Source organism: Euprymna scolopes, chromosome 10 (genome assembly GCF_053919585.1).
Source record: "Euprymna scolopes isolate OS-2025 chromosome 10, ASM5391958v1, whole genome shotgun sequence".
NCBI classification, from domain to species: Eukaryota; Metazoa; Mollusca; class Cephalopoda; order Sepiida; family Sepiolidae; genus Euprymna; species Euprymna scolopes.
In genome coordinates, this window is record NC_136491.1 from 67242319 (window position 1) to 67314407 (window position 72089).

At 35.1% G+C, this 72089-nt stretch overlaps 2 protein-coding genes across 2 annotated transcripts; both read right to left on the reverse strand.

Annotated features, from left to right (window-relative positions):
• Nucleotides 1–43203: 43203 nt before the first annotated feature.
• Nucleotides 43204–43893, reverse strand: LOC145286484 (uncharacterized). Its single transcript, XM_080135389.1, has one exon. It carries the CDS (start codon nt 43891–43893, stop codon nt 43204–43206), a length of 690 nt encoding a protein of 229 aa, XP_079991515.1.
• A 1056-nt stretch (nt 43894–44949) lies between these two features.
• LOC145286485 (uncharacterized) lies at nt 44950–45816 on the reverse strand. Its single transcript, XM_080135390.1, has one exon. It carries the CDS (start codon nt 45814–45816, stop codon nt 44950–44952), a length of 867 nt encoding a protein of 288 aa, XP_079991516.1.
• Nucleotides 45817–72089: the final 26273 nt, after the last annotated feature.

Here is a 72089-nt window from a genome sequence, read left to right on the forward strand (position 1 = left end):
TATCCAACAAGTGTTCGGAAATTGGGGAGAATGAGAACATGAAGTATGACAAAAGACAAGAGGAAATATGTTTGTCAGCAGAACAATGGATAGGAAGCTGTTTACAAAAGTACACAAAAAGAATCTGACATGGAATTGTTAAGCAAGGTTTGGTAGTTATTTTAGGATAAAAAAACGAACATTGGATGTCAATACAAGTTAGAGTTAAGTTAAGTTTAGGAGCGACTGAATTTTATGACAATTTACGATAGTGGGGGAGGTCTTGGGCGTGCGACAATTGACGGCAGCCCTTTTAAGAGGAGTTTCAAGTTGAGGACAGTTAAAGCGGACCTTAGTGTGTGGAGAATCGATGGTTTCACACACACACACATACACACGCACACACACACACACCTATGGCACAACTAATACTTACAGAGAGTGTTGAAGTTTTGTTTTATGTTTCTTTTGTTTTTTACTTTATTTTTTATATTTCTGAAACTGTGCGCGCCTCTCGAGAGCCACCAATGTGATTAGAAGAAAAAAGAAAAGAAAATCAATCCACACAATGATGGGGGTTGGTTATGTTGTTGAATGAATATAATGATGGGGGTTGGTTATGTTGTTGAATGAATATTATGATGGGGGTTGGTTATGTTGTTGAATGAATATTATGATGGGGGTCGGTTATGTTGTTGAATGAATATTATGATGGGGGTCGGTTATGCTGTTGAATGAATATTATGATGGGGGTCGGTTATGTTGTTGAATGAATATTATGATGGGGGTCGGTTATGTTGTTGAATGAATATTACGATACTTAATTAATCTGTCACAACTAATATGCTACGATCGTTTGCTAGGGAGAGTTACTTGGTTTGTCCGTGTCGTGAGGATGTCTCTGGAACAGTTGTTACATCTTGGGAATCGCAACCAGCTCTTTGGATGTTAGACACGGTCAAACGATATGCACATGGACGATAGAAACATCAAAGATGAGCCACTAGAGTGACGTCGGTTATATTTGCTAGTAGATATAGTATCTAGTCTTTTCGGTCGGCATCATAACAGGAAACATTTTATCATCATTGATGGTAGGGACCGCTTCTCTGTTGCTGAAAATGAATGCTTGTACAAAACAGCGAACAGAGGCATTTTTTTAATATATATATTATTTTATTTTAACACTGTTGGAGTACATTTAAACTGGTCCGTCAACGACCGGCGCAAAAACTGTTATACGTCCGTTGCGTACAAGATCCAAGCTTCGACTGATTTTTATATATATATAATACAATTCAATTCTCTTGTCTTTATTCATTGAAAGAAAGAAAGGGAGTGAAAGAGAAAGAGAGAGAGAGAGAGAGAGAGAGAGAGAGAGAGAGAGAGAGAAATACATACATAGAATTTGACAAGGTCCAAATAAAATGTCATTTTGTTTCCCGCACTGTCGTCAGCCAGTTTTTCACCTCTTTGCACCCGGCTACAAAAAACACTTGTCAATCAAGCCTACGCTGACTCGTGCTGCCATTTTGAAAATCACACAGCACCTGCATTATACGTGCGTGCTTCCTTACGAGATCAAGCATGGCATAAAGGCCCCACATGTACGGAGTTCAAAGGCTCCCCAGAGAGAGTTTCTATCCCATTGTGCCACACTAATTCCATCACTTTTGGTACCGTTTCATTTATGTAGGGCTCTTGGCTTTTTGTTTTTATTTTAAACCAAAAAATGGCGGCGATTAATTTTTAGTTTCGTTCCTCTATAGAATACAGAGTGAAACGATAAAAGTGTCGCCCCAAAGAAAACAAACTACAGCTTTAATTTCAAACATTTTAAAATAAGAAAAAATATATTCTATTGTTTTTTTTTATCCCGATGAGAGCTTTGTTATAAGCCGAAAATTTTAAACTTTAAATAAATGAATATTTGTTTATTTAAAAAAATAAAAATCCACACGTGGTTGTTCTTCTAACCTCATGTTTTTAATATATATATATATATATATATATATATATGTACATTCCTGGTCAAAATCATAAGACCACTTAAGAAAGTAAGCGTTTACGCATAATATCGAATTTTTAATCAAACAAATGGTTGAAACCATTGCCAAAAAATATGATGAAAAAAATGAAATCTGCTTCATTCGAAACCTTAACCCTGATCTAATAATTATTTTTTTAAAAAACAAACATTTTCACCTGGTCAAAATGATAAGACCACTTTAATAAAATCGGCTAGTTTTGAAAAAAATGAACCCGAAAAGCTTTCTATGTTACTAAAAGCAACTTGTTAGTGGATAAAAAACATCTTACTAAATTATAAATGGCAAAAGGGAAACCATTATCAGAGTTTGAGAGAGGAAGGATCTTTGAGCTTAATAGGGGTGGACTCTCCCATAGATCCATTGCAAACGAAGTGAATCGTAGCAAAACGGTCTTCGAATTTTTTAAGAAATCCAGATCAATATGGGCACAAAAAGAGTCCAGGTCGACAAAAAAAAAAATAAAATAAAATAACCCCATCACTGTATCGCCGTATCAGAAGAAGTTTAAAAAATACTCCAGTATGAGCTTAAGTCGATTGAAAAGCTAAACAGCAGCAGAATGTAGTCCTAAAACCATCAGGAGGCATCTGAAAATGAAGGGTTTCAATCATTTAAAGCGACTGCAGAAACCACGCCTTCTTGAACAGCACAAAACTAACTGACTTAAATATGCCGCCAAATATCAGACTTGGGATGAAGAAAAGTAGGAAAATGTAATTTTCTCCGATGAGAAAAAGTTTAATCTAGATGATCCAGATGAATTTCAACACTATTGGCATGATAAAAATTTGCCCAAAGAGACTTTTTCAACTCGGCATAGTGGAGGAGGGTCTTTAATGATCTGGGGTGCTTTCTCGTCAGCTGGGACCCTAAAGTTGCGAGTAGTGAAAGGCCGGCAAACATCATTGAAGTACATTTCTATCAGGACTGAAGGTCCACGTCTGTGTGGAAGAAATTGGATTTTCCAGGAAGATAACGCTGCGATACACACTTCTCAACAAGCACGAGAATACTTTTCTTCAAATAATATAGAATTGTTAGATCATTCAGCATGTTCTCCGGACCTCAATCCCATTGAAAATCTTTGGGGATGGATGGCAAAAGAAGTGTTCGAGGATGGAACCCAGTATGATTCGATAAAGGAACTTTCTGATTCAGTTTTCAGTACATGGGATAAAATTCCTTCGCAACTGATAAAAAACTTAGTCACAAGCATGCCGAAGAGAATTTTTGAAGTAATTCGTAATAATGGAGGCTATACTAAATACTGAGACCTTTTTTAGTAATTTATAATTGCCTTTTGTTAGATTAATTATCAGTGGTCTTATCATTTTGACCAGGTGAAAATGTTTTTTTGTTTTTTAATAATTATTAGATCAGGTTTCGAATGAAGCAGATTTCATTTTTTTCCATCACATTTTCCCTTTTGGCAATGGTTTCAATCATTTGTTTGATTAAAAATTCGATAATATGCATAAACGCTTACTTTCTTAAGTGGTCTTATGATTTTGACCAGGACTATATATATATATATATATATATATATATATATATATATATATATATATATATACTGGGTTTTAATCCGTTAAGAACAGGTAAGGAATTTGGTTGATTTTAATTTTGGCTATGTTCATGTTCCTAGTTAAACTCTAGTATAAAATATGTCATTGTCAAAAGGCATGAAAGACACGACCCCTTCCGGTGATAATACGAAAAATAAAGCGAATTCTTGTGGTTTTATGATTTTTACGATTGGACTTGGGAGTCAATAGTAAAACATTTAGTTAACTGCTTTAAAACAATTAGAATGGCCCGAAAACGTTAAATTTAAGAATTTAGGAAAATTGGGCAACGGAAAAAAGCAAATAAATCAGGAAAAGGGCTGAGCCTAGCACTTCTCCAACGGTCCTAATTTTCTGTTACTAAAGTGCAGTTTTTCCCTATTTATCGATTTTCACCATTTTTTACTTTTGCCACTTTTATCCTGCCATTTCTTCTGTTTCCATTTTTACCGAGCATGAAGAACACACACATAGCTTCAAAATAACAGAGTAAAATATTACAAAATACTTATTTTTAAATATCTTTGGGGAGATGATTTAATGTCCATTTAAAACTAGCACAGCCCTCTAAATCTCCCTTCAGAACGAACTTAAAATCTATTTTCAAAATTAAAATTAGGGATATTGTAAACATCATCTGGAGTAAATGTGGTATTGTGGTAACTGAAATGATTCTTGATAGTGTAAGATAGAGAATAACTAACGACCACCATTTTCCAACACTTTTGATTGCATTGTGTCTAATTTTTCAAAATATTTTATATATTTTTACCCAATAAATAATTCAAAGTGTAGTATCTGTTCTGATACTGCACTTTATCCTTTAAGTCCTCTGTCAATGACAGAAAAATCCTTCTAGACTGAGACAAATTTCATTGTTGTTCCAATCCAGAGTCCCCTTTTGGGGGGAGAGCTGGATTACCCATATTAAAAACCGACCTTATGTCTAACTCTGCCCTCGGGGAAGAAGGTGACAAATAAATAGTATCACATGTAAACTAACTCACACCCCCCCAGACAAAATGAGATTCTACATTTTAGGTGATTATGTGAACATATAGAAAAAAAAAAAAAAAAAAAAAAAAAAAATTTAGAATTTAGAGTGTGGGATCGGTTTAGTATATATATATATATATATATATATAAGTAAAATTGTCTTAATTTTCCGGCCATTATAAATTATTACAGTATATATTCCCTTAGGGTCGCACATTAAGGGAATTATCTATCACTCAGGGCATATTTTGGCACTTTTCAGCCATAAAATGCTTCAATTATAATCATTTGTTTTCCTAGTTTTGCATATAATTTACAAAATATCTGCTATTTCCTCCAAACATTTGGCCTTGATGGCGGGGAGACTAAAACTTGTTATGGTTTCAAATGATAACAGCAAGGGGAGACTTGATCCCAAATATTTCTCATGTGTTATAACTCCACTCTTTGTTTTTCATATATAATCATTGCACAGTGTATAAGGATTATTTGATACTAGAGATATTATTAATCGTACCATATTTCCAAAAGAGGGTAGAAATAACATATGAGAAATATTTGGAATCAAGTCTCCTCTTCTTGTTATTTCAAATCATTTGAAACCATAGAAACAAGTTTTAGTCTCCCCTCCATAAAGGACAGAGGTTTTAGGGATATATATATATATATATATATATATATACTATCTGTACCCTGCCACTTGTTGCTGTGGCTCAATTTGGTGTAATGGAAAATTCTAATAAAAAGAGAAAATGCATGTTTTTTTTTATATTCTTAGTACAGCAATCCACTCCAAAAAGTTTTTTAAAAAAAGGCTAAAATGAAAAAAAAATTAATAGTACTCTTGCAGAATTGGATCCGGATCCTCGGGAGTTACCGTCAATCATGGCTTGGGCTCAACCAACATTTAGTGGATTAAGCCGAACGTTGCTAAAACGTTGAAACGCTAAATAGAGTTTTTTTTCATTGTATTAAAAAATGTGAGATTTTAATTAATATTTGGGTGAGGGGGGGGGGGGAGGTTACTATACACAGATTCGAAAAAGTTGTCCAAAAACGAATAAATGAAAGCAAAGGTAAGGTAAATTACATTTCTACCTAACTGGATAACATTTTAGTGTTTTTATTTAATGTAAAATGTTTAATCGGCTCGAAAAACTCAGTGTTTACCGATGTATTTGAAAAAGACGAATGGCCGTGGACTCTGTTGAATACGTTAAGTTTGGGAAAATCAGTTAAAAACTAAAAAACTATACAAAACAGTGTCAGACACCCACTGATTATATATTATCGTGACATAGGCTGACATATTCGGTGGGTTTCTGACAGTATTTTGTATAGTTTTTTTGTTTTAAATCATTTTCCCAAACTTAACATCATCAACAGTGTTCATCACCATTTGTATTTTTCAAATACACTGATAAACACTGTTTTTCGAGCCGACTAAACGTTACAGTAAATAAAACGGGTTTGTATTACTAAACACATAAACGAAAAGTTGTCGGAAACTAAATATAATAAATAAATGTTATCAAAGGCAAGATAAGTTACTTTTCTACCTAAGAGTTTAGTGTTTTTATTTATTTTATTTAATGTTAATCGGTCTGAAAACATGTAGTGTTTATCAGTATATTTGAAAAATACAAATGGCGGCAGATTGTGTTGAACACGTAAAGTTTGGGAAAATGAGTTAAAAGTAAAAAAACTATACAAAATACTGTCAGGGACTCGCTCAATATATTTTACCGTGACATAGGCAGACATGTATTCGGTGATTTTTAACAGTATTTTGTATAGTATTTTTAGTTTTAACTCATTTTCCCAAATTTAACGTGTTTAACACAGTCTGCAACCATTTGTATTTTTCAAATATAGCAGTAAACGCTGTGTTTATCGAGCCAAATAAACATTTTACATTAATAAAAACTAAAAAATTAGTAATAAAGTAACATATCTTGCCTTTGATAATATTTGTTATACATTTATTTTTGACAACTTTTTCAAATCTATATGTACAGTAGTACAAACTCAATAAAAACACTAAAAATTATCCAATTAGGTATCTTGCCTTTGAAAATATTTACTTGTTATATATTTGTTTTTGTTGACAACTTTTTCAAGTCTTTGTGCAAATACAAACCCAAAGGGGGTATTTTTCTGTCTCATTTTATTTTTGGTACCGCGCTTGAATTTAAATTTCACGATATCTTTTTTTTAGGGGGGGTATTTTTTTTTTTTTACATTAGGTCCACCTCCACAATTTTCGACTATGCTGAATAAGAAAATCTCATTTTAAATTTGCAGAGGCAAATAGTTTTCGAGACATAAAGACCTGTACTATGCACTGTAATTCATTAGCTGCCATGAATAAACACTCCCAACCTCCTCATATTAAGAACGGCTTTCGGAATAAACAACACCCATGCCTAACCACGTGTTTTAACCTTTTACCTGTCTTTCGTCTGTTAAAAATGGCTTTTGGAATAAATACCACCATTCTCCCCATGTTAAGAACGACTTTCGGAATAAACACCCCCAACCTACCCATGTTAAAAATTGTGGAAGTGGACCTAATGTGAAATTTTACATTTTGTTTTTTTTAATAAATTGTTAGTTGAAAGCACAGAATAGAGACAAAACACCATCTCCTCCCCTTGGTAAAAATGTCTGAAAAAATAACGGTTTTCTTGGTAGAAACTTCTGGTGCTAATGCACTTACTGATCCGCGCTATTTTTTAAATCGTATTTCCAAGTTTAATTAAAGTTTTATGTTTTTATTCAATTGTAAGGTTAAAGTACAGAATAGGCACAAAACACCCTCCCCTCCCCATGTTAAGAATGTCTTTTTAAATAATAACGTTATTATTTCAGCACGGATCACTTTCTGCATGTACCTAATATTTTTATTTTTTTTTTTTTTTTCAGCCATTCCTACCATAGAGAGCGGATGGTGTTTTGTAACTATTCTGTGCTTTCAACTAACAATTTATTATTAAAAAAAGATATCGTGAAATTATAAAAGAATAAAAAGATATTGTGAAAGTTGAATTTAACTTGAAAAAAAAAAAAAAAAAAAACGCGAGCGGCGCATTCCACATTGTAGCCGGAGCTTATTTGGCAATAAGGTCACATTAGTCGATTAATGGGTGCTAATGCACTTACTGATCCGCGCTATTTTTTAAATCGTATTTCCAAGTTTAATTAAAGTTTTATATGTTTTTTTTATATAGGCATCACCACTTATCAAGGCCAAGAGGCCACTCGAGGATAAGGGTTAAAGAGTGTACAGTAGAAATTGGACAATATAGTAACCGTTAGTAATGGAGATTCGGTAAATTTGTTAACTTATATGGAACGGCTCATCAAAAACTTGTTTACGTTAGACTTGAACACAACCATATTGTAGTCAGTTTTTTTTTTATATTTTATAGATTAGGTCCACCTCCAGAATTTTCTTTTAAATGACCACTTTTATATGTTTTCGACTATGCTGAATACGGAAATCGCATTGACATTTTGCCGAAGTAAGTAGTTATCGAGATATAAATAGTTGTTTTATACATCGTATTCTTTGGCGGCCATCTTTGTTACGCGCGTAGATTTGTTTATGGCGTGCGCATAGGCGCATAAAAAAGATGGCCGCCAATGATTTTAAATTAAAAAAATTGGAAGATAAACAAATGAATTATGTTTTGTTTTTTTACTTATCGAGTAAACAGAAAATGAAATCTTCTAATTCGTTTAGCCAAATAGTGGTGTATGAAATGAATTGAAACGGAAGTTCAGTTCTACAAACATGAAAGGTTCGCACTATCGGCTTACGAAAAATATTTTTATTTTATTGAATATTTTTATAATAGGCGATATTAATTTATTTTAATAACATAGAAACATCCCTCGACTCTAAAGATGGATTGTCTGAAAATTTCAAATAAATTGGTAATGTAGAAATATGATTTTATCGACTTTGAACGAACCAAGAATTACATTTATATATATATATATATAATATATATATATATATATACACAACTGTATATATAAATACATACATAAATACATATATTCAATTATATATATATAAATATATGCTTAAATAAATATATATATATCTATATATATATATTTGTATAAATTTATAGAAATAAATATATATTATGTATAAATATATACATACAGAACATATATATATATATAAATATATATAACTCTCTCTATATATATAAATATGTATAATATATATAAATATATATATATATGAATATAATCTATATAATTATAAAACTCAAATGACCTTGTTACGGGTGTTGTAACCCAACATCCAGTTTACGACTTCCGGTTGTGCATGCGTACATAAACATAAACCCATAACAGCGTAAACAAATAAACACAAATCGCTGGACCGGTTTTGTTCGAAAAGCAAATATCTTAAATTTATTGAATAAAAAACTTCAAGATATGGGAAGCAAACGCAAAATGTGATTACAAATAATACGTATAATCATCGACCTGTTTCATATATACGATATATATATATATATTATACTAAATAATCAACGCGACAATAAAACGTATTGTTTTACTGTGTACGTGTTCAGCGTCCCAATTTTTTCGCGTTTAAATTATCCAAATAAACAAGTGTTAATACTGTCTGCATTATTATTATATCGTTCATTTCCGTATTACGTTTAAGTTATTTTAACAAAATTTTCTTACCCACCACCTTCCTTTTTTTTTATTTATTCTCCATTTTTTAATGCAGCCTTTTTAAAAACATTCATACATTTTCTTCTACACTACCAACATAAATAAATATCCCCGAAAATATGTTTTTTTCTAAATTGCGTTACAAATAAATAATCAACGCGACAATAAAACGTATTGTTTTACTGCGTAAGTTTTCAGCGTCCCAATTGTTTTTTTTTTCACGTTTAAATTAAAAGATATATCAAAATTTGAATTTAACTTTAAGTATTATGGTATCTGTTTAGTGTCCATTTACCTATAAGTATGGCAAACCACTTATTATTCAATGGTGTAAGTTTTTTTTGTTTTGTTTTTTCAAAAAGAAACAATTATAAATAGAACGACTCATAGAAATTTATCTATTTTTTTTTTCATTTTAATATACTTTTATAGAAATGTTTCTGTTATATCACAAAAACTATTTTCTTTACGTCACAAGTGTCACGCTCATACATTAATTCCTTAACTAATATAACATACTGAGCCCACGGGTCACAGGTAATCTAGTATATATATATATAAATGCATCTATAAATACATATATAAATGCACATATAAATATATATGTAAATATATTTAATATATATAAATATTATTTCTAAGTGAAACTGGCATTGGACCGACTATTTCCCTAGAAGAGTTTGTAATTAAAGGATACTCTTATTTAACATCCAAATCTGACCCCCAAGATCGCAATGGGCATCGAATATGTGCTTATATTAAAGATGGCTTTCCATGTAGTAGGGACATTTCCAGAGAAGATCCTAAATACCCTATATGTGTTTTCGGGTTGCACTTGCTCACACAACTGCGTTTATATTTGCCTTCTGTCGCACCCACAACAGCGGAGTTACTATCTTCAAAAACATATCTGAGAAAATTGACCACATCCTCACTGCCTATCGTTCAGCTAACATTAACGTCTGTAGAGACTCCAATGTGGAATGGCTAACCCACTCAAACAAGACAGATAATGAGGAGAGGTTCTGTCACGATTTCTTTATTGCTTGTGACCTCACTCAGATTGTTCACGAACCCACCCCTGTGCTCGACACTGACAGTCAGTATGCAAGTTTCCTAGAGTCGTTTCTCACAACTTGCTCTGAGCTATGTTCATCTTCTGTTCTGTCTCCACTGGGATCTTCCGACAACCCTGTTGTATCAGTTAAAATAAAAACGAAAAGTAATAAGTCCTCAGACGTACCTCTCCATCATACAGTATATCGATACTCTATGGCTGACTGGGATAGCTTCCGTTCATTTATATTAGATCTAACTCTGCGTTCCATGTTTAAAAAGGATGTGTCCGTCAGACCTGACGGAATGGTTAAGTTTAGGTATAGACCGTTTCATGCCCTCGAAAAAATTCCAGCAAAAACCTAACAGCCAGCTGTGGTTCTCTCTAAAATGGTCTGCTGCCATTGCGCACAGAAATCACTTTTCCATTGCTTCCAACGTAATAGATGTACTGAGACTAAAACCGCTTTCAGAACTGCCAGCAACCCTGTAAAAAAGTAATAAAGAATGCGAGAGAGTTGTATACTCAGTCTGTCAAGTCCAAAGTGATTGAGCAGCGACTTGGTTCCCACCAGTTTTGGCAAATAGCAAACAGGGTCCTGAACAGAAGCGTGTGCTCTATCCCAACCATCATCAATGGATCTGAGGTCATCTCGTCAGCATCAGACAAAGCCAGACTCTTTGCCAAGAACTTTGCAGCTAATTCTACTCTATGCAACCAAGGTTGCCACCCCCCGTATTTCCTTCTGTCCTGTATCAGAAAACATGGTATGCGACATACAAATATATGTGCGTGATGTTGACAAGCTAATCAAAAATATTGATTCTAGTAAAGTTGTATTTTTAATTGGTAATGCACACTGACGCGAACACAAGCACACAGAAACACGCATGCACGATTCCGACAGCTCTGAAAATGTAAACAAAATAAAAAAAATTAAAACAAAATGTAAATATATTGTTGTAAATTTACCGAATATAATTTTCTCTGGAAAAGTTTTAGATTGTTTTTTATTTACGAACGCACGCTGGACCGAGCACAAGATGGACGTGTAAATTTACTGAAGATCTAAATATGTAGACATATTTTTCTCCGTAGAAGTTGTTTTGTAAAATGTTTATATGCATTTAATTTTTTTTTCTTTGTTGCAATAATTTTAACAACAGATGTTGTGTTTTTGTATCGGGTGCATCACCGAGCCAAATAATGTTTCTTAGTGACGTCATTTTAAAAATTTTAATAATTTTTCGTTCATATAGAAAAGATTAGAATTCCGTAATGTGATAATATTCAGAGCTCAGCCAATAAGAATGAACGGAATTTGAGAAGGGAGAATTTATTACTTTTGAATCGGGAAATGGAAAGATTATGTAATGTCTATGAGTTTATGATCCAGTTACGAAGGGTGCAAGCATAATATCTGTTGAATGTGTATATTTCCTCCCGGTCTTGACTGCGGACGACAGGAGGACTTAATATTTAAAAGGAAAATATGAGTTATTTCCTTTAAAGATGATGCGATTGTCATGGTGTTGCTCCTAGGATGTAATGTAGGATTTAATTATAACGACAAAATATTTCTATAATGGCGTTCCAAAGTTACATAAGATTGTGGATAACAGTCTAGACATAATAAATTTGTATGTGGCATCTGTTGTTGCAAACCTACGGTAATTTAGTTCAGAGGGGAATTTCTCCAATCAAAATATTTTATATGAAGATGTGTGATCTGATCATGTGACCTGGTTTTATAAACGTAGTTGTAAACAATGATTGTACGTACATCCCATTTCCTTTTCCTTGTGAATATTACCTTTTAGTAACATATATTCTGTTGAAATATGTTACAATTTGACATTTATCTTATTTACATTCGTAGATGTTTATACATTTATAAGCACCCTGTATAATGGTTCTTAAAAGCTAAAAAACTACAGCGAAATTTCTAATCAAGAATTCTAATCAAATATCCGTTACTACTTTAATGACATTAAGATATGTTATAAATCAGAGATCGCTTTATGAAAAAATTACAGAAAAATCAAAGAGTAATTCTTTAGAAAAAACAGTTTCAATAATCTGATTGCTAGCAACTGAGAATTTCTGCTGAAGATGTACGTCAAACAATGTTGGTCAGAAATTGCCAACTGGAGAAAGATATTGAATTATAGCACATTATAGTAATTAAAATAATTTTTGGAACTTGTGAACTTTCTTGATTGAAGCAATGTCTTTTCAGTTAATTTGGCTTTTCGTTTTGTTTTGTTTTTTAAAGTTGAGATTCTACGTGTGAAAAACTTGGCGGAATGTATACAGAGAAACCATTAAAATACTCTAAAATTTAGAATGTGGAATAGTTTTGTATATAAATTTAACGCAAACTTTCCATTTATGGGCCATTCTAATGTTTTAAGTGTTGTAATACTAGTAACTAGTTTTCTAGAGTTTGGAATAAATGCAATAATTTTAAAACACGGATGAAATGTACGCATAGTTTTGCTAAACACGTTTTCAGAAATGCTGAAAATGAAATCGTAAAGATTTCGCTTAATTTCCTCTTGAAATTGTAAGACCAAAGGTAAAGATAATTTTATATTATCTGTACCCGGCCACGCGTCGCTGTGGCTTTCTGGAATGGAAAAAAATGCGGTACACACTTAAAATTACCAGAAAATAGGAAAATTAGCATAACTTTCAAAATATTTGTTTAAATTCAACAAAAATTAGAGAAATAAACCATCTTATTATGCTCTTCCATTGTACTAAATTTCACTTATCTACGTCTCATAACAATTTCAAAATGAAAAAATATTGACCTGCACTAAAGCGATGCATAAGGTTTGTAAGAACACAATTTGTGACTCTAAATTATATTTTACACAGATTTATTGGTCGACAAAATGCTCAGATAAAAATATTAAGATTTCCTTAATCTGCGTTCTTCTCATCAGATCAAAGCAAATGAATATCATAAGTTAGCGAAGTTATGAATTTGCTTGTACTAGCATGAATTGAAATTGCATTATTTGAAAACTCGTCATGCAAAAAAGTTTTCGTGCAAAGAATTCGTGAAGTAAAAGAAATGGAAAATGAAAAAAGTAAATTAAAAATTAAAGATTAAAAATCCAGATGAAAGGATATGGAATGGTTATGTATTTTCCAAGGCGAAATGATATTCTCATGAGAACATTGATTCTAAGATCTATTATCGATATTTTAGCAATATTGGCAGTTTTTAAAAAGCTGCTTTTTATATTTAATCCCACTTCATAACCAATGAGGGAATTATGTGCCCTTTTGTTTTTCATATATATATATAGTGCAAAATTTTGTTGAAAATTCAAAGAATCGCGTTTTCTTTTTTATAACCTTCGTTTATTTCCTGGATTTTTTTTCCATTACAGCTGTTTCGTTAGTGGGAAGGCAATTTTGCGATTTATGTATCCATAAAAATATCCTGTCCCAACCAACTTCTTCAGATGTTTTTCCATTAGACTTTTACAACAAAAGGTATATTTTTAACATGCTGAACATCGTATTCGGGTAAAAAGACTTCCAAAGCCATGTTTCCTCACTTCCGTCATCTTTTATCATATATATATAAAGCTATGTATGCATATATATATATATATATATATATATATATATATATATATATATATATATGGGGTGGAGAGGGCTCCCGTAAGCCGTGGTGAAGGCAACCTTTCTAGGAGAATTTATTTAAAAAACAAAGCGGGAGATCAGTACCCGCATTAAGCTGGTCTGCAGTTTAATTTGTTGCTGGCTATCTTGCTCTTGCTTTTTGCTGGATCTCAGCATTTTGAACCGAGAGAGAGACTTAGCTGTCGTACAAAGCTAAGACTCTGTAACATCATCTTTGTATAGATACTCCCTCAGGCATTTGGGCTCATTTTAAATATTTTAAATGTCTGACAAGACGTTGCAATCATATATATATATATATATATATATATATGTGTGTGTGTGTGTGTGTGTGTGTGTGTGTGTGTGTGTGTGTGGTACCTGGCGCTGTCCAAGCGTCAACTGAAAAATAAACTCAGCTATGAATCTGCCATTTATTTTCGTCTCTATTTCTACAAATAATTAGTTATAATTTATCTTCCTTCGTTCTAATTCTTTATTGGTATTACTCCAGGAATATAAGCAATACTTCAATCTATATTTCTTCGCGGGCAGCCTACAAGTCAATTAATATTAATCATAAGTAAACAGCACGTGTCTACCGTTAAGTTCTGGCTTCAGTCTTGTGGCAATATATTTTACATTGGTCAATATACAAGCGTTTGCCAAACGGAGCAATAATGTTGCTACTACTTATGTATCAATTTATGAGAGAGAAACAACAAAAATACTAATTTCCGCTATCAGCTGATGAATTGACTCCGTGCATTCCCATTCTTATGTAAATTTAACAGAAACCTTATATCATAGTAATGGTCGTATTAAAATGTCTCGTCTTCTCAATATCTCGGTTACATATGGATTCGGACATCTGATATGTTGTAGATCGATATTAAACGGATTTTAAACCATTACATGCGTGGATATTTGAAATAGTTAGAATTTCAATTAGCCAACTTACAATCAATATTTTCCTTTTTTTACTATTGGGCAATATTAGAAGAATTATAAATGTTAAGACTTGATCTCAGCTAAGGAAATCATATGAAATTATTTTTCTGCTGCCTGCGCATGTATGCATGTAAAAATACAAACACATCTGCGTGTGTGTTTGTATTTTTACATGCGTTTTGAAAATCGATAATATTCAAGATTATGTTTATATATATATAGAGAGAGAGAGAGAGAGAAAGAGAGAGGAGACAGAGACAGAGAAAGAGAAAGGAACAAACAAAGTTATGCGTTCATCAACGTTTCGTCTTTATTGCGAGACTTCCTCTGGTAAATGAAATTAAGAAAACAAAATTCCTAAAATGAAACAATGTCATACATTTCATCAAAAATATATATTTTCAAATTTTTGTACTGGTGTTTTTGTTTTTTTAATTTCATTCATTCAGAGAAAGTCTCGCAATAAAGATGAAACGTTGATGAATACATAACTTGGTTTGCTCCTTTGTTATCTCTCTATTTCGTCGAATACTATTTCCAATATTCTCATTATCTATATATAAAAAGCAAAAGTGGCACGCGCGTTTTTGTATGTTCAGCAAAGGTATTATTCGGGGGGGGGAGGTCTCAAGAAGGTTACCATGTTTTACAACTTTTTATAAACTCCCTGGATCTACGATTTGCGAAGGGGCATCGTATCTACATTTATTTTTTTTTTACATGGAGTTCACCACTTATCAAGGTCCACTGGCCACTCAGGGATAAGGGTTATTGTGTGTACAGTAATCAAAGGGATAGTGTAGCAATAGTATTGGAGAATTTGTAAGGTGTCATTACTTAGGGGTGCGGTTCATCAGGAATTTGTTTGTGTTGGACTTAAAGACATCCAGGTTGAAGTCGGGAGGGAAACAGGCAAGCGGAACAGAGTTTCAGCTAGTCGGGTGTTTTTTGAAAAAGATTGGCGAAGGGGGACCAGAGAATGGAGCTCAGACGAGCGCCTGCCATGGAAATAACGATAGAACAATGACAGGCTCGCTACGTCTCTTCTGTGGGAAAGAGGTTGCAGGGTAGAGAAAAGGGCATCCCCCACCAAGCCACGAAGTCTATTTTGTACTCTGTCAAGGCAGGATAGGCTGTTTTTAGCAGCTCCCGCCCAGATGTGGCAGCAGTACTCCATCTTTGGACGTACTTGGCTTTTATATAGATAGAGAATTGCATCAGTAGTGAGATATCTTCTGGAGCGGTAGAAGGATCCCACCATTCTCCCAGCGACCTTGGCCACAGACTTGATGTATGTGTTCCATTTAAGATCAGGTGTAAAGATCAAACCCAGGAGCTTATCAAAACCTGAGGCCTCCCTTAGAAGAGAGCCATCCATTTCAATTGATGCCAGATGGGGATCAGAGCGTTGATGATGTAAAGATAGGAGCTTGGTCTTAGATGCATTAAAGGTAACCAGCCACCTCTTTCCCCACTGTACCACGCGCTCAAGATCAGAGGAGAGAAAATCAGAGAGAACATCATCATTTACGGCCTTTGATGTGTTGCCATAGATGGTCGTGTCATCAGCATAGATGTCAACGAAGGATTTTAGTATGTGTTTTGGGAGATCATTGGTGTAGATCAGGAAGAGAGTTGGGCCCAGTATGGACCCCTGAGGAACTCCAGCATTAATACTGTGGGCTTCTGATTTCTGCCCATCAACCATTACTCTTATGAGCCTATCTGAGAGAAATGATTTAATGATCGAAAAAACATTTTCAGTTATACGATAGCTGGAAATCTTGTGAAGTAGGCCTTTATGCCAAACCTTATCGAAGGCCTTTGATATGTCGAGAGCAATTGCCCTAGAAATTAAGCCTTTGTCGAGATTCGCTAATCCTATGAGATATAACCGTTAGCACATCTGCTGTAGATCTAGCAGAGCGGAAACCATATTGCGTGTCGCTAAGAAGGTTATTTCTGCTGAGGTGGTTGACTACTTCTCTATTTATTGTGGATTCCAGCAACTTACTCATGACACACAGGAGACTTATTGGTCTGTACTGAGAGGGGGATGACTTATCACCTGAATTCTTAAATACAGGGCATACTGATGAGGTTTTCCAGGGTGTTGGGAAGCATTTCTCCTTAAGGCAACACTTAAACAGTTTGGTAAGTATGGAGGCAAGTTCTGGTTGTAATTTTTTTAACACTATAATTGGAATACCGTCGGGACCAGTTGCTTTACTGGAGTCAAGGTTCTTGATTAGCTTGGCGACCTCACGCACAAATATTTGTATGTTGCATAGCCTGCTGTTTGTTATAGGAGGGAATATGGGGAGTTGATGGCCTTCGTCACACAGGGTAGAATTAGCTGCAAAGTTTTTAGCAAATAGTTTGGCCTTGTCTGATGCTGTCGAGATGACCTCTGGTCCATTGATAATGGTTAGGATAGAACGCACGTTTCTGTTCAGAATCCTATTTGCTATTTGCCAGAACTGGTGGGAACCAAGCCGCTGCTCAGCTACTTTGGATTTAACGGATTGAGCATATAGTTCTCTTGCATTTTTTTTATTACTCTTTTACAGTGGTTGCTGGCAGTCCTGAAAGCATCTTTAGTTTCAGTGCATCTATTACGTTGGTAGCTACGGAAAAAGTGATTTTTTATTTTGATCGACTTTTGCAAAATTCACGCTATTCCATCCTCTCGCGTGTTTGTGTTTTTCGTATAAAAGCGAAACTAATAGCAGCGAACGTCAGTCACCAGCCTTCTCGGCAGGACCTCCAGAAAAGCAATTAGCTTTAGTCAATTGCCAGGTAAAAATCCAAATCGAAAGTGTGCTACAGGTCCAAATACCCTATATATCAAATTTCAACTCTGTAGACCAAATATTCAGAGAGGATTTTCGGAAAAGCTTTTCTCAGGCTCAAATCATTTTTTTATCTGAGACTTTCGGTGTTGGCACACACCTTTATGAAAGAAGAGTGTTGTTTATTGTTTTTTTCTTCGTGTTATATGTCAACTCCTTGAAGATTAAATCCTCGTGGGGCGAAGAAGAAAATAAAAAGCCGATCGTAGTCTGAATTGATGTGCAAACAACACCGACTAGCGTCAATTTTAAATTGGAGATTTGTTGTAACATCTTAGAAGACATTTTTATAGGTAAATTAGAATTATCTGAAAACCAAAAAATGCCAAGGAAAATTGTATTAAATGATAAAATTATTTTTTTCTGGGACTTTCACTGTTGACGCACACTCTTATTAAAGACTATTGTTTTTTAGTTTTTTGTTGTTGTTGTTGTTGTTGTTGTTGTTTTTCTTCATGTTGCATGTTAAGTCCATGGAGATTAAATCCTCGTGGAGTGAAGAAAAAAGTCTGTTCTTATTAACGATCGTAGTCAGTCTGAATTGATGTGCAAACCACACCGACTAGCCTGAATTTTTAATTGGGGATTTGTTTCTTAAATTTTACGCAATTATGCAGAATGTAGAAACTATGCATAAATAGAATTATTTAATATATAACTATTTCAATAGAATTCAGCGTAATAGTGAAATGAAGCCTATTTATCTAATAAGAAACCATAAAAAATGAATAAGAAATTTATTAACGTTTGTTTTCAAAGAAATATACAAAGTAGTTAACCTTCATGTTAGTCGCTCACATATCCATGGCTGAGTATATTAACAATTTCGCTTTAATAGAATAAATAGAAAAGTAGCCTTCTAATATCAATTTTAGAGCGAGAAAACTCAACTTTATAGGTGTGTGTGTGTGTGTGTGTGTGTGTGTGTGTGTGTGTGTGTGTGTGTGTGTGTGTGTGTGTGTGTGTGTGTGTGTGTGTGTGAGAAAAAAAAAGATGACCGTGATCATGCAGTTGTTCTGTGGGTTCGGAAATGGCTCGTCATTCTGATCCAAGCTCTGAAGTATTTCCTGCATGTAAGGCACCTGTGAGATTATTCTATAGCAGAGATGCTGACGGCTCTGTCCTTTCTAATAGCACGTTTTTTACCGCATTCTTCAATGCGTGCAGTTTCAGCAATCGTGCCCTCATTGTGGCTTTCAGTGCGACAGTAACATGTTTGCGCCTAGATCTTTCCATGAGTCGGAATACAAACCAAAGTGTTTGAGGGATTCCTTGAACCGTTTCCGCTATCCCCCGGTTCTTTTTCCTTTGGTCAGCTCGTCGTAAAGGAACCGTTTCGACCAGCCGAACAAACCTAACATGGTGTGTGCTAACGAGAGGTTTGATTGGTCTAAAATCTATGTGACTACTATCTTGTCTTGCCACTTGATTTTCATCAATCTCCGGAGGCAGGTCATCTATCTATCTATCTATCTATCTATCTATCTATCTATCTATCTACTTATCTACCTATCTATCTATCTCTCTTTCTCTCTCTCTCTCTCTCTCTCTCTCTCTCTCTCTATATATATATATATATATATATATATATATACAGACAATTGAAACAAACACTGATCAACATTTGTTATTGTAAATTTCTAACACGTACAATGAGTATGAGATAGTACAGTAAAGGATAAATAAAAACAATTTGGCAGGATCATAGGTAAGTTTGCACCTGCTGTTGCCACATACAATAGACAACACATGAAACAATATGCAAAAATTAAAAAATAATGGATGAAAGCCGTGAAGCTCAGAAGAAAGATATGAATGTTTAGTTAAGCGACTTTTGAAAATATGGGACCAAGTTGACATCTTAACAATGTTATCCGGCTTATCTCAGGTAAAAGAATATAACAGACCAAATACAGGTAAATAAATATGATCAGCACAAAAAGCCCACACAGAAGTAGAAATAAAACTCAAAGGAAATTAGACTAGTAATGAAGTGCTGCTAAAAATCAATTCCTATCAAAATCTCATTTTCATATATAATACATGATCCTTTAGTGATGCCTTGGATTTATTCTCTATATATGCATATATAATAAATTACATATATAATAAATTACATATATAATAAATTACACTTGCTTTTCTCTGCCTCCGCAGTTCCACTAAGAAGATAAACGAACACTTCCTTAACAAATCTTTGCCAATCAACACATATTTTCTTACACCATGTTTCGCGAAACTACTAATACAATGTTTGATTTCTTATAAACATACTAATCAATATTTTTTTTAATTTTAACGTTATATACATGTAGATTGGAGTACTAAGATTAATCTTACTTATCATAGTTATTCTTAATATTACATACACATTCATTAAACATATAATTCGAACTGATACGCAGAATTAATATATCATTAACCATATTCCATAACATCATGATTCGTTAAAATCTTCTCTCATATCTACGGAAGAGAAAATAAGGAATTAACAGATTTAGCAAACTGTAGATTTCATTCGACTATTACCTATCCATTTTGAAATATATCTTTATCGTATTTAACAGATTGCTCATAATCAATACATTGTCTTTAACCATTAACCATTCATATCAATTCGTATGTAAAACCTCAGTGATAATTTATTCTGAACCTTCCACGTATCCATACACTCATATCCCTATCTTCTTTACACGTCAGCGAAAACACGGTTTCAAGTGCCATTTGATGCCATTAACAGATCACTTCAATATTCGTAACGAATATGTTACTGAAAATGCAAACACGCATGACTTTATTCAGAAACTGTTCTCTGTTATGCACCTTAAAACCACACGGCTCCGTCAAGCGACTAGTGAATCGTAAATAAACAACCACGTTGATTCTACTTCATTTTTATTGCTTTTCGTGCACATACATTTTCGTGTTAAGAAATAAATTAACAAACACGGTGCTTGTACATTATTAGAACCTATAAATTTTTCAAACCGTTCGGTCACATAAGATTTCATCAATCAAAATATTTATGTTGCACTTGTGTCACAGACGACATCGGACAAATTTCCGTACACACATTTTTCTATATTGACGTAACAATATCTTAAATAAACAATTCACTGCATCTAAGGAGATTCCAAAATTGAAATAAAATTATCGAAAATAATATTTTCAACGTTAGTAATTGTATTTATTTATATTACTTTTACTACAGAAGTATCTTGCCTTACGTAACCTATATCACGTGTCTTCTCGCACTTTTTAAACGTTTCAACATTTTATTAACTTGTTTTTACCGATGCCTTTACTATTATACGGCCCCAACTTTATGATATGACAGCACGAACTTAAGTTTGATCGTGAAACTTTAAATGGGGATTATGTTTTTTTTTAATTCTTTTGTCACATAGAAAAGAACGCTCAATAGTCCAAATGCAATAGGGTTTCTACAATCAAATTATATTTATAACATTTTTATTTTAACAAGTTCAGTTCCTTTTAGATGAACAGCATTCAATAATATTACAGCTCTTTAACGCAATTAACAAGTTCGTTTTATTTAACGAACCTGGCGGTGATGGGGGTGATTTCTCAGCAATTAAGTGTGATTTTACGCCATTACCATTCGAACTTAGAGTTTGAAAATATTTTTGTTACTTAACAGAACTGACACCGAGCTTTCAAACGATTACTTCGTTACTTTTTTAAAATATGCAAATTATTATGTATTTTTTTTTTTTTTTTTAGTTAATATTCTTTCCAAAACAACACTGGAACATAGATAGGCTAATATATATATATATATATATATATATATATATATATATATATATAAAATATAAAGCTGTGTGTGTCTGGTCACGAATAGGCTCCTATATGGTTGACTATTATAGAAAACTGATCACATACAATGATAGAAGATGTATCGAGACACAGGAATGGGTATGTTTGATCTATATATATATATATATATATATATATATATATATAATATAATATAATATAACGTGTGTGTGTCTGGTCACGAATAGGCTCCTATATGGTTGACTATTATAGAAAACTGATCACATACAATGATAGAAGATGTATCGAGACACAGAAATGGGTATGTTTGATCTGGCATAATGATGATTCATTAAAATTGTGGGGTCTGCGTACGCGCCTGGTCCACAAAGTATGGAAATAAAAAAAAAACGTTTACAAGTGTTTTTGATATAGATGTGCATAATAATACTTTGATAAGTATGTTTTAACTTAAATAGGGATAGTATAATAAAATTTTGGGGTCTGCGTTCGCGCCTGGCCTCCATAGAATGGAAATAGGCACAAACTTTAATAAAGACTTTTTATATCTATCTGCGTAAGTATACTTTGATAATTATGTTTAAATTTGAAGAAATATGGTATAATAAAAATATGGGGTGTTCGTTCGCGCCTGACCTCCATAGAATTGAAATATGTCACAAAGTTTAACAAGGTTTTTTTATATAGATCCACAGAATATTGTGATAAGTGTTTCAGTGTGAACAAATATGGTATAATAAATTATGGGGTTTATCTATTTTATTTTAACTTTCATCATATTTTGCTTTGGTTTTGATACCCCCAAATTCGAAGCTATCTCTTTACAACCCTTCCTTTTCATAACCTATCATACTTTAATAAATTAGAGTCCATTTTCTGTAGGCTGTTTTTGAACCCAATCAACGACGGGTACCTTTGCTAGTATATATATATATATATATATATATATATATATATATATATATATATATATATATATATATATATATATATAGCCAGTAGAGTTTAGTTTCCTAGAAGTACATCCAATGAAACAACATGTGTCTACCAAAGAGTGCTCAATGAGTGAACAGAGCAGGTATATTAAATTTATTTATACAAACATTAATGGCTACATATGTGCATACATGTTTCTGTAATCACCCGCCTTGGGGGATTACTGTCGAAAACTGATATTTCAATCAAAAAACATTTTCCTATTTCGTTTGTAAAGTTAGAATGTAACCTGGGTGGGAGTCATAACTCGGTGAGAGGACAAGTGAGGTCTTTGAAGATAATAAACATCTTCTATTTCAATCCCTTTCTCTCTATCTATCCCATCTTTTGGTTTTTATGGCATAAGGTACTTGAGAATTTAGTATTTTTGTCTTACAGTCTGTAAATTAAAAACATTTGCTATGGTCACTGAGTACTGACCGGTGTTTTTCAATCAACACCCATCCACACACATACAGGCACACACACACAACACACACACAACACACACACACACACAGAAACACACACACACGTTAATACAGAAATTCAGAAGCGAATATATGCTGTTCGTTTTATTTTACTCACACACACGCACTGAAATCAGGCAATACCTATAACTACGCAAGAATAAAATTAAAATTAAGATAAGGTAAATAAAACAAATAAATAAAAAATAAAAGTAAAAGATAAAAATAAAAAAAAATAAACAGAATAAGAATAAACATAAAGCCTCGAAAGTTATCTAAACTCCACATGTACATATATATATTAATATACTTATAAACGCCTACACCCTGCTACACCCGCGTATATATACACACACACACATATAGACATACATAGACATATAATGGTCATATACAGTTATGACATGTTTACATCCATACCTACATACGTAGTAATATCCATACGTGGAATCTCAAACCCAGACATCCATGTACACACTTGGGTACCATACATCATGACTGTTATTATATCAAAACTAATATTAATCCCACTAATAATCCTAGTAATAATAATTCTTGTAATATTGATAATATCAATGACACCACCAATATCAATAATAATAATAATAATAATAATAATAATAATAATAATAATAATAATAAGACTGTATAATTGGGAATTCTAAAATCCGTGGACCCCAACTGGATACACGTCCTCATAAATCAACCCATATATATATATATATATATATATATATATATATATATATATATATATATACATACACATACACACACATATACATAGATATACACATATATATATACATATACACACACTTATATATACACAATATACATATATACATACAGACACACGTACACACATTTATATATATATAAGTACAAATACGTATATACACATATACACATACATATACACACACGCGCACCAGCATACACACAATACATACACATTCAGACCATCCGCAGACAACATCCCCATCTACTCGTGTCTCCACATCTCCACAGACGTATACAAGACACATACACATATATATACCAACACGGACCACCGCATACACCCACATACACACACACGCGCAGGTACACACGGAAACCCAGTCACTCATAACGCAGGAAAACACATCAATGCATGCACAAATGCAAAGACCTTTTTCAATAATAATAAGGTGCCTTTTTTAACCTCAGTAGCGTGGTAACCCCTCTATATATGAAATAGCATGCCACTACATATATATACGGGTGTATATATACATATATAACATATATACAAAAACATTCAGACACCCATACATACTTGTAATATACATTGCTACAACTATCATATAGGAGACAGCCTCTTATAATAGTACAGAAATATATATGCATATATATACATATATACATACATACACATATACAAATACATCGATATACATACATATACATACATACACATATATACATATACACACATATACATACAAACATAGGCGCATACATAAATACACTTATACATACTTACTTATACAAAATTCAGACATATATATATGTGTACCCTGCCACCAAATAATACATCTAAAGTGGAAATAGACATGAATTCATTTACTACATAATTATCCTTTTCTATCAAACTCCACACGCATAGTTATATTACACGGCCCCACCCGCTTGTTACCTTTTCCCACGTTGTATGTTTTTTTTTACTACGTAAAAATTTATACTACGTAAAAATTTATAGTGAATTCCGCTTGAAGTTCATAGGCCTATCTTCATATTAAGCAAGCACTCTTTCGATGGTTAGGCAGATATACAAAAGATGTATAACGATACAATGATAATATATAATAACATATGACAGAAGTCAGAGTATTTAGGTTATACAAACTGAGTATAGAAGTTTATATATTGTAGTACTTACCTTCATCTTTATTCATTCACCCTTATTTCTTTATTCCCTTTTCCTTCATTCACTTTTCATTCCTTACTTTCTTTCATCTATTTATTCATTTATCCTTTTTTTATATATATTAAATTAATCTTCCTACCCAGGTATATAAAGATCATATATCCATACATACATACACTAAAAAATATCCATATGCATACATTATTACGAGGTTTACCCAAAACAATCTATTACTCGTTTGGTTCAAATATGCTTTCATACAGGTATTTATTTAGGTTAGTAATATTATAACTGTTTGATGAAGTAGAATATAAAGCGACTTATGCAATTCATACGGGTAGGATCATAGTTGCGACCTCACTTATCCTCTTTGGGGGGTGTTATTTGATGGGGGTTAGTTGTACTCATAGTTATTCTGGTCTACTAATTCAGAGTTCTTTAAGTGCGTGTATTCTGAAATGCTTGCAGGATATAGCAGTTTTTTGTTTAATATTTAATAATTTATCCCTATCTTTAAACCTAGTTATCTCAAGTTTTTCTGATAAGCATAATGGACATGGTGAGTTCAATGAGTGGCAAGTATTGGCCCTTCTAATAATTTTCCATTCTATACCAGTTGTTTTATTTTCTCTAACTAATTTCCAGTAATATAACGATAAGGAAGTGTCCTTTTCATATGTTTGATTACTCATCGAGCGTGTATGTCCATAGAATCTATTTTTGAAAGTCATTTGGGTACTCCCTATGTAGAATCTTTCATCCCTTGGGTTCTCTACCGGGAATATCCTAGCTTCGTATACCACTGGTGATACATATATATATATATATATATATATATATATATATATATATATATATATATACAGACATTCAGCTTTATATTATAGATATATATATTAAGGCAATCATGAAGGGAAGACGTATTCCTTCGGAATTCATTTTATATTAAAAAAAAGACCGAGGAGAAAAGAAAAATGGATAGCGACTAAAAAAATAAAAGTAGGGGGAAAAAAATCAAAACGAGTCAATTGACATGTTTCGCCCTCACTCATCAAAATTGGAATCGACGGATTTATGTTTTTTTTAGTAATTTGTTTTCCTAAATAATAAAATCTAAAAAGAGACGGGAGTAAGAGCAATCGTATGGGGATGAATTTTTAGAGGCTTTTTAGATTTTATTATTAAGGAAAACAAATTACTAAAAAAAATAAATCCGTCGATTCCAATTTTGATGAGTGAGGGCGAAACATTTCAATTGACTCGTTTTGATTTTCCCCCTACTTTTATTTTTTAGTCGCTATCCATTTTTCTTTTCTCCTCGGTCTTTTTTTAATATAAAATGAATTCCGAAGGAATACGTCTTCTCTTCATGATTGACTTAATAAAGTTTTGTACCCCCAAGAAAATCATGAAATATATATATATATATATATATATATATATATATATATATATATATATAAATGTAATTCTTGGTTCGTTCAAAGTTTATACAACCATATTCCTACATTACCAATTTAATTGAAATTTTCAGAAAATCTATCTGTAAAGTCAATGAATGTTTGCATGCTATTAAAATAATTTTACATTGCGAATTATAAAAATATTAATCAAAATATAAATATTTTTCGAAGTCATTTCTGCGAGACTTGCCCGGTTTTATTTCCGGTAACTTCCGTTTCAACTACTCTCGAATTACAAGATAAGTAAAAAAAAAAAACTTAATCATGCAGAAAGTTATCCGTGCTGAAATAATTACGTTATTATTTAAAAAGCCATTCTTAACATGGGGAAGGGAGGGTGTTTTGTACCTATTCTGTACTTTAACCTTGCAATTGAATAAAAAACATATCATAAAACTTTAATTAAACGTGGAAATACGATTTTAAAAAATAGCGCGGATCACTCTCTGCATTAGCAAAAAAAAAAAAAATCCCATATTTTAAAAATTTAAATTCATTTATGTACTAACCAATTTCTTAATTTTAAATTCCTTTATTTATGTTAAGGCTTTTCACTCATGAAACATTACGTTTTAATTGTTTAGTTTCTTTTCACGGCATTGTTTACATAAAAAAGTTTGTTTTAACTTTTTCTAAACTGTTTCATTTTTACGACATGCCTCAACGTATTATAAACACCCTAACCTCCCAATGTTAAAAAAAGCACGCCCTCCCATAAACCTCGAAAGCCATTCTTAATATGGGGAGGTTGGGGAGTGTTCATTCCGACAACCGTTTTAACATGGGGAAGTTAGGGTGTTTATAATATGCTGGGGCGAGTTGTAAAATTAACGAAGTTGCTATCTATTATTTATTGCAAAAATTGCTTGAAATTTATTTATTTGACAAAAAAATTACATTTGGGTACTCCTTGGGCGTTGAGTTCCATGGCGACTAGCAGAAAAAAATAATAGTCGCTCCCTTAGTCCCCCACCCCACCCGGCACGTAACATCTTTTATTTACTGACGTTGCCGTAACTAAACGATTATTTGTCACATTTACAAACATTTATTTATTTATTTTGAAAAAAAAAGTTTTACTTTTTATGAATATTAAAAGAAAAATGGGTATTCATGCAGAGAGTGATCCATGCTGAAATAATAACGTTATTATTTAATAAACCATTCTTAACATGAGGAGGGGAGGGTTTTTTGTACCTATTCTGTACTTTAACCTTGCAATTGAATAAAAAAAAAACATACCATAAAACTTTAATTAAAAGTGGAAATACGATTTAAAAAAAATAGCGCGGATCACTCTCTGCATTAGCACCGAAAAATGTTACTAAACATTTATTAATAATTTCTCACTTTTACAAACATTTGATTTTAAATTTCTTTTTAAATGACGACTTTTATCGACTGTTTTTTTAATAGTATTTGCGGATGGGTATGTTGACAACAAATATCAGTTAAATTTTGTAAATATCCCCCCAACTGGTGTTTATTTCGAAATCCGTTGTTAACATGGAGAGGTTGAGGGTGTTTAATCTGAAAGCCGTTCTTAACATTTGTGGAGGTGGACCTAATATAATAAATAAATAAATAAATTTAAAAAAAAAACTGAATCATTTACTGATAACTTCTCACTTTTACAAATATTTTTTAATTTACATGCGCGGATAAACAAATTGTTGAATAGTTCGAAAACAAAACGTTTTTGTAATAAACTTCGGGATAATTTTTTGGGTAAATATTTACATTAAGGTCAACCTCCACAATTTTCTTTTTTAAATGACAACTTTTATTGATAAATAAATCTACTTCTCTGCCACGGGCACTGAACCTCTCCTTTTTTTTAAATAGTATTTTCGGGTGGGTATGCTGACAACAAATATCAATTAAATATCAATTAAATTTTGCAAAAAGTTCACCCACCCCCCTAAAAGTGGTGTTTATTCCGGAAGCTGTTCTTAAGATGAGGAGGTTGGGGGTGATTATAAGTTGGGCCTAATCTAAAAATAAAAAACAAAAACAAGTTTTTATGCGCACATAAGCAACTATTTTTTATTAACTTTTTTTTAACTTTTTTTATTTAAAAATTAGTAAATTTCAATGAATAGAATAATAAATCATTTATCATTAATATGTGTTTTTGGTTTTGTGTTGAATGAAACTTTTTTTTTTCATTACAACAATAATGAACCAATTTAAATCTTCCGGCATGCGTTTAAGGGTTACGAAATTATCAATAAATCGTTTAGTTTCTAAGCCAACGTAAGTAAATAAAAAATGTTACGTGCGCATGCATTAGCCTTGACTAGGGGTGGGGGCTAAGGGAGCGACCATTAAATAATTATGCTGGTCGCCATGGAACTCAACGCCCAAGGAGTACCTAAAGTGGCACATGCACTTATGTTATCGTGCTATTTTTTAAAATAGTATTTTCATGTTAAATTCAAATTTTACAATATCGTTTTCTTTTATTTATTTGTTAAGTGAAAGTACAGATAACCCGGTCGGTTTCTAATGTGAGGAAAATCTAGTCCCCCCCCCCAAAAAAAAAGGGGTACTCTGGATAATAACAAAACATTAAAATTGACTCAGTCTCGAAAGATTTCTTCTCTACTGAACGAGGAAAAAAACGGTGAAGTGTAGTTCACCTTCTGTTTCTCTCCCCTCTCTCTTCCTCTCTTAATATCTCTCTCTATCCATCTCTATTTTAGTTGCTTTCCCTCTCTCAATCTATCCTTCTCTATATATCACCCTCTCCATCTCTCTTTGAGCCCCTTTCTCTCTCTAACTCCCTCTATCTCTCTTCTTTCCTCTGTCTCATCCCTCTCTGTTTCTAACTCTCTCCCTCTCTCTGTTTATCTATCAATCCCTTTATCTCTCTATCTCCTTCTCTTTCTCTATTTTCCTCTCACTTTCTCTTTTCTATCTATATATCTTCCTCTCTTTCTGTCCATCTCTAATCTTTCATCCTATTTTAGTCTCCTAAATTAATTACAGTGAATAAGGCACTGTCAAAACATGGATAAATCCTATTTTAGTCACCTAATTTACTGACTGAGAATAGAAGTTATTTGGAAATTACTGCTACCTTGAATAGCACCAGAAGTAACTGGTAAAACCTTTCTAATTAAATTGATTTTGGCAGCCATTCGGTAACAATATGACATAGCCTTAGCCCTTGCTGCATGAGAAATACCTGCGACCTTGCTGCCAAGTAGAAGAATTATTTATTCTACTTTAAAACATTCAATTTTTTAAAAATCTCATGTTCGACATCTCCAAAACATCCAATATGGGGAAAAATATTGCAGAAATGCAAACTTATTGTTTAGGATGAATGCACAATGGTACGCAAAAAATCACTTGAGGCTCTTGATCGATCCTTGCAAGATTTGCGTGGCAATGTCAGACCATTTGGGAATGCAGTAATATTGCTTGCAGGAGATTTCAGACAAATGTTACCTGTTATTCTTCATTTCAGACAAATGTTACTTGTTATTCCAGCAGATGAAATAAATGCCTGCCTCAAATACTCTACTTTTTTGTTCCATGTGAAGACATTAAACTTAACTCAAAATATGCATGTACAGTTGCCGACTGTTCGATCCGCACAAAAACTTTTGCATCACTTGTGGGAAATTGGGTATGAAAAAGTGCCAGCTGATCAGAGTTAAGGGCAAAATTCTTTGACTTCTGTAATTTCTGTAATTTTATTTCATCAAAAGAATTGTTAGTTTAAAAGGTTTTTGCAGATATTCAAATTATAAGAAAATTCCATTTGACTGAGTGAATTAGCTATTCTTGCAGGTCAATACAAAGATGCCCATGAACTTAACGCTATTATTCAATGTAAAATTCCAAATGAGGTAGTCAAATACAAATCCATCGACACTGTTGTAAAAGCAGATGAAGTGGTTAATTATCCAACAGCTATATTTGCCAGGGATGCCACCACATGTATTGCAACTGAAATTTGGTGTACTAATTATCATGTTGTGAAATATAAACTAATCCAACCTTTGCAATGGCACATAGCTTGCAGTAAAAAAAAATTAACAAACAATATCATAGAAACAACAATCTTAACAGGACCTTTCACAGATGAATATATCTTCATTCCATGCATTCCTATGATTCCACCGGATACATCATAACACTTTAGCAAATTGCACTTTCCAATTTTATTGTCATTTGCAATAAACATCAACAAAGCACAGGGAACAATCTTTACAATTGTGGGTCTTACAGTTACACACTGACTGTTTTTTCACATGGACAATTTATGTTACGTATTCAAGAGTCACCAAACCACAAAATCTCTATATCAGCTAAGAAAATGGAACAACAAAAACTGTGTACCCATACGAAATGGAAAATTAAACCTATAAGAAACATGCTTTTTCTAATTTTGGAACTTTTTCCATTGCGCCAATCTGAGCCACAGCAACGCGTGGCAGGGTACAGCTAGTATATATATATATATATATATATATATATATATATATATATATATATATATATATATATATAAAGGTAGCATAATATCTTGCATATGTTTTCAGCATTTACTTTAACAGTGCTCAGTACTTGAGAAGATAATAGTAGCAATAGTATGAAATCTAAAATATATCTATGGCAAGAGACGTTTCATACCTGCGAGTAATAATCATTAAACTATATCAGGCACTTTGTCTGTTTGTGTGTCTCAGTGAGTTCATTCTCTATGGCCTCCGAAACAGCTGGGTCGATTTTTTTTTAATTTTACACAAATATACATTATGTATCTAATAGTGTTCTTGGGTAGGTTTTGTATCGGAATGCCTCCGATAAGTACCAAAAATCGATAACCGAAAAATTCCTTTAAAGAAGAAACAGATAAATTTTGACTAAAGTTAACACCTTTTTACACCTTTACATCGAAAGTGCATTTGAGAAGTTTACCATCGCACATACAGAAAGAGTCTGGCCTATAAAACTAATTGAAGGGTTTTTGATAAGACAGGGGCGCGTTGAAAATGAATGTTTTTGTTTAGACCACAATTGAACCATGATACTTGATCTTTGTATTTTAAACTTTAATTAGAGTCATTATATAAAACTATAATTTTATAAAATTAACAGTAGGTTCTCTTCAGTGCAATGTAGACTACGTTGTATTTTGGACTGAGTCACTACTGGGAGACGTGTGAAGCTTCTTCTCGTTACACAGCGGTACGTTCCCGACTAATAAATCGATTTCATTGTAAAATAGCCGATTTTAATGACAATAAAAGTATTGGAAGTGTGGAGTATTTGTTGATCATTATTCATTCCCGGGCAACGCCGGGTTTCCCTGCTCATATATATATATGCATACATATATATATATATATATGCCTGTATGTGTGCGCGCGTGCTCGCGCGCGCGTGTGTGTGTGTGTGTGTGGTAAGTTACGAAAATATGTATAGCAATTAAGCTACACTGACTTTTTTGCGTTTCATCGCCGTAAGAACTCGTCCAACTAAAATGTTCAACCGTTTTTATTATTGTTACTGCTGGAACGGCGAAATCTAAGATCTGACAGGATTTTTCTTTATTGTTAACTATTATGACATCCGATCTTCTTGCTTGAATAGTTTTATCTGTTTGTACGTCTATGGCTCATAGGATTTGTTGATTTCTGTTTTCAATTACTGCTGCCACTTTGTGCTTGTACAATTTGTTTGGGTGTTCAATATGCAGGCGCTTGCATTATTTTCAGTGTATTATATTCCTCACTTTGTCTATCCTTTTATCCAAAATAACGATCAAACCAGACACACGCTCGACCAACGATTCACCTCCTCCCTTGAGGCTCACATTTACAAATATTCGTGAACGTACAACTAACTTAGACTATGTAGAATCATTTCTTCTAGCAAACTCCCCGGATATCTTAGCACTAAGTGAAACTAACTTGCGCTCCTCCATACCATCTAACCACTTTAACATGTCTGGTTATCTTTCACTTGGTAGTACGGACTCCGACAGACACGTGCACGGACTTGGAGTTATTATCCGTAACACCCTCCCCGTAACTAATGAATCTAAACTAGAATCAGATAACCAGACCTTCATGTGCTTTAGACTAACTTTACAACATAGTGTTAGCTACTTATATTTTCTTTATCGCTTTCCCTCGACCTAGGACTGTACTCTAATCAATCATGTCTCTGACAGCATAGATGCAGCACTCACCCTTGACACTAGCGCCCAAATACATGTGTTTGGTGACTTTAATGCCCATCAGAGTAATTGGTTTGGCTTCTCTTACTACACTGACACAGCTGGTGGCATCGTCCATAACTTTTCTATATCCCATTCCTTGCTAGAAAATTACTTACACCTGAATGTATCCTATATCTCTACAAGGCCACCATTCGCCCATGTATGGAGTATTGTTAGCACATTTGGGCTGGTGCATCTGCTACTAATCTCTCACTCTTGGACAGGGTTCAAAAGAGTCGCCAACCATTACAGGTCCCGAACTAAGTTTCAATCTCTGCCCCATCGACGAAATGTTGCATCTCTCTGCCTGTTTTACAAGTATTTTAATGGTGGATGCTCTGACGAACTATAAGCCATTGTATCCCCTCGAAATAAATGCCCCCGCTAAACCCGACAAGCAGCAAAATCCCACCCTACACAATAGAGATCCTCAGATATCAGAAAGTCTTCTACTCTAATATATTCTTCCTCAAAACTGCTAGACTTTGGAATTACCTTCCGGGTTCCTGCTGTCCCAACTGTACTGACATGCAAGTTCAAGTGTAAGTTAAACAGACATCTTGCTGCTCAACTCCCCACATAGTACCTCTGCAATTTATGTTCCAGATAATAGTGCCCTACATCAAAGTGGAACTGTGCCTTGTTTGAGGTTAAATGCAATTTAAAAAGATATCGTTTTGGAGCTAGTTTATTATATTCACTTATGTGGTTTATAGTTTCGTCTCTTTGTCCACACTCTGCATTTGCTGTTTTCTTGCTTTGATGTGATTGATTCTTATTGCATTATCTTGCGTGGCTGTTAATAGTGATTCAGTTACTCTGTTTAGGTTTCCTTTTCGTAGCCATGCGCAAGTGGTTTCTGTGTGCGTCATCTTTTATCATTTTTATGAATCGTCCGTATAGTTGTTTCTCTTTCCACTTTTCTCGTCTTATCCCTTGTCTCTTTGCTCTTTGTCTTGTTCATTTTTACAGTGTCTCTTGCTTTGGCGATTAGCTTTTCTGTGTTCTGCATTATGTAATTTTCTAGGTTATCAATACAGTCTTCTATACAAACTACGAATCCTTTTCCTCCGTCTTTCTTTTTAATGTAAAGTCAGTCGGCATTATCCTTTGGTGTAATTCATTATGCACAGTCATAAGTTTCATAATCCTCTGGTCAAAATGCCTCAGTTCTTCTTTGGTCCATAGTCTATAAATAGTCCATAGTATCTTATTAATGATATTTCCCATGTGTTTATATCTTTTATTATGTCTTTATTATATAATTTAGTTTCTGGAAGTGTTCTTGTTCTTTTTCTCGGGTATTTTTTCCCCCAATTTTCTCTTTCATTTCTGCTGGCTTTGATGATGTCTGCTTCCAAAATTTCCAAATATTTATAAGTACCATATTTACCTAATGACCTCATCTCCACTTAGTTGGGTAGTTCCATGTCTTCTGTTGCCTCCAGTTTTCCCCGTTCTTATAACTAGGAGGGGGTTGTTCGCTCTTTTGCGTTATCTATTTTAACTTCGGGGTTTAACTTGAGATTTTTAAAAAGAATTTTTCGAGGCTGCTATTACAACTAACTTTTCTAACGTTCTTTTACAGTATCGGGGAAACACATTTATCGATTTGAGTTAATACGACGATTCTCGTCCTGAGGATTCTGAGTTGCTATTTTTAAGATGAGGCAGAACAAATACATAATGCATTCACAGATAGAAAATAAAAAAAATAGTTTGTAATATCGATGACAATGGTTATGTGTGGTGATAAATCGTTTGGTTTTACTAATTAATTGGAAATCTGTTGGGATCTGTTGTTGTTGTTGTTGTTGTTGCTTTGATTTTTCTTCTATCATCTTTTAAAACAACTAAACCTAATAGAAGTTTCATTTCCAGATATCACTGTTGAATTTATTTCGTTTAGTTATGCCAATGAAAATATATTCAACGTTCATCCAAACAATTTACAAGGGTTAAAGGAAGCCATCATTGATTTTTTGAGCACAATTTTCGAAAACAAAAAGTGTGGTCGACTAACACAACTTTTCAGCAAGTCAAACGAAAAGGTAGTCATCTTAACACGTTGTTTAGATTCTAAATAAAAGGTAAAACCTATTTTTCATTAAAATGTTAAACCTATTTAATGTGTGCACGGTTGAGAGTTTATAATGAAGCATGGTTTGCGCAATCTCCACAAAGACTTTTTCTAACCTGTTATCATTTAAGCCGAGTAGCAGAGAGAGCTGCAGGAAAATTGGAGGAAATGCTAAAATAAGAAGAAATACTGATATTTGAAGTCTGAATTTTTACATGCAAATTTAGCGTATTTTAATTCACGTCTTTTCGTCAGTTTATTAAAGTCTTCAGAATTACTATCAAATTTCCAGGAGGCTCGATAAAAAACAAGTTAAAACAAATTTTGGCCCGAAAAGCACATTGTCAATCTACACCTTCCTGGGGATTAATTAATTTTTTAAAAGATTTTAGTGTAAAATTAGTTCTTATAAAAAATATAAAAATATAATTTGTAAAATAATGCCCTTGGGAGGCATGTTTTATTTATTTATTATTATTATTTTTTTTTTTTTGGCGGTCGTCCATTTTTTTTTTTTTTCTAAAAATTAAGATTAATTGCTATTCAAAATAAAAATAGCGAGATTAATACAATTCGTTCTTTTTTATTTCTGTCTTTCCTTTTCAGTCTTGACCAAATTGACTTTTTACCGGTATCTTCTCGAAAAGGTAAGTACTCTAATTCATAGAATTCACTATGTCTATCTCCATTTTGTTTTTCAAAGTGCATCTCATATGCGCTACAAGGTCGCAGAGCGGCGCGAGGCGAGTCAAATGATTGCATTTTTTGTGGGTCGTTCTTTAATGGATTTTTGGTCGGTAAAAATAGAAGGTAAGGGGTAAAAAATGTTTAAAAATGGAACTTGGCAGGCGTACGTCTTGTACGCATGAGCAAATAGACATTTATTTGTTATATCCGATTAAAAAACAACAACGATAAAAAATGTTTAAAAATGGAACTTGGCAGGCGTAAGTCTTGTACGCATGAGCAAATAGACATTTATTTGTTATATCCGATTAAAAAACAACAACGATAAAAAATGTTTAAAAATGGAACTTGGCAGGCGTAAGTCTTGTACGCATGAGCAAATAGACATTTATTTATTAAGTGTAGTTGTAAGCAATGTGTATCCAGAGAATTTCAGTACTTATGTAGTCAGTCCTGGGTATTGACGGAAAATTCGGGGTCAATTTCAGAAATGACTGAAGCAATTTATTTAGGAGAATAGAAAGTGGATCTTGAGTTTAATTTCGTCACTTCGTAACTTTCTCTTCTCTTATTTTGTTCTTGTGGTCATCACATTCTGACAACGGGGGAAGAATCGCTGTTTTCTTAGTCAGATTCTATCCATCTAACACTTATCATTGGCTAGTGTTTTACCTTGAAGTAGTATTTTTATCTCCTTACATAAAATGGCTTCATACTTTGTTATAAAAAAATAAAAATTTACGATTTGAATGTCGCGAAAAAAATTTAAAAAGTGTCGGGATTATTTCACCAACAAGAAAGGGGGGGGTAAGAAAAGGCAGTAAGGGCTTTCAATGAAATGGTGACGTTGTTTACAAGCAGTCTTTTCTTTCCTTGTAAAGGTAACAATTAACTGGTAACGTTTGCCGAACAACAGTAACGAGGTAATCAGTCTAAGAGACGCCAACCGACTAGCAAGCTAGGTAACTAGCTTCTTAATATTTATTTGCATGAATATATATACAAAATGTGGCACAAGGCCAAAAATAGGGGGGGTTAATGTGGACCTATCTAACATAAAGTTAACTTAACTAGACTCTTTCACCAGAATACCAGAATCACTCTATGGGAATCCTAATTATAACCCGAAAAATGATATATACATGATGTGGGGGGGTTGGGGCTAAAAATTTTATATACAAAAAAGAATGAAATATTTACAATGAAAAAATAGTAGTTAGTAAAAGAGCCCCTCACTACTAATTGTGGCAGATAGAAAGCTTTGTCAGTCGAAAAGACGCAGGTCCACACGAAAACTGACTTTATTGAATAAGCACCACAAAAACGACCTGCATCACTGACAAAGCAGTCCATCCGTCACCTAATTGGGGTCGGGAATGAGGATTATCGAACCTAAGGTGGGGAAAAAAAAAGGGGGGGGGACAAGGGCAAACTAAAAGAGGGACTGGGACGATGAACACATACATACTCTAGCTAAGCTAAAAAAAAATCAAACAATAAAGCCTAACTAACCCATACTAAACTAATCGGTCCGATACTGATGTCTTGTTAGTTCAGGACACCCAAAATCCTTTTTGACCTAAATCAAATCAGAAACGAATTCAAGGCCAGCTTCAGTCACTCTACACAGTCGCGAAGCTTTCACCCAGCTTTCGTTGAAATTCACAGGAGTGAGTTTCACCTTCTCCAGCTTAATTCGCATTTTCAACCGATGCTTGAACATGAGAACAAGCTGGGGAGCAGTGAAGGTCTGATCTCCGTAAACCTCCTTCTGTCGTGTCGACCAAATCACGCCTCTCATAACAGCTAGCAAACACAGAAAAACATAACGTTCCTCTTTCTTCATACTCGGCGCCCAATTGCAACACAGGGAAACCGCATCCAGTACAAAAAAACGCCCGTTTAGTATGCGAACCGTGAAGCTCTCAACTAACTCACATAACGGTCGAACGATAGCGCAGCGGAAGAAAGCATGGCTTAGGTCTTCCTCCCATTCTCCGCATCGGTCACAACTAGGTGTCATTGTAAAACCCGCTATGAAAAGTTTTTTGTGAACCCAGAGGGCATCTCGGATTACCAGCCAGGTGAGCGATGCCTCGTAGTTATCGAAACAGCTCATCCCGGGCGCCCAAGGCCATATCGAGCGACGCTCCTCATTCGTGAAACCGAACTCCTCAATCTTTTCGTCTCGGACAGATCCCCTCACTAAAACCCTATATAGCGCTTTGCAAGACAACAGCCGGGTGTCAGAGAAGCTTTCATTCACCCGTTGAAGGAACCTCAACGCCTGTCGACACTCGCGATAGAAATGGCATTCGTTTCGGGGCCTCCTGCGTGCCTCCCCCTCAGCCGAATGCACACTCTCCAAAGCCGGAAAGGCTTTCTTAGTGTCTTCCATCCAGAAGACACCGTTCCCTAAGTCAGGTGTACACATTCGGTCCAGGTATATCAGCCTTAGAGTGTGTCTACGTATTTTGATATTAGGCATACCCAGACCGCCTTCAGACGGATGCAGGCAACAGATCTCCCGAGCAACCATGGCTTGCTTTCCGCGCCATAAGAACGCAAAAAGAGCACGCACTAGTTCAAGTAGTGAGGACTCTGGGAGTGGAAGCACTGATAGACGGTATAGGATCAGGGGGTAGATATGAGTATTGCATACCTCCGCCTGACCCTTTAAAGTTAGATTTCTCAAAGACCACAAATGAGCTGTGGTCTTGACCGCTTTCAACACTTCCGACCAATTTTTCTCCAGCTGGAGGTCGGAGCCAAACCAGACGCCAAGTAGCTTGCAGGGCCCATCAGTCCAGCCAAAGGGCCCCTGAAGGGGCGTTCCCCTCCAGGCACCAACACGTAAGCCAATAGACTTAACGTGGTTGATTATGGCCCCTGTTACCTGTGCATACCGTTTTGTTTCCATGTCGACGACTCTAATCTCGGCATTGCTCGTTACAAGCACAGTCACGTCGTCGGCATAGGCGGTATACTTTACTGGGGTATAACCACCTGGCAAAGTAATCCTGCGAAGGACCGGATTCACCCTAAGCTGGCACAAAAAGGGCTCAAGCGCGATGACATACAGCATGGGTGATAACGGACAACCTTGACGGATAGATCTTGTTAACCTGAAGGGCTTCGATCTCACCCCATTCACCTCCACCATAGCACTGGGGTTAGCATACAAGAGGCGAATCCATGAGCGAAACTGGGGTCCAAACCCAGCCGAGCAAAGAACAGCCCCAAGGTAACGATGGTCCACCCTATCGAATGCTTTGGACTGATCTAAATTGATCAGCGCGGCTTCTGTGTCGACTTTCTCTATGATCAAGCGTATCGCGTGCAAATTATCTTGAATCGTCCGGCCCTTAACAGAACACATCTGTTCGGGACTTATGAGACGATGTAAAACAACCTGCAGACGATTTGCTAAGATCTTGGCCCAAATCTTTAACTCTGTGTTTAACATCGTTAAGGGCCGGAAATTGCTAATCCCATCCCCTCCATTTTTATCTTTGCGAAGCAATTTAATGATCCCCCTGGTAAAGTACTGAGGTATAGACCCGTTCCTAAACCAGGAGTTGAAGAGTGTGGCCAGCAAAGGAATAAAAATGGGCGACAGCCTCAAGTACACCTCGTAAGGCAGACCATCAATCCCAGGGGTCCTGTCTAGCCCGACTTGTTTCAGAGCCTGAAGGACTTCTTCCTCTTTTATGCTACCTTCACACGTAGCTGCTTCGGTCGCTTCAAGGCGAGAAAAGTCAGCTAAATACGTGTCAAACTGTTCAATCTCCAGACCGGGCTCCATGGTAAAAAGCTCCTGCAAATGAGCTCGAAAACCCTCCAGGATTCCATCATTTGATGTTACGGTTCGTCCGTCCGGCAATGTGACACTGGCGATGTGTCAATCAGTCGCACGTCGACGCTCCTCCGCACGCATTGACGCGGCCATGTTTGTTGCCTCGTTCGGCACTCTTTTTAACCTAGCCCTAACTACTAGACCCTGGTCCTTCCTGTTATCCAGGGAGTCCAGTTCAGCCTTAATTAAAGTATAACTATCACTATCCCCCTCCTCGACCGCCCTTTTTAATTTATCATCTAGTGCCGCTTTCGCTGCTCTAGAACTAAGATTGAGTCGATGACTAAAATCAGCAGCGAAGGACCTAATTACTTGTTTAAGTTTTCCCCACCACTTATTCCCGATAATGGCTCCCGTCAATTCCCTCTGTATTGTTAGTAAAAGCTGTTCCCGGAAGCCCTTCACGTCAAACAACGACGTGTTGAACTTCCAGTAACTAGCCATCCTAGGTTTAACGCTATCTAAGTTTACCTGAACCCAGACTAACCTATGGTCCGAATAAACTATGTTATGAAAACTTGGACAGTCTAAAAGCCCTAAGTCGACTCTCCTAACTAAGAACCGATCTATGTAACTCGAAAGTTGCACCGGATCGGAGCCGCGTCTACCTGTCCAAGTCCAAACTATATCCCCGGGCTTTTCGTTTCGAAATTTATCGACAAGATCAAACTTGTCAATAAAGTCTCGAAACGCCTTAGCATCCCGGTTCTGGTTAGTAGCCCTTGAAGTATTACCCCCGCGATCTAAATCAGGATCCAGGACCGCGTTCCAGTCTCCCGCTAAAACTATCCGCCGAGACGAATTCATGAAGGGCTCGATCCCCCAGAAAAAGGAAACCCTCTCGCTATGGCTATTGGGAGCATAAACCCCAATAAATCGAAATGCCACATCCTTTACGGTAACATCCAGCACGTGCACTCTTCCCTCTGGATCAGCATAGACTGGGTCACACGAAGCATCAAGAGCGCGTCTAACTAGCCAGGAAACACCCCTCGAGTGGGAATCAAAATGTGCTGAATAGAGCTAAAAGTCCCTAAGCAGCACACCCTGATAATCACTGGGAATGAAGTGAGTTTCCTGTACACAGCATATATCCACCCCGAGGCGTTGAAGGTCGCGTGCAACTCGAAGTTTACGAGAGGCGTCCCTCAACCCTCGGACATTCAAAGTAGCTAACCTTAAAGCCACTGTGATCTATCTAGGTTTGGGTATCCTTAACAAACATGGACGGTGCCAAGACACCGACAGCTGTCCCCAATGATCCAGAGGTCATCTCATTAGTGATGGCCCCATCAGGGGACAGACCACCGATGTCTAGAGGAAATGTTAACTTAATCGCTCTATAAAGTGAAGGGTGGATTTTTATGGGGACCCGTCCAACACATAGTTTCTCCATTTTAAGTATGTCGGAGTCGCTAAAAAAGGCTGCTGGAGGAATGATATTAAAAGCAGAATTTGCTTCCTCTAGCATAGTCCAAACTCCTTTGGCCTCTTCACGACTTCTAACCACAGTTAAAAGTCTTTTGGCATTGGGAAAATGTTCTGGGTTTGTAATGTCCAGTTTGTTTATCTGCTTCACCGCGTAGAGGTTTCGGTAGTCTTTTCTACCGTGATTTTTTGATATGGCCTCTATATTAGCCGTGATCTTACACACGTCTTTGCCCTGAAAAAAAGGGGGTCTTTTCTTTTTTTGGTCTTTTTCCAGGGAGGGACTTCTTTGTCTTTTCTTTTCAGAAGTAGAAGAGCGAGGTGATGGAGGAGGGGGCATGTCAATTTTCATAGGGGAAGCGGGGGGGGAGTTTTTGGGTGTATTGTTTGGGGAGCAGAATGGAGACGGTTTAGGGGACGGTTTAGGGGTCTTTTTGGATGGGGAGCCAAGGGTTGTCAACTTTGGGTCTCTTTTTGGTACGTTTGCGGGAGAGAGGGGTGGCGCTTTACGGGGTGATCTTTTCTCTTTTGGAGGAGGGGCAGGCTTTTCGGGGAAGAGAGATTCGGGAAAATCTAACATCTTTTTTTCTTTTTCTTTTTCTTTTTTCTTCTCGCTTTGCTTGCGCTTTTCATCAAGCGAGTCCTTTATTTTTAGCAGGGCCTTAAACTTGTTGCCCCCCGGGTCTTTACTGGTCCTAATGTCTAATATCTGCTCTTTGGTCAGTTTATCCGCGTACGTTTTACGAGGCGATTTAGAAAATGGTACCAGTGTCCATTCTCTCTTTTTGGGCGATTCCATCTCGGAGTTGAATTTTTCCTCGAATTCTTCTGTTGTGATTTCTTTAATCACTTCAATTGCTTTGCTTGTATTTAGCGTTCTAGCCTCAGGTTCGAGGTGCCCAACAACCACCTCTTTAGGGTTTGTTGTGTTTGTCACATTAGTTTTTATCTTTTTCGGACAGGTGTAAGTTAAGTGACCTACTTCACTACAAATCCAGCAGGTCGACCTCCTCCCTGTGACCACAATGGGGAGTTTTTCAGCTCCCGCTTCCAGGAAGTAGGGTATTTCGAGGAAAGCTTCTTTGTTTAATAGGATGTCGAAGGACCAGACTCCGTTGTACTGGTCCACCTCTATACCAGTAATATCACCGAATTTCAGGAGGTAGGCAGCTAGATATTCACCTGGGACCGCTCCTGGAACTTCGAAAATGGAAACAGTCGTTCTCCTCCATCCTAGGTACTCCAATTCTTAATATGTATTCTTGTGTGATGATTTCCTTTTTGGTTAGTGCGACGCATTCTTCCTCTGTTTTAAACAGGGCGGCCCAGGTATTGTAACCTCTGCATTTCGTTACACGATCCGCCCGCATTCCTGCCGTTGCCAGTAATTTAGTTACCGTTTCCTTAGTTGACCTGATCAATTTTTTGGTCTTGCGATCAACCACAAAAAGTGAGATCGTTTTCTTGGCAAATTCCTGTAGCCGTGGTGCTTCCAACGTAACTCCTGTGTCTGTAACATATTGCAGACATTTCCTTGCTTCCGTTAAAAAGTTGTTAACATCAATTTTAACTTTGGGTGGTTTCGCCCACCCATTCTTTTGTTCTCCACTTTTGTCCTCTTCCGACGGCACATTGCTGGCGGACGCCATGGCCGACGGGTTAGAGAAAAAATTTAAAAAAATAGGGTAAAAGTCCCGTTCAAAAATAACAGCAGGAAGATAACAGCAATAACAACTTTAACAAATAAAACAAATTTAACACGGCAATAACAATAATAATAACAATATATGAAACAATCGTAGGAAAAAGTAACAAACCAACGTGACGATAAAGACTCCAGGTAACTAGCTTCTTAACTAATCACTAACCCGTAGTGAGACAACTCCTTTTATACATACTAACTCTCAGTGGCGAGAATTCCAGCGTGATTTCCAACGAGATTAGAATGTCTATTTAACTTAGTAGGAAATAGACACCCAGTTTCTCAGTAAAGGCAAAACAGTATTTCAGTGTCTTTTCTTCCCTCCGACCCACCCCCGTTAAGTCAAATCAATTTCAATTCTTACACACATTCCCCACAACAACAAAAAAGGGAAAAGATTCCTGATTAAGGGAGATAAAACAGTCAGTTTAGACCCTTGATAGGCTGGGTCTGCCTCTTCTTAAATCTCGAGGATTGCAGTTATTACAGCACCAGTGTTCATCTTCTGGTGGTGCTTCTATTAGGCCCACACAGTCGAAATGAAACCAATCATCACGTGTATCACATGCTATCATTGGTCTAGTATCTTCTGGTCTGTTGCAGGCTGGACAGATCCAAATTATCGTGCTCTCTCTCCTTTGTGGGTCTAGGCTCATATCTTGAGAGCTTGATGGTTTCATGTCTGTTGGGTCGGGTTCTTCTGGCTGTTGAGAGAATTCTAGAGGAAATAGATGTTTGATGGAGTGCATGTCTATAGCTCCATTCCCTTTCTTCACTTTCACCATGCGTACCAAATTATCACTTCCTCAGATTAGTTTGAAGACTTTACCTAGGGACCAAAAAGGCCTAGTCTTCAGAGGACTTTTACTGAGTACTATATCTCCTGGTTTTATCTTATCTTCAAAGGAAGAGTCGGCTAGATTCAAGGTTCTTTCTCTGAGACTCAATAAGTAGTCTTCATTCCAAAGTTTCCTAAACTTTTTCAGACTATCTTCCCGAGAACATAGGGTTTGAATCAAGTCCCTTCGTGCAAGCGAGTCCATGGTTTCCAGGTCCTGGTCTTCAACCCTCATTAATATTCCACGACCAACATTGGCGTTCATGAGAGAGTTTGGAATTAAAATGTCCAGCTCAGAGTCATCAGAGCTTATGTATGTCAGGGGGCGACTGTTTACTGCCCTTTGAACGTCCGACAAAATGGTTAGTAGACCAAAATAGTCTACTTTTCCTCTTCCTATAGCTTTATATAGGCACGATTTTAAGGTCTTGGTAGACCTTTCCCAGCTGCCACCGTACCAAGGAGAAAACAGTGGAATAGCACAATGTTTAAGGTCGTATGAGTTGAACCGTTCTTTAAATTCATCTGCTATTATCCCTTTGTTTATAATTCTGGCAGCAGCAGTAAATGTACAGGCATTATCCGAGTAAAGGTGAGTGGGGATTCCATTCACGTTTGTAAATCTGACAAAGGTCTGTATGGACGATTTTACAGGCATATCTGGTACCAGTTCTGAATGTACTGCCCTAATGCTCATGCATGAAAAAAGGACAATGCACATTTTATAGTCGCCATCTTTCCCTTTAACATGAACACCAGTATGTAAAAAGGTTTGGAAAAATTCACACGCGGAGTCGGTAGGTTGGTTGCATTAGGTGTTGAGAAGGAAACAGCATTAAACCTTTTACATTTGGCACAAGTACTAAACACATTCTTAATACCCTGTCTGGCTTGTGGTATCCAGTAACCCGCTAATCTCACCTCATTTAATGTTGTGGCCAAGCCTAAATGTTTGATGTTTGATGGCACTCTCGAATAATCAATTCTGTCTGACGATGCTTTTTCCCCAATAAAACCGGATTTTGAACTTCACATGGGTGATATACAGATTTTTCTATTCTTCCCCTAATGCCTTTGGGGTCCAGAAAGAGGTTCAGATCCTTTACCAACTTGGGTACGTTATTTCCTTCAGGATTTAATAAAAAGTCTAGTTCTGCTGAAAAAGATTGTTTCTGCATTGTCTTAATCAGGTAGGTATTTGCCTGTAACTTGGGATCCATCACTCGCTTTTTTAATCTGTTAACAAAGTCAAAGATCAATGAAGTTACACTAATCAATTTACTAAGGCTGGAAAATCTCTCCAGCTCGACTACAGAAGTAGTGACTACATTCTCTGTTACATAATTCACCGAGGGACAAATCCGCCCCATCTGAGCCTTAGAAAGGCAACCAAATTGATCATGGTGCCAGGAGGATTCTTCCTGCCTTATCTATTCAGGCGCCTCATACCAAAAAGGAAGTTTTTTTTTTAATTTGTTAATAGTTAGGCCTCTGGTGAGGAAATTAGCCGGATTGTTAGCAGTGGGAACATACCTAAAATTCACTTTTATATCAAGATCAGTTTAATGTTCTCCGTCATTTGAGTTATGTCCTGTAATCTATGTCTTACAAATATATTTTTTGTTTGGACAAAATCAGCAAGAACCCAAGACAGAACTACTTGGGCATCTGTAATCACATAAATATTTTTTACAGTAATGTCCTTTAGGGACTGTTAATAAAAGGGAAACATTTCACAGCCAAAAACACAGATAAAAGTTCCAACGTTGGGAGGGATTTTCCTTTTAGAGGAGCCATTTTTGCTTTTGCAAATACCAAGGATGCTTAAAACTCTCATCAGAAAGGATACAAAGTCAATTGCTGACAGGTCACTTGCCAGTGTTTTCCAAACAGAACACATGTTTTGAGGAACAGAATCATCCCAATTCAGCTTTAGTTTCCAAAGTTCTCTCATTAATAAACGACCTCGCACTGTTACAGGTAAATAAAGGGACAAAGGATCAAATACCTTTGAGGTCTCGGACAATATTTTTCTTTTGGTTGATGATTCCACGTCGCATGATGGTGGTGGGACCCTTATGGAATCTTGCACAGGGTCGTATAGATAACCCAAGACTTTTTCACAACCAGAATCGAATGCTGATAAGCTTCCATCAGCCTCCATTTTCTTCTTGAGCGCTACAGAGTTAGAATTACACGATTGCAAATCGAAATTTCCTTCGTGTAGACGCTCTCTCACAGAGGTATACAAGGCAGATAGGGTTTCAGGGTTATTCCCAGTTTTAACTAGGTTATCAACATAAAAATTAGACTTCAATGCTTCTGAACACTCATCCAAAGGAAATTTGTCAACATGGAACTTTAATACATAATTCAAAATAAAAGGGCTTGCATTGAAACCAAATATTATGGTTTTGTAACGGTAGCAATGCAAGTTTTCACCTTTCTTTAAAAAGAAACAAAATCGATTCCGATCTTTTTCGGATTCCAATCGAATCATCAGAAATGCTTTTCTGATGTCGGCCAACAAGACATATTTGTTCGTTCTGAAACGGATTATCAGTTCTAGCATATCAGCCATCAAATTTACGCCTGGATATGCTGCTTCGTTTAATGACACAGAACCCTTTTGCTTATAAGAACAATTAAAAACTGGTCTTATCTTTGTAGTTGTCTGGTTTGTTAATTTTAACACAGGTCTATGGGGAATCCATGTATAGTCTTTAAATTTTTAGGGGGTACAATTATTTCCAATAATACCTTCGTCTTCTTGCTGTTGAAAAACTTGAAGGTATTGGTCATACAATTTTTTCTTCTCAAGATCCTTTGTTACTTTATCCAGAATCCGTAAAGATGCACTATAATTAGAAGGAACAGATTTCAATTTGTCCTCATACCACTGAAGACGCACATGATATAAACCATCTTTAAATGTGATGGAATCTTTAAACTGTTTCACCTTCTCTTCATCCAAGGTGGAGAACTTTTCGTCAGTAGGTAATCCAATTGATTCGAGATTAAACATGTTCTCCAACCCTCGCTCAACGTTACTGTCTTTAAACCAATTATTTAGTTTAGAGGGCCTGGGTAACATTCCTCCGGGTGAATTACATAGTTGATTCTGGAAGTCTTAAGTGATGGCATTCTAGCCAAAACTTCTGCATAATTTACTTTTGTTTCTTTTCGCTTCTTGATCTGGCATTCAAAGAGTTAACATTTCCGAAGGGGATCAATCCTTTTTGTGTTTCAAAAGCAGCTCCATACATACACGGAATCACCTTTAGGGATTCTAGGTACTGGATTGCGTCAATCTCTAGCAACCCATCTATAGTCAATAAAGTTTTCTTGTCATAAAAATGAGCGGCCAGTGTATGATTCTTCAGATTTCTAAGAATCTGGGGGAGGCTTTCCAGATTATAAGACAAATTTAACTTTGCCGCCAGAATTGGAAGGGTATGGGGTTTGCTAGTGAACAAATTTAAATCCAAAAAGATTTCTTTAAACATTTTAGGACTTGTGCCTAAAAAAGTTTTCACGTCAATAGTTCTATCGTTTCCTAAGAAGAGGCAATTCAGTTTTTTTTTAATTGAATAGTCCAGGTAAGTCATCTAACTGTCGGTGTCTAACAAGCAGTTAACTTTTACTTCCTTATCCCCTTTTTTCACAATAATTCCAATTATAGGAGACAGGAAAGCGTTATCACAGTCTTTAGTTTGAAGGCATGTATCAATATGCGTATTACTAGTAACAGAAGAACACATGGCAGTCACGTGTCCCTTAGATTTACAACGAAGACAACAAACTTTTCTAGATGCCTTCAATGGACACATATTTCCTAAGCGGGAGTTTTTAATACAACGAAAGCAGAGGCGTAACTCTCGACACCTGCTTATTATGGCCTCATGGGTTGTATAATTATTACAGTTGTCAGACAAATGTTCACTCGATTTACAAAAATCACATTTGGTCTCTGTTATCAGTTTTGTGTTGAGGGTCTCGAGAAATGAGGATTCAGTTGGTGTTTTAAACTTAGGTTGCGGCCTATGTTTTACCGTCATCTTAGCAAGTGTTCTTGCAACAAGCACTTGATTAACTATTTTCGGGGTCTCCTTCAACAGCACAAACAATGAGGGGTAGTAACTGCCAGAAATTCGCAGAAGTTCTACTTTTATTGCCGGTGGGATCTTCGCAAACAACACTTGCGATATTATAATTGCTCCGGCCGACCCTATCATCATACAAATCGCAATTGTATGAAGCCCTTAATTCCCACATATCAGCCTGGGTCTTCACAATAAATTTTTTCAATTCCTCCAGATTCCCAGGATCATCCAACTGAAAGTCCAGTATTCCCTGTATAATCTCACCTCTTATTTCTTCCTCGTCCACATATTGGTCCTTTAAAAGTTTCAGGGCCATCAGGTAACTTTCTTCAGATGGAGAAAGGTGATCTATCAGTTGGAGAGCTCTGCCTTCTAATGAACATCTTAAAAAAATACAGTTTTTCCGTGTCCGAAGTAATGGACCTGGCACAATTTTCAAATTTTACCAAAAAATCCTTAAAACTCCTTTTGTCTTTTTTAAAGTCATTTTCGTTGAAGTGAGGTCCCTTCAACTTTATTTTAAATGGCTCCACCGAAAATGATGATTGGGCTGCCAATTTGGAAGGTGAAGATCTCTTATCAGGGGGTCACCGGGTTCTCTTGCTTAGCAATCGAGTCAATATCTCCATCCAATGCTGGTCAGGGTCTCTGCATCTCCTTCTTTAGCATAAATCTCCTCCATACCAATGAAACGGCTTCCAACTCTTCCATCCATTCCTCAATTTCCCTCTTAAAACGAGAAAGCACTTCCTCAGGACTCTTGTCTTTTTTCTAGTCCTTCTAGAGTAGTCAGTACATTTCTTTGCAGAAGTTTCCGTTTAAGATCAAGCTTTTCCATAGAGACTGAATCATCCATGTTACAATTCAGGCAAAAGACAGCAAATACTAGAATAATTCAATGCTAGAAGAGGGGTAATAAAATTCGTTGCAATTTTGTCGGGATTATTTCACCAACAAGAAGAGGGGGGCGTAAGAAAAGGCAGTAAGGGCTTGCAACGAAATGGTGACGTTGCTTTCAAAGCAGTCTTTTCTTTCCTTGTAAAGGTAACGATTAACTGGTAACGTTTGCCGAACAACAGTAACGAGGTAATCAGTCTAAGAGACGCCAACCGACTAGAAAGCTAAGTAACTATGTTCGTAACTAATCACTAACCCGTAGTGAGACAACTCCTTTTATCTAACTCTCAGTGGCGAGAATTCCAACGTGATTTCCAACGAGATTAGAATGTCTATTTAACTTAGTAGGAAATAGACACCCAGTTTCTCAGTAACGGCAAAACAGTAGTTCAGTGTCTTTTCTTCCCTCCGACCCACCCCCGGTAAGTCAAATCAATTTCAATTCTTACAAAAGATAAACACTATACATGCGAAGGGATAAGTCAGGTTTAAGGTTTTAAAATAGTTTATTTTCTAAAACAATTCTTCAATATCAGAAACAAAAATCAGAAAATAAGGTAGTTTCACAATCGTAAATTATTTCGGCCATTTCCTGGATTCAGATTTATCGAGACTGACTACGTAAGTACTGGAATTCTCTGGATATTCATTTCTTTTGAGTGCATTAAATGTATTTTTATCCCTGTCCCTTGTATTAATAGAAAATAAATTGTACATTTTTCTGTGTTTCATAAATGAACGAAACTTAAGCTGTTACCCCTGCTTCTTTATTTTAAAGAAAATATAGCAATGGCGTCGCGCTTGAATCTTTATTTTCAGTTTGCGTCGTTTTACAAATTTTACAAATCGAGTAAAGTCATCAGAATCAGTGTAACGAGCAATGGAAATCGTTTTTCAACGTTGAGTTTAACAAATTTATGATGAAAGTAACACTTACGTAAATCATAAGTTTGATAATTCTGAAAGCGATTACTTTAAATATCCAACTAAGAAAAAATAAAAGCTGCGCCATGTTTGATAATGATTGTATTTCGGCATAAAACAGAAACTTATCAAGTTTATCTTTGAGGGGTTATCTTAAATCGAAATTTTTACGAGGAAGAGAAAAGAAGTTCTACAGTTTTAGTCATTACATAAAGAAAAGAAACACTCATAAACAGTGTCGACCCTTTGTTTATATCGTTGCAGCATAGTCTTTCGAAATGAACCAGAAGACTAGTTTTGCTTATAAGATTTTATATTAGCAAGAAATCACGTGCATAAAGACTGTATAAACACTTTTAAATCTGTAACAATTTAAATAAATAAATAAATAAATAAACCTAACATTCTTTTTGTTGTGTATAGTTCTTAAGATATTCTGAAACCTTGCAAATGTCAATTTCGGAATTTGAAAGTGATTTCTGGCCACAACTATTTGTTCTCTTCCTGTTTCTGAATAAAATTAAAGTCTTATTTCAACTGAGAATTTAGCATTAATCGACTATTTATTGAAATTAAAACTTACCTCTGTCAACAATTAACTTTCGTCGTTAGTCAAAACTAAATAGAATAATCAGCAAAAATTCTTGCAGCCGTTTGCAAAAATTCTCTAATTACAAGTAACGCGGCATTATTATGCCTCCAATGTGAATAAACAGTGAATCTCCTATAGTTAAATCTGTCAAAATGATTATCAGTCCGAATAGAATAAGCATACGAATTGAAAGGTTTCGAATTTTCTTTCCGTTTTACGAATAACACGGATTAAAAACGTCTGTACTTCACTTTCCAGGAATAATCAAAGATCGATTTGGCGGATCCAATGCTATTGTTGGGTAATTAACATTGTAAAAGTTAATTAGTTATTATCGAACTACCTGCCTATCCATTTATCTATTTATCTATGATATTCTTAAAATAGTTTTATTGGGAATTATTTAATGTTTATAGAATTAAGTGTAGCAATGCATTTAAGCTGATATGTTTATATAAATTAGCTAGGTTACATATAAACAAACTAATCTTGGGCAAGCAGACTTGAAAAGGTCACACGTAAGGGATAGTGTGCTTTTGAATGATGACGTAACGGAACTGAAGTCAGAAGTCGGGAAGTTTAGAGTCAACAGTTGGAGTTTGATCACCAGAGTGAACAGACTAGAGAGTTGGGGTCTAGTCACACAGGTGAATAGACGTACTTGACGACCAGGGAGCGGGCTGGGAGAAGAAGAAAAGTACAGTTCATAGGTCACCTTCTCAGCTATATTTTGAAATGAAAAATTTCAATTTTCGTTTATTAAAGCAAAAGTTATAATAAAATTACTGATGTTCAAAAGTCTTCAAAATAAGTAAGGAACGTGAGAGACGGTTTTTTTCTGATTGGCTGTTGGTTATCATAGCAACTGTATTGTCGTCAGCACCTTCATAAGTCATAGCAGAATGTCGCTCGCATGCCATCTTATTTGGGTTATACAAAGAGTTAACAAAAGTGTGTAGTCTTTGTCGTGCTAGGGCTGATAATTATTCGCTTACGACGTCGCCCATTAATTCTGTTTCTCTCTTTTTGCCATGCTAGGACTGATAATCTTTCGCTCACGTCGTCGCCCGTTAATTTTGTTTTTCTCTTTTTTTGTCTCTTCTTTCTGTTTATTTACTTAATTACGTCTTTTATTTGATTTTTTTTATTTAGTCAATTTAAGAAGTTGGTAATAAATTTTATGGATTCTTGACAATGCCTATGATATTGAACATGAAGTAGAAAATATTATTTCAAAGTAGAGCCTGGAAAAAAAAATCATCGATTACATAGAAAAATGCGAACATGAAAAGTAATATGGTTAAGATTAAACTTAGAAAAGTAAAAGGACAAGTTGTTAAACCTGGAAAAGAAAAAGACGAGATATTCTAGTAAAAAATATGTAAGTTAAAATATTGCAGCATTAAGATTTTTTTTAATTCAATTTAATATTATATATAAATTCTTATACTTTGTGTGTGTGTGTGTGTGTGTGTGTGTGTGTGTGTGTGTGTGTGTGTGTGTGTGTGTGTGTGTGTGTTGGGACGATTAATCGAAATCAGGAATCGGAAACATCGGAAGATTTTAGGAATCGATATCGGAATCGGATAATTTTTAGCCTAATTTCCGATTCCAAAACGAATCTTTTTAATTTTTCTTGACAATAAAAAAACGAAATTTAAAAGTTGTTCATTTACAACATGAGATTAAAAGCTACAGACTGGATTATCAATTGATTGAATCTCATCGCTTAATTTATTTCATTTATTCGTTAATTACTGTAAACAATCGAGAGTTTACTTTCCTATTATCTTTGTAAACCTTTTCGTACATATTAACTAAACGTATATATGCCTGTTCTTAGGGAGTACACATTTGATTATTAAAATATTTAAAATGCTCTAGAAATGTTTTATTTCATTTGCTTGACACTGTCACTGTCTGTCATCGGCTTTGTCTAAAATAATTAATTTAGACACAAGTGAAAAATATAGATGAAACTCAAAATACATAAAGGGGGAAAATATTTAGAAATTTTTCGAATTAAAAAAGAAATTATACCTACATCAAAAACAATGAGATTCGGGCATCTGTTACTGTAACAAACAGAATTAAAAAAAAAGAGATGAAAAAGGAATATGCAGCAAATAAGTGTTACCAAAAGCAAGATCTAGTTGGATAGGTTTGTGTGTACATTTATTTTAAAGCGTTTTTAGTACAGAACGGACTTAGTGTTCATTCTTAAGTTAGAATTTAAAAATGGCTACCACACAATGACCCTTGATAACTTCTCAAATTCGAAAATAAAACGCTGGTAAACACATACCATGCCAACAATCGTGCCAAATAATGTGTTCTACCAGTATTTTGTTTGATTTTCGAGCGATTAGATAACATAAAAAATGCGAAACTGCTTTCCATACTCGAAATTCTAAAATTAAAAAAAAAGTGGAATCTCATTTTGGGGTAGTGACTTAGTTAAAAGTATTAATCTATTTGCCATCATCATCATTGTTATTATTATTTTTTTTTTAATTTATTTTTCAATGACGCAAATAAACCTAATAACCGACTAAATCTTATAACTGCGACAAAAAATATGCAAAAGATTTTTGTAGAGGGAAGATAGCGAATAGTTTTTTTTTTTTTAAAGACCCTTACAAATGTTAACATTGAGTTTCTAAATAGCAACATTATTACGTAGAAACTATTTCTTGACATGGGGTGCACTTTGTTAACTATTCCGTTCCTACATAGTTTTCTTATTTCGCATAATAAGCGGCAATTCTTTTTAATCGCTTATGAAAATTTCAAATAGCATAACAAATGTAAATGAGGTTTGTTATAAAAGAAAAGCAAATATTGTCTCACAATTTTCAATGAATTACCAGGAAAACATTTGAAAAAAGTATTTAGAAAGATCTACTCTTGCAATATACGTCCCCCTCCTTCAAGTGGTTTTGTACGTTTTGAAAAATATCTGCGGACATTACACTATTACATTATTATTTTTTAAAAGTATCAAAAATTTTAAAAGAATCGGAATCGAAATCGGTACTTGTATCGGTATCAGCGATTTAGAACAAAATCGGTAATCATATCGGAATCAGGAAAAATTTTGGAATTGTCCCATCACTAATATATATATATATATATATATATATATAGAATGAAATGAACAAAAAAAAAAAAATAATTCATCAGTCGATTAAAAAATCACGAAGTGTAATACAATCCAAGGGGAAAAAGTGAACAAAGTTCGGAATGTAATAAAAAAAAAAGTCGATTAAGAGAAGAAAAAAAAAATCACGAAATGCGAAAAGAAACGAAACCCAAAACGCTTTTCGTACAGACGGACTTTTTCAAGGATATACGTCTGCAAAGTGGAATAGATTTTTTTTGTAATAATGTTGTAATAATAAAAAAAGAAAGAACCGCAGATGGAATGTGTCCCGCGAAATAGTTCCAACTGCCAGCGAAGGTTTTTCTGCTTACACAAAGTAGGTGGGGGGGGGGGGCTGAAACTAATTGTAAGCGTCTAGAGAACAGACAGGTGGAACTTAGTGCGTCCTCTGTGTAAAACAGAAAAACAATCCGAAGAGAATGTTGTAGCAGTATTTTTCATCTACTAAGTGCTGTCCAACAGCCGATTCAATTAATTGGGAACTCTTCGGAATAGGCTGATGATCTTGGGTGTAACGTGCGATTTTAACCTGAAGACGCTGGGTCGTCTTGCCTATATAGACGGCACCACATCGACATTGAAATTTATAAACAATATTACTTTACTGCGAGATAGGCAAAACATCCTTACGAAAAGAGGGAAAAGCACGTTTTGTAGAGAAAGTAATTCGAAGGGGTAAAGCGCCAAAATTCGAATTGACAAGAAAAGAAATCTTGTCTCCAATACGTTGGCCTTCAGGTCCAATCCAATGAAACTTGAGGGACACTGGACATCTAGATGGGCCATGTTTGGGTTGGTCAGAAAAGGATTCTATTTTCTTGTTTACAATTTTGTTAACCAATGGAGGCGGATATCCATTAGTAATGAAAATTCGTTTAATATTGTCGATTTCTAAATCGATACAAGAATTATTATATATACACACACACACACACACACACACACACACACACACACGCATATATATATATATATATATATATATATATATATATATATATATATATACTAGCTGTACCCTGCCACGCGTTGCAGTGGCTCAATTTGGTGTAATGGAAAAATTTAATACAAAAGAGAAAATGCATGTTTCTTATATTAGTACAGTAATCCACTGCAAAAAGTGAAAAAGAAGGCGAAAATAAAAAAATGGTACTCTTGCAGAATTTGATCTGGATCCTCGGGAGTTTCTGTCGATCATTCATGGTTTGGACTTGACCAACAATCAGTGGATGAAGCCGAACTTAGCAAAAATATTGAAACGCTAAATATTTTTGTTGTTGTTTTACAAAAATGTGAGTTAGTAATTAATATTTGGTTGATGGTGGGGGGAGGGGGGTTACTATACACAGATTCGAAAAAGTTGTCCAAAAACAAATAAATGAAAGCAAAGGTAAGGTAAGTTACGTTTCTACCTAATTGGATAATTGTTTAATGTTTTTATGTAATGTAAAATGTTTAATTGGCTCAAAAAACAGAAATGGTCGCGGACTCTGTTGAATACGTTAAGTTTGGGAAAGTAAGTTGAAAACTAAAAACTATACAAAACAGTGTCTGAAACTCACCGAATATATGTTACCATGACATAGGCTGGCATAATCGGTGGGTTTCTGACAGTATTTTGTATAGTTTTTTTTTAGTTTTAACTCACTTTCTCTCACTTAAAGTAATCAACAGTGTCCACCACCATTTGTAGCTTTCAAATACCCCGATAAACACAGTTTTTCGAGCCGACTAAACGTTACATTAAATGAAAAGGGTTTGTATTACTAAACACAGATACAAAGAAGTTGTCAAAAAATAAATATATAACAAATAAATGTTATCAAAGGCAAGAAAAGTAAATGTTCTACCTAACTGGATAAGATTTTAGTGTTTTTATGTAATGTATAATCGGTTCAAAAACATTCAATGTTTATCGGTATATCTGAAAAATACAAATGGCGGCAGACTGTATCGAACACGTTAAGGTTGGGGAAATTTTGGGAAAATGAGTTTAAACTAAAAAACTATACAAAATACTGTTAGGAACTCACTCAATATATGTTACCATGACGTAGGCTAGCATATAATCGGTGGTTTTAAACTTTTGCTCGATACAGGTGACGACTTTTAAAAGTCCCTTTTAGTGATTACCTGGTTTGAGGATATTTGTACAACTAAACGGCAAATCTGCTCCAAAAAATCCGGTATTATTTTACTTTAAGGCCCGTTTCACGTTCATATATAACGAAATATTTTATTGTAGATTTCGGTGTGCTAAAAACGAATCTGCAAACCGTTTCCATAGCAAAAAGAAAGTTTTCATGATATGAAATTACTTTTTCGAAAATGTGGGTGATCACTTTTCAATGTAAATTTAACTTAGAATGAGCACCCACTTTCTGGCCACCTGAGAGAGGGGCATTTTTCTGTGTTTCTTGGCTAAAAAGTTTTTTGTTTGATTTCTTTTGCATGGTAATAACCCCTGAACTCTGGGACTATTTTCCATTTCACAGCCGTAGCCTTCGTTTACGCTATGCGTGAGCATAAACGAAAGCTGTTTAGCCAATAAACCTAGGAAAAAATCCCCCCTCTCTCAGGTGGCTAGAAAGTGGGTGCTTATTTTAAGTTAAATTTACATGGAAAAGTGATCGCCACTTTTTCGAAAAAGTAATTTCTTCATATCATAAAAACTATTTTTTTTGCGACGGAAACGGTTTGCTGGTTCGTTTTTAGCACACCAAAATCTACAAAAATTTTTTTTGTTATTTACGAACGTGAGACGCACGGCCCTTAATAGAAAATTATATCAAAAATTCGGGGGAAAATAGTTTTCAATAAAAACAGCAAATGAATTCGATAGAAAAAAAATGGATGCTATTTTTTTTTCTTTTTTCTGTGTGTTTTATTGGCTAAAAAGTTTTTTGTTTGATTTCTTTTGCATGGTATTAACCCCTGAACTCTGGGACTATTTTCCATTTCACAGACGTAGCCTTTGTTTATGCTATGCGTGAGCATAAACGAAAACTGTTAAATATGCATTCACGTACCAAACTGCCTTGTCAAAAAACCTTTAAGCCAAGAAACACGAAAATAAATGTCCCTTCCTCAGGTGGCCAGAAAGTGGGTGCTCATTTTAAGTTAAATTTAGATGGAAAAGTGATCAACCAATTTTCGAAAAAAAAGAATTTCTTCAGATCATGAAAACTATTTTGGTACTCCTTGGGCGTTGAGTTCCATGGCGACCCACAGAATTATTTAATGGTCGTTCCCTTAGTACCCCCCCTAGTCAAGGCTACCGCATGCGCACATAACATTTTTTATTTACTTACGTGGTGGAGTTTCTATACTGATAGGTTTTTTGAAATTTTTTCACTGGATTATTATTGATTGAACACTAACCAGATTATGAAAAAAAAAAAAAAATCATTTCAACATTTGAAAGGGGTACTCACTTTTTAGTTACCACGTTCTAGTAAATCGGTCACTCATTTTTTTTTTCTAAATACGGAAGTGTCTTTGGGAGATATAAAATGGTCGCATGTTGACGAGCAATGTATCGAGAGGCGTACGGGATGAAAAATTATTGGTAAATTTTTAGATTAGATCCACCTCCTCAATTTTCTTTTAAATGACGACTTGATATGGTTTTCGACTATGCTGAATACGAAAATCGCATTGAAATTTTGCAGAAATAAGTAGTTATCAAGATATAAAAAGTTGTATTATGCATTGTAATCTTTGGTGGCCATCTTTTTTACGTGCGTGTTTATGGCGCGTGTGCACGTAAAAAGATGGCCGCCGAAGAATACAATGCATAATGCAACTATTTATTTCCGCAAAATTTCAATGCGATTTTCGTGTTCAGCATACTCGGAAACCTATAAATGTCGTCATTGAAAGGAAAATTGTGGAGGTGGACCTAATCTAAAAAAATACCAAATTATTAAACATTTCTCCAGCATGTTAGTGAAATTTATAATACTATAAAAAAATTTTTTTAAAAAACCAAAAGTTTTGAAAAAAAAACAAAAAAACTCACCTTTCATAAAACAATTTTTAAAAAAAACCACCCACAAACTGACTTTTAACTAAATAAGTTAAAAAAAAAAAAAAATTTAAAAACTCGAAACTTTATTTTCATAAAAACAATAAAAAAAAAGTCATGTTCAGTCTATTTTTTTTCTTTGAGAAACAAATATATTTCTAACTTACAAATGCGGTAGAGGCTCATATTATTTTTACTTTCTATGGTTTTGATATACCGCGTTTTTATTGGTTACAAAATTGGTGACTGATTTATCAGAACGTTGTAACTAAAAAGTGAGCACCACTTTCAAATGTCGAAATAATGATTTCTCTTTAATTTTTTTTTAATAATCTGTTTAATTAATGTCCAATCAATAATAATCCAGTGAAAAAAAATTCCAAAAACCTATAAGTATAGAAATTATGCATGTTAACTCTTTTTATAAATAATTATGTATGTATGTATGTATGTATGTATGTATGTATGTATGTATGTATGTGTGATCAACACAAGGTTGTGGGAATATTATTTCTGTCCGCATAAAGTCGATCACAACGTATTAATTATTATGGTTGCTAATATTTTCAGGTAATTTTAGACCATGCTCACTGGAGTATAGAAAATGTCCTGTCACAATAAACTTTGGCTCAGAAGTCATTCAATAAATGCGGTAGAGTACTTAATGTGTTGTGCTTGGATGTATGCAATTTGAAATTCAGAATATTACTAGCGACGTGTTGAGAAATTCCAACCTCCAATTACTGAGCAGTACATTCCATGTATTCGACTTCTAATGACAATAACAATTACGTAACACAGTATTCATAATTATTTTTAGCTTCGTTTTCATATTCCTAATTACTTTAATTTAGTCTCATAAAGTGTTTCCTCTTCGCATCGATGGCCGATGTTCGCTTCAAGATGAAAGAATTTCAATAAATTATTACAATAGAAATCGATAGTTGTTTAAAAAATGACGTATGACAATCTACTCAACGCTATACTTGATCTTGTCGTATTAATGCAAGTTGCTCTATATCTGGCGACTTCTTCTATGGATCTACGCCGTTATCAATAATTGTGACTTTATTTTTGCTTTAGCTCCACGTCAGATAGCTTCAGTTATATGATCACTTGTTTAATCTCGATTAAGAGGTCTGTGTCAATTAACAAAACCTGAAACTGTTTAATCTGTTTATGTTTCTCAACCGGCTTTGCAATTATACGCAGCTGCTGTCAAAGTGACCAATCGATAGTTTCTAAATCTGTTTACACCATCTGCGAGGATGGCCAGACAGACAAAAGCAGAAGAAATAAATATCTATTAAAAAGAATAACGTGTCTGCTTTTTGCTCCAAAGGTCCAGCCGTATTTGAAAGATTTGAAGAAAAATATATACTTTTGCATAATATTAGTGTGGTGTTACTAATTTTTTTTTTTTGTATTTTTGTTGCCCGCAAAATCTACATCTAAACTAACACTAAATAGTAAATATGTTAGTATAGGTAATTAAAAATATTACGTTCCTTGATTTAGTATAACTTATTAACAGACTTTATTAATAGAGTAAAACTTTTTGTCTACGTAAAATAAGCATAAAAATGATTATTTAATGTTAACATTTTTTACAAAAATTTGAAGAGGTTTGATGATAAGAAAATAATCAATTCTACCAAGGCCAGGGATCACGCCACAATGTCAAACCTTTAGCAGCTTCAGATAATATTGTAAAACGATCTTTAATGGATGAAAATTTATTGTTGTATGCTTGCTTTGTTTTTTTTTAGGAAGGCTTCTGTCATGAATTCTTGTTGAGGTCATCAAAATGCGAACATCAGAAATAAATGTAAGAGTAAGACACAGATATAGTTAGGAATTCGTCGGCGGATAATTAAGACGCATATTGTGTTGACGAGAGGAATGTGTTAAGGCACTTAAGGCGCGCGAAAGAGTGAATAAGCTAACACATTTTTTAGTTTTTATTTCATTTCTTATTCGTAATATTACTATACATGCATACATACGTTATATATTCGCTGCGACCGGTCATTCAAATGTACTTTACAGTTTACATAATTTCTAAATTGATTTTGTCACTAGTATACGATATATACACACTGGCAGCGAATTAAACACAACACAGCTGTTCTATAAGAATATTTTGTTTATTTCATACTAATAACAGCTTCGATTAAGTTATGACAGGTGTTGACATCAGTGAAGGTGCGTGGCAGGGGTGAGGTGCAGATGTTTGGCAGTGAAGAAAATGTGTCAGCTTGTCCTTGCTCTGTTGTTCGCTTTCTGTTAGGTCGATTTATATAAGCATTCATTTTGGGATATTTACTATTTCCCATTGTCTATTGTTCGGCCCTTTGACCGATATCCTCTCACATGTGTGAGATGTGGTGGCTTTTGAATAGGGAACATTTACTTAATTCTAATGCGGTTAGTGATAAAGTGACCACGCTTCAGAATTCTACAGTTCAAAGAGGCAGGCAAAGAGAAGATCCGTCTTAACTTATTAATGCACTCTGCGTGTATTGATGATTGAATCTGTTTATATCTGTTGTGTGTCGTCTGTGATGAACATATTTCAAATGCACTAATGTCTTCAGCTCCAAATAAGATGTTTTTGGAGTCCCGATGAATCAGGAATATAACACGAGCGAGGCGTGATAAGTCCTGGTATGTCACTTAAAGAGAGGCGGGGCCATCTAATCAAACGGAGAGCCAGCCTAATAGTTATAACAGCTATAACACGTAGTCCTGTTCGTATCTTATAACTGTTCTAACACGTCGATTATACATGTTCTAGTGTATCTTGAGACTCCACGATATGTAAATACAAATCATATGTATCGTATGTATCGTTCGCCATAGAAGTTTCTCGCTGAACAGGCCGATGTGTTGTTATTCAGGAGAGGATTTCGCTTAATGGAGTGATATGTTGTTATTCATGGGAGATCATTGTACAACGGCAGATGTGCCGCTATTTTCAGCGAGAGGATAGAGAGACATAAAGGTAACATAAAACGAAAATAGTGCTCCTGTCGGAAGCGAAATATGTAAAGTGGGTGACACGAGCCGTTGTGTTGTTTCCAAACATATATATTCTAAAATGTAATTATTAAAGGAAACGAGCTTTGTCTTGGCAGCGTTGAAAGTTACCATCCATTTTTTACCCCATTCCACTACAGACTGAAGTTCTTCCTCTAGGGTTTCAGCCATTACCTTAGATATGTGCTCATTAGTTTTCCCCACGTGTCTGCTATAGAGCGTGGTGTCGCCGACAAATATACCCATCTCAGAGACAATTTTATCAGCTAAGTCATTTATGAATATCAGAAATGATAAAGGTCCAAGGATCGATCCCTGAAGTACACCAGCATTTATATAAATGTTTTTGGACGTACGCCCATCAAGGACAACCTGGATTCTTTTCACATTTAAGAAGGATCTAATTATGCTAAGCATTCGTCCAGTAATACTATAGAATTTTATTTTCATGAGAAGACCCTCGTGCCATACCTTGTCAAAAGCCTAAGATATATCTAGCACTCACCTCTCTTGCCTTGTCCAGTGCTTGGTATATTACAGTTAGAATATCTGCAGTAGAACGGGCTTGCCTAAATCCATATTGGTGGTCAGAAAAAAGTTTAGCAGCTGTAAGGTGGTGGACTAGAACTTGATTAATTAAGGACTCAAATATTTTGGCTAATAGAGGGAGGAGGTTAATTGGACAATAATTAAATGACTCAGTTTTTCGCCAGAGTTTTTGTAAACTGGAACCACAGAAGCAGTTTTCCAGCAGCCAGGAAATCAAGATTTGTTAAGGCATTTGTTAAAGAGTTTAGAGAGACCTGGGGTAACCTCGGTGCATTTTTTTAAAAGCACGGCCGGCATGAGATCAGGTCCACATGCTGTTGAGGTATCTAGGGTTTTTTTTTTATAATATAATGTACTTGAGAGGGGTTATTTTCAAATCATCTAGCCTGGTTTCTGTCCGCAGAGGAAAATCAGGGAGGGAATGGCTTGCTGGATCCAAGGTAGAGTTTGATGCAAACTGGCGTGCAAGCATGTTCGCTTTCTCAGTTGCTGTGCAAACAACCTCATGATTGTTGGTTAGTAGGGCTATCGTTGATTGCTCATTATTTACTACACTATTGTAGATTTTCCAGAAATCACGAATTCCTAATTTCTGCGCTTCAATACGTTTCCTGGTGGTTTCGGTATATTCACTCTTAGCTGTTGTTACTTCTTTCTTACAATTATTTCTAGCTTCTATATACATTTTTCTGTTTGTACAGGACTTATACCGGATAAATCTACGGTATTCATGTTGCCTCTGAGCAATGGCAGCTGCGCATGTAGAAGTAAACAATTGGGGAGAGTAGGATTTACTATAGAATGTGCTTCAATTGTTGCTTTGAACCATTCAGTTGTTTCATTTGCGCACTGTTCTGCTGGAAGAGAAAAGATATTTTCTCATGGGGCGTCTCTGATGTGATCTCTAATGGCATCCCAGTCAGCCTTATTGTAGTAACTTGTCATTTTGAGCAGTGGCTCTTCAACTTGTGGTCGAGAGTTTAGAGTAATGTCTATCAGTATTACAGCATGATCAGCATTCCCGAGTGGGCATTGAGCATTTGTTACACAATCATAAGGAACTGTTGTCAGAAATAGATCCAGACGTGAGGCTTGCTGGTCCTGACGATCTAGGAGACAGGTCGGGAATGTTACTGTCTGTGTCAATCAATGGGATATAGAAAAGTTAGTGATGGCGCTACCAACTGTGTTAGTGTAGTTAGAGAATTTCTGTGGTGGGCGTTAAAGTCACTAAATACATGTATTTGGCCGCTAGTGACAAGGGAGAGTGCTACATCTATGCTGTCAGAGACATGATTGATTATAGTACAGGCCTGGGTTGATGGAGAGCGATAAAGAAAATATAAGTAGTTAACAGTATGTTGTAAATTTAGTTTAAAGCACATGAAGGACTGATCACCTGATTTTAGTTTAGATTCCTTAGTCACGGGGAGGGTGTTACAAATATAGACTCCAAGTCCATGCATGCGTCTGTTAGAGTCCTTACGACAAAGTGGAAGATAACCAGGCATGTTAAAGATGTTAGAGAAGATGGAGGAGTCAGTTTCACTTAGTGCTAAGACATCCGGGGAGTTTGCTAGGAGAAATGATTCTACATAATCTAAGTTAGTTCTAAGTCCTCGGATATTTGTAAATGCAAGCCTCAAGGAAGGAGGCGAATGTTTTGAGTATGTGTATGGTTTGAACATTTTTTTTTTTGATTGAGCTGTCATTTCATTTTATTTCATAGTTTTAGATCAAGGGTGAGGTGCTAGGCAAAACGGATGTGGCATGGCACTACAAACATTCCGATATTATACAACTGAAGCGAGGCCCCACCCCTACACAGTTGAGATCCCTATATGTAAGAAAGCCTTCTACTCTAAAAGCGTCTTCTCCAGAACTGCAGGCATTTTGAATCTCTTCTAGTTTCCTACTTCCCCAACTGTACTGACATGCAGAAGTTCAAGTATAATGTGAACAGACATATTGCTGCTAAACTCCTTACATAGTACATCCGCAATTTAGGTCTCTGATAGTAGCCCTCTACACCAAAGTGGCAATGTGTTTTGTTTGGGGTGAAATGTAATGAAAAAAAGAAAAAACGAATGAATGTACAAACGTTTTCGTTCAACGATCTTAGTGACAAATGCCATTATTTTCTCTCCTTCGTTTCTTCCCGCCCTATCTTCGTCTATAGTAGCCGTCATATTGAGAGAGAGAGAGAGAGAGAGAGAAAGAAAGAGAGAGAGTAAGGGATTTGTTCACTCCCATATGTTATTAAGAAATCTAGTTTTAATTTAGTCATTTCTTCGTTTTTCTGGGATTTCTATCGTTCGGATCGACGAATGCAAGCTTTTTAATGTCCTTTTTTTCAATACCGAGGGAATATCTTTTGCTGGTTACGAGTTAGTTACAACGATTTCGGTTCTGGGTTCCTGGGTTGCGATTTCTCGGAGAGGTTTCACGAATCTCCAAAATATCGATTCATTCGTCTGTACATCTTTAGGAAACTGATCTGTTTTACGCCCGAAATCATTAACAGCAACTCCTTTCGACTGGCTAACCAAGCTCTCCCAGTCACACTGTCTGACTGAAAAAAGAAAAAAACCTGCTGTGCAATGCAATTTGTACTACGAGGTGGTCGTTAAGGGAAATGCAATTTCCTTTCATCTACACATCCACGCTTGCCACGTCGAATCTCGCTAGAAGATGATTGGTCAATCGCCTATGCCAGGCTGCTTGCCTTCAATCAGGCTTCCCGATGACAAATGTCATCTCACATTCCGGTTTTAAGCCAGGGTTAATGGGTCAACCTCAGAGTTGACATTTTTTCTCAACTGAAATTTTAAAGCGAATTGACATTTCCTCTTCGCATGGAAACCAATCTTAATCCAAACAATTAATTGTTCAATCCATTTCCACTTGGTCGGTGGGTTCAATCTATATTTCAGCCAACACACATATACAGCTACCCTGATATCTACTAGTAGATGTATAGCTAATATAATCAGGACCTATATGTATTATAACAATTTGCGTACGGTTCCAGTCCAAACCCGCTTGTCCTAGGGATTGAATCTCCTGAGTCTAGCTACACCGGTGAAGCACTTGGGTTCCGCTTAATCGACAACGTTACAGGAAGTGAAACTTTGATCAATCCTCGTTAATAAATTCTTGCATTATTTATATAATTTTTCTTTTTTGAAAAAAAATTGGGTTTTTAGTTCATGTTAATATTGTTGAACTTAATTAATGACTAATATATATATATATATATATATATATATATATATATATATATATATATATATATATATATATATATAAAGCTGAACGTCTGTGTGTGCGCCTGGTCACGATAGGCTCCTATATAGTTGACTATTATAGAAAATTGATCACATACAATGATAGAAGATGTATCGAGACACAGGAATGGGTATGTTTGATCTGGCATAATGATGATTCATTAAAATTGTGGGGTCTGTGTACGCGCCTGGCCCACAAAGTATGGAAATAAAAAATTTAAAAATTAGAAAAAAACGTTTACAAGTGTTTTTGGTATAGATGTACATAATAATACTTTGATAAGTATGTTTTAACTTAAATAGGGATACTATAATAAAATTTTGGGGTCTTCGTTCGCGCCTGGCCTCCATAGAATGGAAATAGGCACAAACTTTAATAAAGACTTTTATATCTATCTGCGTAAGTATACTTTGATAATTATGTTTAAGTTTGAAGAAATATGGTATATTAAAATTATGGGGTGTTCGTTCGCGCCTGACCTCCATAGAATGGAAATATGTGACAAAGTTTAACAAGGTTTTTTAATATAGATCCACAGAATATCGTGATAAGTGTCTCAGTGTTAACAGGTATGGTATAATAAATTATGGGGTTTATCTATTTTATTTTTACTTTCATCTTATTTTGCTTTGGTTTTGATACCCCCAAATTCGAAGCTATCTCTTTACAACCCTTCCTTTTCATAACCTATCATACTTTCATAAATCAGAGTCCATTTCTGTAGGCTGTTTTTGAACCCAGTCAATATATATATATTGTTTTGCTAATTAATTTATAAGTTGCAATTTCAAATTCTATTCGGAAATTATTAAAATAGTCCACAACAGAATTAAATTCAGCCTCAGTACTTACAATACCAAATTCTCTCAGAAGAAGAGTGCTACGGTATTTAAAGTCATCCCGACCTCAGATTAACCTTTCTAGCAGTCGAACATATTGCATACCTTGTCTGTACAGTGGATTATGTCGTATAAAACCAGGTCATGTCACGACCTCAAAACTGATTCCAACATATTTCAGCAGTTACTCAACATATGGTGCGTGAAGCAGAAGCAGTCCTTAGTTGCGTACTTTTAATCTAATGACAGGGCAGAACTTGCTGTAGAAAACATAAAGTATAGTTCATTGCAGAATCCCAAGCCTCATTATATAATGATAGTGTCGCCAAAGCCATCCTCAAATATCCCAGCTGCAACTGTGCCATCTTCTTCAGTAAAAGGGGGTCTATCTAAGATAATTTGCATACAATACACTTTATCATTGAGAAAGTCGACATTAAATCCGCGTAAATCAATTTAGATAAGTTTAAAGCATTTAGTCATTGATACTTGGAGAATATTCTTTCGGATGCGGGATCTGGCTCGCAATTTTGACCTGTGATTCATTTCTTGTATACGAACCCCGATGCACTAATTAAAATGAATCGTTTGAGTCAAAGCTTTTTAATATATATATATATATATATATATATATATATATATATATATATATATATATATATATATATAAATCTATTCGTCAGGGATATTATATGCACTTGTGTTGGACCCTTCCTTCATAAGCTTAGAGTGAATCCGTTTTTACCAGCGATCATTTTGAAAGGCGCTTGTACATCGTTATAATACTCTGCCTATTTCAACGACATTACAACGAGCAGTGCCGAGATTAGTGCCGTCAACAGAAAAACCAAACGTATGAAACGGTAACAAATCAACTGCGATAACTCTGTAGACTTCAGCAGTTGCGCCTGAAAGAATATTATCTTTAACCGGATTGTCGAAATTTGCAAGCTACTCGGTGTCTGATTTTAGCCGGAGAAAAATGGTGGAAATATTGAACGTGGTTAAGGCAGTAACTACATTGTGTTCCTTTCCCTTGTTGCTTGATTATTAAGAAAGTCGGCATTAAATTTAGATAAGTTTAAAACGTGATCATACTTGAAGACTATCCTTTCGATTGCCATATCGCACTGCCGTTAGCCAGATTGATCTCAGGTTTCATACTTTACATACTTAATGTGAAGTTTATTGAATTAGAACATTAATGGCTGTATACAGAGGAGGACAGATGTGTATATTTCATACATCTATCCAATCATCATTTATCGTCTATCAGTCCTTTTGCTCCTGTCTGAATTATGACGGGTTGTTTTCGATATTTTATGGTTTAAAAAGGTACCTATGTTTCGTCGCGAGACCTGTTACCGACATCGTTCCGAGGGCGTTCTAAGTACGCCAAGCCTTGAGATTCGTCAATTACCGTTTTACCATCTGAAACGAATGTGCAGACATAGAGAAGAAAACGGTGGCTTCTGCAAGGAAGATACTAAAAAAGCTCTTCCCGCTTTGACAAGCGTGCACTTGCCCTATGGAGAGGTAGATACACAGGTTGCGCCGAGGTAAGTGCTTCCTTTATTGCAAGTGTCGACAACGTTGGAGTTCTTACAAATTACACTTTGACATCCTGCGGCTGTCTTGAAAGGCATTATATTGGATTATGAGGGGCATCCGTTCGAGATAATCGAATTGAGATGCTCGGTTTTACGATAACCTCGTATTGCATATTGTTTATACAAATATGCCTTTCAGTAAGATGGTCATGATATGAATTCTTTTGAAGAATGGAATATAAATGTTAAGTATAAATGGAGTAGTTTGGTGCATTACGGTGATAAATGAAGCTAGTTAAGTTAGATTAGTCAGCGATAGTTCAATGTTGTACGCTTGGCTCGCTAGGCTAAAAATACAAACGTAAAAGAAAAAAAGACAAAAGACAAAAGACAAGCGCGTGATTTCAATTAGTGCTGGAATAAAACGCCCTTTGTTTTCCACCGGGCGCTTTTTATTTTAGGCACCTCAGTACACATGCCCGGTAGTCTTTCAACTATGTAAATATGTAAGGAAAGACACTGATTACAACATTAAACATAGTATTGATCGATTTCTTTCTCATCCCCGTTTTTGGCATTGTGCCATATTTTCTATTTTATTTGCTTATATAAATATTTTAGAAATCAATATTTGTAACTCAACTGGTAAAACAATTGAAGTTAATGCTTAAGTTTCTTTCACATGTGACAAATTGACAATACAGAACTTCGATACGTTTTACGCGTGTAACAGTATCTTTAAGCAAAGAATGTTTTGTGAAGCGAAGATATACTAATTAATGCATTATTGTTAGTAAACAAAGCAAAACATTAGAAATTGGGAAAACAAGAAAAACTTTTGTAAATTATAATAATACATAAGCTGAAACGTACTGTTAAAATGCGAGAAGTGAATTTATGAATAACTCTAAAGTGTATCCAAGTAAATAAAAGAAAAGCATATTATGACCAGTTTTTTCTTGTCTTTTCTTTCCAGGAGAAAAAATGTCGAAATCTATATTTCTATAAAAGTGAAATTGTCTGTGTGTTTGTGTGTGTGTCTGTGTATACATTTCCCTACCAAACTACTCTGTCAATTTTCAGTCTACAGACTCAAGATTTGGCGTAAAATTTGGGAAAATCTTTTTAATCGGTTTTCGGTCAGAAATTTTGCTGTCAAGGAGTCAAAGTTTGAGGATTTGACCTTTGAAAACTCTACCAAACTCCTCCACCAATTTTCGATCTAAACACTTGAAATTTTAGATGTGGGTTACTTGGACATAGATCAAAATTTTAATTTGATTTGAGCCTAAAACAATAATTGTTAAGGGGTCAAAATTGGAGTCAAAGTTTTTAAAAAATTGACCTCTGCGATCTTTACCAAATTACTCAGCCAATTTTTGATCTAAACATTTGGAATTTTATATAAAGTGTATTCAGACATAGGACAAGCTTTTTAATCGGTTTTTGGCCGAAAATTTGGCTACCAAGTTGAAAAGATTTTGTCTATGTAGTCTCTAGCAAACTATTCAGGTAAATTTGGGTCTAAACATTTGAAATTTTGCATAAAGGGTATTCAGATATGCAGCAAGCTTTTTAAATCAGTTTTGGGGCTAAAATTTGGCTGTCAAGAGGCCAAAGTTGAAAGAATTGACCTTCGCAAACTTTACCAAACTCTTTCGCCAATTTTGGGTCTAAACACTTGAAATTTTAGATGTAGGTTACCTGACCATGAGTCAAACTTATATATATATATATATATATATATATATATATATATATATGCACATAAAGTTATGAACAGTACCTAGGGGCCGAGCAAAACCGGGCTGAACAACTAGTACTTATATAAAAGGAATTTGTCCATGACGGAGTTGAGGATTGGTTATTATCGAGTCATAGGCTGAATCAGTTGTACTCCTAAGTTTGTAAAACTCTTGCCTACCTTGTTTGGAACTTAATTCACGAGAAAGATATACAAAAATGTCTACTTCTATATAAAACGCATTTGTGTTTGTGTGTCCGTGGTTGCATGATAGTTCGTTTCCTATGGACTCCAAAACGGATGAGCCGTTTTTTAATTTCATACAAGTGTACTTTATGTGCCTGGAAGTGTTCTTAGATGGTGTTTGAATTGGAAAACCTCCTATAAGTACAGAAAATCGATAATCGAAAAAATTCGATTAAAGAAGCCACAGTCCGATTTTGATGAAACACACTTATGCAGCCTAAAATCACAAGTGCACTTGAGAAATGTCATTGCCACACAAAGCAGAAAGGCCCGGTCAATAAAATCAACATTAGTGTGATAAGAGGAGCGCGTTCGAAATGAATGTTTCTGTTTAGAGCACAATTCAATCATGATACCGAACTCTTGCATTTTAAACTTTAATTTAAAATTTAATTCAAGCCATCGTATAAAAATAGTTTTATAAAACAACAGTAGGTTCTCTACAGTGCAATGTAAACTACAATGTATTGTCACTGCGGGGAGGCATGTGAATCTTTCTTGGTGTATCGCGGTGGGTCCCCGACTAAAGCAGGCAATCAATCGATTTGATAGAAAAATGGGCGAGTTCACCGATTTCAATAACAATAAAATTATTAGAAATGTGAGACATTCGTTAATTCTCATTCAATCCCGGGCAACGTTGGGTCTCCCTACTAATTAAATATAAAATCTTTTTTTAAGAACTGGATCGATGCGACCAAACGAAAGCTGTCTTATATGGAAATCCAAAACCACTATTTAAAAAAGAACTGATTTTGTTTATGAAATTAAAACCCAGACTGATAAATTAAATGACTACAGTTTCACGAGTCATGTTTTAACGTAAACTTCAGCAGTGATTTGTACAAAACAATTCATTTCCAACTAAGATGGAGTTATTAACATTGTTAAACAACGCGTTCACCAAACGATGTTTATTATCGCTATGAAAATGTACTTTTGTGACTAGTTTGTAAGAGTGGGATACTTTTTTTTAATAAATAATTCACAGTGTAATATCTGTATTACCCTCAACCAGAGAAAGAGAAATCATTCTAGACCGAGGTAATATTTATTTTTGTCCCATCCAGAGTGTCCGCTTTGATTTCCCTACATATATAACATTCCCCCTAATCTTATATAATAATTAGGACTATGACAACAGCATATTCTCTTCATTGTTTTGACTCTCGAGTATATATCCGACATCGTTAATCACAGTTAATCAACCAAGAATCACATCAATCTATATAAAAGCATATAAGATATCAACGGATACACACTGGAAAGTCAAAACAATGAAAAGAATATGCTGTTGTCCTAGCCCTACTAATAACGCAGCACTGTAATATAATGTTTAAATCAAATGGTGAAGATAACCAACTGCTGTTGTCTTTATAATTCATGGCTAAAATAACTCTAATGCAAACTCTTGGTATATCATAAACATACAAAACATAAGCTGCAAATTGTGCTCTTAATTTTAGAGTTGATTATTATTAAATTTGGTAGTCAGTGCTCAACAGTGATCTGTAAACAAATAAACTGGAAAGACTTTCACCCAACGCTTGACGATAAGCACGGTATCTTATATATACATACAATGTCAGAATTCGCCAATGCATGGAGTAGCGTTCCAAAATGTTTCAAATCTAATAGGTCTCGATCTATCAGCCAAGCTCTAAGCTCTGCCCCATCGCCACAATGTTGCATCCCTGTGTTACAAATACTTTAATAGAATAGGCACAATGAACTCGTAGCAATTGTGCCATTCGAAGTATATAGACTCAACAAACAGCAACATCTCACCGCTTCACTGTTGAAGTTCCTATATACCTGAAAGTTTTTTTCTCTAAAAGTTTCTTCTCTCGGACTTTAGAATTACTTTCTTTGGCTGTACTAGTCTGCAAAAGTTTAAATGTAATATGAACAGATATCTCGCTGCTCAACTCCTCCAAGTCCATTGTTAGACACGAGTCCAAATAGTAATCCCTTTCATTCCAAGTTGCAATCTGCCTTGTTTGGGACGAAAACAATTTTTTTTAAATCTACAGCAGTCTCCACGGGCCCCAACCTGTGTTTTTGTCAGTGATGAGAGAATTAGGCACTGTACGTATGTTTCTTTTGTTAGTATCAGACACCAGTGTTGTCGTAGATGCTGATTACTGCCGGTTGAAGGAGTCGAACCAAGTTATAAAATCACTTATACTGTGCAAGTTGATATTATCCATTAATTAACATAGGAAAGAACAGCATTTAAACTTTACATAATGTCGAATCTACAGAAAATATACAGTAAATTTAGTTATATAGTGTTCAACGACATCACTTTACTTTTACTTTGGACCATCACTTACTTTTACTTTGGACCATCACTTTACGTCTAATTTTAATGAGAATTAATAGAAAAATAAATTGTATTTAATGCATTTACCTTCTTTTACTTGTTTTTTTTTTTTTTTTTTTTTTGTCAAAATATGTTTAATGAAATTCAATTAAGAAAATATACAAAACAAAAAAAGTATCAGGTTATTCCGGGTTTTAATCATCTCAAGCCTAATAGAAAATATGAATGTCTAATCAAACTAAACAATCTTTATAGATTCTGAAATTTGTCTAACGGCAACGATAGTTTAAAATCTGCGAATAGTTCAAAAGGTTCCCATTTTCTAAGTTTAAGAAACTTTTCAGGTTGTTGAAGATAATGGTTTGAGGAACGTCCTATTAGCAATCATTTAACTGATGCTGCATGTTTTCCTTTCACTGATGCAAGAAAAACATCTTCATCTTCAATTAAATGGACGTCTTGAGCGGTCTTCATCTTGAAGAGGAAAGTTCTTATTTCTGAATTTATAAACCATCTGCTATACGTTATTTTATTCAGCCTTTCTTCTCCATTAGCTGAGTGAATATTTTGGAGTCCGTCCGGTTGAAAAATTACTTACTCTAAACGGAACAACGGTAGAAATATTTAAATAAAGAATAATTGAATTATGTTAGTGTTATAAGCATTTTAGAACATTGTCACTGAAATTTATTTTGATGTGTTTGAAGCAGGGAGGGAATTCCAAAGTCTAGCAGTTCTGGGGAAGAAAGTATTAGAGTAGAAGGGTTTCTTACATCTAGGGATCTTTACTGTGTAAGGGCGGGACTTTACTGCATGTCGAGTTTGATGAGGGTACAAGGGCTTATAGTTCATCAGAACGTCCACTATTAAAATACCTTTTATTTTAATGTGTAGGATTTCTAATACAATGTTTGTAATATACGTAGTTTTTCTGTGTAAGGTGAAAAAAGTTTTCGGAAATGAGATTGGGGACACGAATGCTGTGTTGCTAGGTTTTGGGTTGGTGTCAGATAAATAAAAATAAAAATGTCAACCATTAACAAACTAATCTTAGTGACAAAATATTAAAATGCCGATAATACTAATATTATTAATAGCTTGATCAACACCTGAAAAATGCTTACATATATCTAATATCCATGTCTTTACTTGATAATCACACCGAAGATGTATTCAGATGGACCCAAAAGTGCTAGGGATACAAGTGAAGATGGCAGATATATCGACCAGTTCTCGCTTGAAATCGGAAAAAGCAAAACAAAATTAGAAAGGATGAAAACAAAAAATATGCAGATATGAACAGAAGCTGAAGATAGTCAGGTAAAGGAAACCAATTATAGCTTACATTTGAAACCGATGGTATCGATGTCTGCTTGTCTGTCACTTCCACTTTTTGTCAGAAACTACTTGGCCAATTTGACTGAAATTTTATATGTAATTTTGTTATGCTAATGTGAAGCGAACTAAGTATTGTGGCATCTATTCAAGGCATTATTAAGAATACAGATTAATAGGATTAGTATTTCATGCAAAAATGAGCAAAAATGCAATCATATTCAACCACCGA

Excerpts from the sequence above, each read along its gene's own strand:
- LOC145286484 (XM_080135389.1), bottom strand. The coding sequence starts at position 43,893 with ATGCCTGTAAAATCGTCCATACAGACCTTTGTCAGATTTACAAACGTG.
- LOC145286485 (XM_080135390.1), bottom strand. The coding sequence starts at position 45,816 with ATGGCTGATATGCTAGAACTGATAATCCGTTTCAGAACGAACAAATAT.